This window comes from Salvelinus sp. IW2-2015, linkage group LG1 (assembly GCF_002910315.2).
Source record: "Salvelinus sp. IW2-2015 linkage group LG1, ASM291031v2, whole genome shotgun sequence".
Classification (NCBI taxonomy): domain Eukaryota; kingdom Metazoa; phylum Chordata; class Actinopteri; order Salmoniformes; family Salmonidae; genus Salvelinus; species Salvelinus sp. IW2-2015.
The window spans coordinates 8,455,754-8,527,842 of NC_036838.1; the positions used below are offsets into that span (position 1 = coordinate 8,455,754).

Below are 72,089 nucleotides of genomic sequence, written 5' to 3' on the forward strand. Positions count from 1 at the left end.
ATCCACCATTGATACAGCGTTTTGGTCCACTTGTACATTTCTGGACCATCAGTGTAACGTCTGCTTCCAACTCACACTCTCAAACACAGATCCCCTGAACGCAGTTCACTTTCCAGCCCACTTTCCAGCTCACACTCTCAAACACRTATATCCCCTGAACGCAGCTCACTCTCCAGATCCCAATCACCTGAATTCTGATCACCTGTTCACACACCTGTATGTCATTTACACACACTATTTAGTTCAGTTCTTTGCACCCCATCATTGTGAGGTATTGTTTGGTTTGATACACATTCTAGTCGGAGCTCTGTTTATGTCTGTATTAGTCCTCCCGTGTATTGTAGTTTTTGGCCATTCTCACTAACAAAGCCTTTTTGCCTATTACCTGCCTGTACTTTTGCCTGTCAGATTTCCTGTCATCAACCTCTTGCCTGATCTCCCGTACTACGTTATTAGCCTTTTTCCTGCCTGTACTGTTACCTTTTGGAGTCCCTGTGTATGACCTTCTGCCTGCCCCTGGACCCAGCTACCTGCCTCCTCCTGTGGTCCTTTACTAATAAACACCTGCTGCGCCCTGCGCTTGAAACCAGCACTCTGTCTCCCATCGTATGCATTACAATCAGATTTGAAGGATAAAGTATTTAAAAAGATTGTACATGTGGCACAAAACTTCAAGAACCTAAACAAAACCCTTGCGCAAAGACATTAGAGAATGATGGCATATCATTTGGCATTGTCAAAAAATGTTAAGCCTGACGTTGAGATATTCACCATAAAGAACATATTTTGAACACTCTTCCGACTGTAGCACAGGATTATTTCCAGGAAATAACTGACAGCACCTTGGTGTATAGCACTTCACGTTGTTGTAGACAACACACATTTTGKCAGTGGCATGTTTGTGTGCACTGGACTAAATTGAGGTTTGCCCCAATTCAAACAAATTGGAAACATCATACTCGTCAACAATCAAACTCTGTTTATATGCAAAAGCTGCCAGTCTTGCTATATAGAGCACCTGTGCTCCTATGAGGTGACAACAGAAGAGTCATATGTTGTACCAACACCATCAGATCTCCATGACGTCATGCCTCTAACTGCATACAGACTGAATGGACAACTTGTCCTTACTGCTAAGCCCTTTATACTTTTGAGCAGGTAGAAAAGTMATCTTTGTTCCCCTGTCCTACAGCGATATGGCTGACAAGTCTGAACTCTTCAGACTGAGAGTCCMCTTAGGAGACGGAGGCATTGAACGTTGTGACACTCCCCTGTCGTCCAGATTCTGTCCCTCAACTGACTGCTTTACTGCGTGAACATTTTTAAATTCCATAAAGTGTCCTTGTCCAGTTTGAAGACCCTGATTTTGGTGGCCAGCTATGCAATCTGAGCAATATTCATGAACTACAAAACATGGGAACTATCAAATTGATCAGAGTAATGGACTTGGACTGTAGCTCAACTTTCAACTCTGCAGGGACAAGTGACAGTGGAGAGACATWCAGCTGAATARCACCCCGAAGGGAAAGTGCATTTCCACACGACATAGAGTTTGCACTCAGGGAAGGCAAAGAAGCTAAAGAGCTGCATGGGAAACGCCTTCCTTTAAACAAAGAGCAAAAACATAAGATTCTTGATGGCGTGGCTGGAGCAATATTTGAATASAAGGAGATTAAAAGTGCTACTAAAGCAGTTCTGAAACATCCATGCCTGGAAGAGTCTGGCTCCAAAAGTGGCTGTGATGGATGGAGAGACAGCTTGGTGTTCAAAATGGGCAATTACAGACGCAAAGGCAGCAAGTCAGGGTGTCCAGAAGTGTAAGTAAACAGTGGCAAGAGAAGTAAAAGTTGCCCAGATGGTGACTCRCCACATTCAAAAATAAAGCGGCCTCGACGAGCAGAAGTCAACTTTCTCCCACAGCTTCCACAAGGTGAAACTGAAGAAAGTCTGGAGACGTCGAGGGTTGTCCTTGTGGAGGAGTTGGAGGAAACGGACCAAGACAAGATTGACTTATCATTGGTCAACAGCAGCATGTGTAGGACCTTTGCATTGAGACGTAAAGAGATTGTTACCTTGAGCCCCACCATAGAGCGTATCCAAGACAGATGGCCGGCACTTTTCCTCGAGGAGCAAGTATGTATGTGTGGGTGGGGGTGCGTAAAGCAGTTGAATTGCCTTTGCACTTTGTTTTAGGTATGTGCAGAGTACCATCGCATCACAAACCAGCAACTCCGAGTTTCATTTTATTCCATGTTGGACCAACACACAGAATGCTTGCTAGCCCTATCTTTATTTATTTAATTAATTATTTATTTATTTAACCTTTATTTAACCAGGTAGGCAAATTGAGAACACGTTCTCATTTACAATTGCGACCTGGCAAGATAAAGCAAAGCAGTTCGACATACAAACAACACATAGTTACACATGGAGTAAAAACAAACATATAGTCAATGATACAGTGAAAAAAATAAGTCTATATACAATGTGAGCAAGTGAGGTGAGATAAGGGAGGTGAAGGCAAACAAATATATGTATAAATAATAAAAAATATAAAAAGGCCATGGTGGCGAAGTAAATACAACACAGCAAGTAAATAAAAACTAAAAACACTGGAATGGTTGTTTGCAGTGGAAGAAAGCGCAAAGTAGAGACAGAAATAATGGGGTGCAAAGGAGCAAAATAAATAATAAATACAGTAGGTAAAGAGGTAGTTGTTTGGGCTAAATTATAGATGGGCTATGTACAGGTGCAGTAATCTATGAGCTGCTCTGACAGCTGGTGCTAAAGCTAGTGAGGGAGATAAGTGTTTCCAGTTTCAGAGATTTTGTAGTTCGTTCCAGTCATTGGCAGCAGAGAACTGGAAGGAGAGGCGGCCAAAGGAAGAATTGGTTTGGGGGTGACCAGAGAGATAAACCTGCTGGAGCGCGTGCTACAGGTAGGTGTTTGCTATGGTGACCAGCGAGCTGAGATAAGGGGGGACTTTACTAGCAGGGTCTTGTAGATGACCTGGAACCAGTGGGTTTGGCGACGAGTATGAAGTGAGGGCCAGCCAACGAAGAGTGTACAGGTCGCAGTGGTGGGTAGTATATGGGGCTTTGGTGACAAAACGGATGGCACTGTGATAGACTGCATCCAATTTATTGAGTAGGGTTTTGAGGGCTATTTTGTAAATGACATCACCGAAGTCGAGGATTGGTAGGATGGTCAGTTTTAAGGGTATGTTTGGCAGCATGAGTGAAGGATGCTTTGTTGCGGAATAGGAAGCCAATTCTAGATTAACTTTGGATTGGAGATGTTGATGTGAGTCTGGAAGGAGAGTTTACAGTCTAACCAGACACCTAGTTATTTGTAGTTGTCCACATATTCTAAGTCAGAGCCGTCCAGAGTAGGATGTTGGACAGGCGGGCAGGTGCAGGCAGCGATCGGTTGAAGAGCATGCATTTAGTTACTTGTTGTATTTAAGAGCAATTGGAGGCCACGGAAGGAGAGTTGTATGGCATTGAAGCTCGCCTGGAGGTTGTTAACACAGTGTCAAAAGAAGGGCCAGAAGTATACAGAATAGTGTCGTCTGCGTAGAGGTGGATCAGAGAATCACCAGCAGCAAGAGCGACATCATTGATGTTAACAGAGAAGAGAGTCGGTCCAAGAATTGAACCCTGTGGCACCCCATGGAGACTGCCAGAGGCCCGGACAACAGACCCTCCGATTTGACACACTGAACTCGATCAGAGAAGTAGTTGGTGAACCAGGCGAGGCAATCATTAGAGAAACCAAGGCTGTCGAGTCTCCGATGAGGATGTGGTGATTGACAGAGTCAAAAGCCTTGGCCAGGTCAATGAATACGGCTGCACAGTATTGTTTCCTATCGATGGCGGTTAAGATATCGTTTAGACCTTGAGCGTGGCTGAGGTGCACCCATGACCAGCTCTGAAACCAGATTGCATAGCGGAGAAGGTATGGTGGGATTCGAAATGGTCGGTAATCTGTTTGTTGACTTGGCTTTCGAAGACCTTAGAAAGGCAGGGTAGGATAGATATAGGTCTGTAGCTGTTAGGGTCAAGAGTGTCCCCCCTTTGAAGAGGGATAACCGCAGCTGCTTTCCAATCTTTGGAATCTCAGACGACACGAAAGAGAGGTTGAAAAGGCTAGTAATAGGGTGGCAACAATTTCAGCAGATAGTTTTAGAAAGAAAGGGTCCAGATTATCTAGCCCGGCTGATTTGTAAGGGTCCAGATTTTGCAGCTCTTTTAGAACATCAGCTGACTCTATTTGGGAGAAAGAGAATGGGAAGGCTTGGGCGAGTAGCAGAGGGAGGGCAGTGCTGTTGTCCGGGGTAGGGGTAGCCAGGTGAAAGCATGGCCAGCCGTAGAAAAATGCTTATTGAAATTCTCGATTATAGTGGATTTGTCGGTGGTGACAGTGTTCCTATCTTCACGAGCAGTTGGAAACTGGGAGGAGGTGTTCTTATTCTCCATGGACTTTACAGTGTCCCAGAACTTTTTTGAATTTGTGTTGCAGGAAGCAAATTTCTGCTTGAAAAAGCTAGCCTTGGCTTTTCTAACTGCCTGTGTATAYTGGTTTCTAGCTTCCCTGAAAAGTTGCATATCACGGGGGCTGTTCGATGCTAATGCAGAACGCCATAGGATGTTTTTCTGTTGGTTAAGGGCAGTCAGGTCAGGAGAGAACCAAGGGCTATATCTGTTCCTGGTTCTAAATTTCTTGAATGGGGAGAGAGAAGCAGGGAAAGACTGGAAGAAATGGAAAGAAGATAGCTGCTATTCTGAATTTGTACGGCCAGGTATATAAATTAACTCAGTAAGCAAAATGTAAAGCAAATTAAATGATTGAAATGTTACATTTTAAGATCAGTGATACCCTTACACAGATATAAATAGTTTGTAATGTTAGTTCATGTTTGTAATGTTTCTCCACGTGATGTGAACACCGATCAAACTGTTGTCCTCAGATGTCTTCCAGCAATACTCCAAGTGTTCATAACATGCACGGTGGGTTGTGTTTGTGTGTGAGGTTGTTCAAATATTCTTTGACCCAAAATTAAGGGGGGGGGGAGAAACTACTTGTGTGTCTTCATAAGAGTTTATTGTGACATGATAATTATATTTTCATGTTCTTTCTCAGGATGGAACATCCCAAGACCCTGCAGCCATCAAGAGACCACCAGCCATCATCTCAGTCATTGATGACGATGGAGATGTAGCTGCTGTGCCAGTCCATCCAGGAAGAGTCTACGTGGTCCTTGAGGAGAAGGTGGTTATGAAGGATTTCCGATGCTCACCTGATCCACTTGTATGTTTGCACGGGCTAATGTTCTCACTCCAACATTGATACCCGAATTGCATGAAGAACACATTKARGTTCATACTAAAAGTGTTGTTAAACTTGGATGGAGACAGAATGAAGCCAAAGGTGCTTGCTTTGAAAACGCAAACTGTAAAATACCAACACCAAAAACATTTATGGCGCTAAACATTTGTAAATAAACTCAAAAAAGAAACATCCTCTCTCTGTCAACTGCGTTTATCTTCAGCAAACTTAACATGTGTAAATATTTTTATGACCATAACAAGATTCAAGAACTGAGACATAAACTGAACAAGTTCCACAGACATGTGACTAACAGAAATGGAATAATCTGTCCCTGAACAAAGGGGGGGGGGGTCAAAATCAAAGAATAGAGTAACTAAAGTCATTACTTACAGTGATACAACATGAATGAATTTAGTTATTAATCAAGTGATATTGACATATACAATATAGTAATATTAATTGGTATTGTAAGTAAGTTGCGCAAAAGTTACACAGTTAAACAATTTAATTCACAGTGACATGATAGAACCAAGTTAAGTGACAAGTTGCCATGGCTTTAATGTTTTGAGTACAAACCTAACTTTACAACTAAAGTTATTGTAGGGAGTAAAAGCAAGTTAATGGACAGACATCTTTTAAGTATTCTGCACTCAAAAAATGATACTTCAACATGTTGCCCAGACTCAGAATATTTAGTAGATTTAGCTCAAACTATTATGTTTATCTAACTCTGAAATTACTATTAGTGGATTTTTTAAATTTTCTTTAAGTGTGTGTTACGCTACTAACCGAATTAATTTAGAAAACTATGTTGAGTACAATGTACTCGAAAGATTTCTCTACTTACTAAAACRTTTTGTGTTTAATCAACTTTAAATTKTGGCCCATTTGGGATCATGTGAMACTTAYAGTTTKAGTAAAGTCAGCTCTGACATTGTAAGTAACTGTAYTCTAGTATACTAGTGCAGTGGATTTCCACCAAASTTTTGAGTAATGATAACTAATAAGGCTTTCCAGTGTAGTGTATTGGGAGGATGCAGCCACACATGACTAGCGCATAAGGCAGGTGTTTACCACATTGAACCAACACTACCTGACACTCATTGACAAAGAAATGCCATCAACTTACTGGGCATTCACATATGATAGGAATTGCTCCTCTCCAAGGTCAATGCCAWCCTGAATCCTAGATAGGCCCACCATCAGCTCTCCCCTCTGGTGGTTACAACAGACAGAGACACCATAGAACTGGACTGCCACATGTCAGGTGGCCATTCAACAGACAAAATGCCACATGGAAAGAGCTGGCTTGCATTACGCACATAAGTACCTACAGTTGAAGTTGGAAGTTTACATACACTTAGGTTGGAGTCATTAAAACTCATTTTTTAACCACTCCACAAATTTCTTGTTAACAAACTATATTTTTGGCAAGTTGGTTAGGACATTTTCACATTCTTTAAAATAAAGTGGTGATCCTTACTGACCTAAAACAGGGAATTTTTACTAGAATTAAATGTCAGGAATTGTGAAAAACTGAGTTTAAATGTATTTGGCTAAGGTGTATGTAAACTTCTGACTTCAACTGTATTTTGATACCACCAATGGCTGGCCACCACATGTGATACCTGAACTGAACTTGCATGCAAAGAATGAGCTCTCATTTTGGGGTGACTCATGCATTTTTCTGGGAAACTGCAATAATCCCAACATCTCTTTAAATACATATGCCATCTGTGGCAAACAAGACACTCCTTAGGATGGTCAAATTTAAACAAAGATGCAAAGATATGTCATTGTGTATGGTGGCTTAGGATTGACTGTGAGATCGTGGCCTTTGTGCACCATGCTTGACCAACTCCACCTCCTCTGCAAGCCCTTTACTGTCCATCAAAGCCCAGGTATCATCTTTAAATGTACACTACATGGTATATACAAAGTATGTGGACACCTGCTCATCGAACATCCCATTCCAAAATCTCGCAGTCCGTGTTCCAATTCGTTCCAAGGGTGTTAGATGAGGCTGAGGACAGGGCTCTGTGCAGGCCAGTAAAGTTCTTCCTTACCGATCTCGACAAACCATGTCTGTATGGACCTTGCTTTGTGCACGGGGGAATTGTCATGTTGGAACAGGAAAGGGCCTTGACCAAACTGTTGCCACAAAGTTGGAAGCCACAGGAGGCTGCTGAGTGGAGAACGGCACATAATAATGTCTGGAACGGTGAAGCGTGATTCATCACCCCAGAGAACGCGTTTCCACTGCTCCAGAGTCCAATGGCGGCGAGCTTTACACCTCTCCAGCCAACGTTTTTGGCATTGCGCATGGTGATCATAGGCTTGTGCGCGGCTGCTCGGCCATGGAAACCAATTTCATGAAGCTCCCGACTAACAGTTATTGTGCTGACATTACTTCAAGAGGCAGTTTGGAACTCTTAGTGAGTGTTGCAACCGAGGACAGCCAATTTTTACTCGCTGCGGTCCCTTTCTGTGAGCTTGTGTGGCCTACCACTTTGCGGCTGAGACGTTGTTGTCCTAGACATTTCTACTTCACAATAACAGCACTTACAGTTGACCAGGGCAGCTGTAGCAGGGCAGAAATTTGACTAATTTACTTGTTGGAAAGGTGCCATCCTATGACGGTGCCATGTTGAAAGTCACTGAGCTCTTCAGTAAGGCCATTCCCCTGACAATGTTTGTCTGTGGAGATTGCATGGCTGTGTTCTTGATTTGATTCACCTGTGAAAAATGGGTGTGGCCGAAATGCACGAATCCACTAATTTCAAGGGGTGTCCACATACTTTTGTATATACAGTGCATTCGGGATGTATTCAGACCCCTTGACTTTTTCTACATTTTGTTACATTACAGTCTTATTCAAAATTAATTTCCCCCTCATCAATCTRCACACAATATCCCATAATGGCAAAACAAAAACAGGTTTTTAATTTGTTTTGCAAAAACAAAAAGGAAATATGACATTTACACAAGTTTCTAGACTCCTTACTCAGTACTTTGTTGAAGCATCTTTGGCAGTGATTACAGCCTTGAGGCTTCTTGGGTATGACGCCCCAAACTTGGCACACCTGTATTTGGGGAGTTTCTCCCATTCTTTAGAGATGTTCGATCGGGTTCAAGTCCGGGCTCTGGCTGGGACACTCAAGGACATTCAGAGACTTGTCCCGAAGCCACTCCTGCGTTGTCTTGGCTGTGTGCTTAGGGTTGTTGTCCTGTTGGAAGGTGAACCTTTGCCCCAGTCTGAGGTCCTGAGCAGCCGGGTTTTCATCAAGGATCTCTCTCTCTACTTTTCTCTGTTCATCTTTCCCTCAATCCGGACTAGTCTCCCAGTCCCTGCTGTTGAAAAACATCCCCACAGCATGATGCTGCCACCACCATGCTTTACCGTAGGGATGGTGCCAGATTACCTCTAGACGTGACAATTGGCATTCAGGCCAAATATTTCAGTCTTGGTTTCATCAGACCAGATAATCTTGTTTCTCAAGGTCTGAGAGTCATTTAGGTGTTTTTTGGCAAACTCCAAGCGGGTTGTCATGTGCATTTTACTAAGGAGTGGCTTCCGTCTGGCCACTGTACCATGAAGGCCTGATTGGTGGAGTGCTGCAGAGATGGTTGTCCTTCTGGAAGGTTCTCCCATCTCCACAGAGGAACTCTGGAGCACCGTCAGAGTGMCCATCGAGTTCTTTGTCACCTCCCTGACCAAGGCCCTTCTCCCCCGATTGTTCAGTTTGGCCGGGCGGACAGCTCCACTGTGTTCTTAGGGACCTTCAATGCTGCAGAAATGTTTTGGTTCCTTTCCCTAGATCTTTGCCTTTGATATAACCCTGTCTCTGAGCTCTACGGACAAATCCGTCGACCTCGGGGCTTTGTTTTTCTCTGACATGCACTGTCAACTGTTTAACCTTATATAGACGTATGTGTGCCTTTCCAAATCTTGTCTAATCAATTGAATTGACCACAGGTGGACTCCTATCAAGTTGTAGAAACATCTCAAGGATGATCAATGGAAACAGGATGCACCTGAGCTAAATTTCGAGTCTCATAGCAAAGGGTCTGAATACTTATGTAAATAAGGTAGTTCTGTTTTTTATATTTATTACATTTGCAAATGTTTCTAAAAACCTGTATTCGCTTTGTCATTATGAGGTATTGTGTGTAGATTGATGAGGAAAAATCAATTTTAGAATAAGGTTGTAACATAATAAAATGTGGAAACGGGGAAGGGTTCTGAATAATTTCCTAATGCACTGTAAGTTTTTGATAGSTACAAAATGTCTGTTTGTAATATGACCTCTTAGATCAACTTGGACCAAACARAAGATTGAGTCCTTTCTACCCACCAATACCTGGGGCGTGTTTTGCGATTTAGCTGGTTTGTAAGCATGTGTGTGTGTGTTGTGTTATAATTACTGATCGATCATTTAAACCAGAATTCCCAGCAGCTCTTATCTCTCTGCAAACATCGGTGTTTGTTTAGGTAATTTTGCTTGCCCATCACACTGGAGTCTACGAAATCAAACACACCTTGCGTAATCAACAGAAAATAAATACGTATTTTACCCAGGTCTGCAGCAAACAGGTTAAGCAGAATTGGGATGTATTGCCAGGAAGGAAGGGACAGTGTTGGAGAASCTTACATTTTGGAGTGTTTAACCAGGGGACCAAACCAATCAACTTGTTTCTTCAATATACATTTTTWACAGAGTTGTGTGAATGCCAATGAACATCGGCAAAATGTTCGCATCATTAAACCAGCCTGATCTCACATGAACTGTTACAAAACATGAGAGAAGCGGTCAGTCTGGTTTCACAAGGCAAAATCAGGGCTGCCAACTTATGTCAGAAGCTTGAGTGAGATTTGCTATGTGAATGTCATTGCCCCCTTGCACAACCCCTAGATGGGGGGACTGTTTTTAAGCAAATTTCCTGGAATTCTACGTATTAGGCCTATGACCAGGGTGGACAATWWAAAAAAAAACACAGGCCAGGTGTATTCAGGATGATTTGAACATTAAATTAACACATTTTACAACTTTGTTACTTTGAGTTTTTTGGGGGGATGAAATTTTAAGTATGTTGATCATTTTTTAAAACATTTTTTTAGGTGGTTTGACACTAATGAAAAGAGACAGGGAGACAGGCAAATGGGAGAAACAGGGACAAGKTTGGAAGCAGAGATTGATCCCTGTTCTCAGGTGGAACAATATATGTGACACGTGCCAGATACAACATGGCTCTGCACAGAAAATACTAATATTATTGGTTGATGGCAGTTGAGTGACCACATTTAAAAAACTCAAATGCGGGACAACAGGATGATTTTGCGGGACCCACACACACAACAATCCCCCTCCCGTTCATGGTGTAGCGCACATTTTTTAGGTGCCAGAGAGCAATATGTAAATTRCATCATAATTTCTCAATGTATCAACAGATGTAGCCTATTGAATATCATTATGGAATATCCACCTGACAGGTGTGGCATATCAAGAAGCTGATTAAACAGCATGATCATTACACAGGTGCAACTTGTGCTGGCGACAATAAAAGGCACTCTAAAATGTGCAGTTTTGTCACATCACAATGCCACAGATGTCTCAAGTTTTTTTGGAACGTGCAATTGGGCATTCTGACTGCAGGAATCTCCACCAGAGGTTTTGCCAGAGAATTTAATGTTAATTTCTTTACCATAAGCCGCGGGATTGTCTAAGACCAGCCACCTGGACAGCTGATGAAACTGTGGTTTTGCACAACTGAAGAATTTCTGCACAAACTGTCAGAAACCGTCTCAGGGAAGCTCATCTGCGTGCTCGTYGTCCTCACCAGGGTCTTGACCTGACTGCAGTTTGGTGCCGTAACTAACTTCAGGGCAGCCTCCCGAGTGGCGCATTGGTCTAAGGTACTGCATCGCAGTGCTAGCTGTGCCACTAGAGATTCTGGGTTTGAGTCCAGACTCTGTCACAGCCGGCCGCGACCGGGAGACCTATGGGATGGTGCACAATTGTCCCAGCGTCGTCTGGGTTAGGGGAAGGTTTGGCCGGCAGGGACGTACTTGTCCCATCACGCACTAGYGATTCCTGTGGTGGGCTGGGCGCAGTCCACACTGACACGGTCGCCAGGTGTACAGTGTTTCCTCCAACACATTGGTGAGGCTGGCTTCCGGGTTAAGTGGGCATTGTGTCAAGAAGCAGTGCGGCTTGGTTGGGTTGTGTTTCAGAGGACACACGGCTCTCGACCTTCGGCTCTCCCGAGTCCGTACGGGAGTCGCAGCGACGAGGCAAGACTGTAACTACCAATTGGATACCACAAAATTGGGGAGAAAAAGAGTGTAAAACAATATATACAGTTTACATACACCTTAGCCAAATCGGAAGTTTACATACAACTTAGCCAAATACATTTAAACTCAATTTTTCACAATGCCTGACATTTCATCCTAGTAAAAATTCCCTGTCTTAGGTCAGTTAGGATCACCACTTTATTTTAAGAATGTGAAATGTCAGAATAATAGTAGAGTGATTTATTTAATGATTTATTTCACATTCCCAGTGGGTCAGAAGTTTGCATACACTCAATTAGTATTTGGTAGCATTGTCTTTAAATTGTTTAACTTGGGACAAACGTTTTGGGTAGCCTTCCACAAGCTTTCCACAATAAGTTGGGTGAATTTTGGCCCATTCCTCCTGACAGAGCTGCTGTAACTGAATCAGGTTTGTAGGCCTCCTTGCTCGCACACACTTTTTCAGTTCTGTCCACAAATGTAATATAGGATTGAGGTCAGGGCATTATGATGGTCACTCCAATACCTTGACTTTGTTGTCCTTAAGCCATTTTGCTACAACTTTGGAAGTATGGGTCATTGTCCATTTGGAAGACCCATTTGCGAACAAGCTTCAACTTCCTGACTGATGTCTTGAGATGTTGCTTCAATATAGCCACAATTTTCCTGTCTCATGATGCCATCTATTTTGTGAAGTGCACCAGTCCCTCCTGCAGCAAAGCATCCCCACAACATGATGCTGCCACCCCTGTGCTTCATGGTTGGGATGGTGTTCTTCGGCTTGCCAGCCTCTCCCTTTTTCCTCCAAACATAACGATGGTTATATGGCCAAACAGTTCTTTTTTTGTTTCATCAGACCAGHGGACATTTCTCCAAAAAGTATGATCTTTGTCCCCRTGCGCAGTTGAAAACCATAGTCTGGCTTTTTATGGCGGTTTTGGAGCAGTGGCTTCTTCCTTGCTGAGGGGCCTTTCAGATTATGTCGATATAGGACTCGTTTTACTGTGCGATCATCGTACTGTTTAACCTATTTCCTCCAGCATCTTCACAGGGTCCTTTGGTGTTGTTCTGGGATTGATTTACACGTTTCGCATCTCTAGGAGACAGAACGCATCTCATTCTGAACAGTATGACGGCTGCGTGATCCCATGGTGTTTATACTTGCGTACTATTGTTTGTACAGATGAACGTGGTACCATCAGGCGTTTGGAAATTGCTCCAAGGATGAACGAGCTTTGTGGAGGTCTACAATAATTTTTCTCTGAATTCTTAGAATTTTCCCATGATGTCAAGCAAAGAGGCACTGAGTTTGAAGGTAGGCCTTGAAATACATCCACAGGTACACTCCATTTTGACTCAAATGATGTCAAGTAGCCTATCAGAAGCTTCTAAACCCATGACATCATTTTCTGGAATCTTCCAAGTTGTTTAAAGGCACAGTCAACTTAGTGTTGTACATTTCTGACCCACTGGAATGTGATACAGTGAATTATAAGGAATATCTGTCTGTAAACAATTGTTGGAAAATACCTTGTGTCATGCCAAAGTAGATGTCCTAACCGACTTGCCAAAAATATAGTTTTTGTTAACAAGAAATTTGTGGTGGTTGAAAACAAGTTTTAATTACTCAACCTAAGTGTACGTAAACTTCCGCTTCAACTGTATATATTATTATAATAATAATATAATACTTTTCAGGGGCAAATGCTCACCCTTCGATGGCCACTGGCACGCTGAGAAAGTGTGCTCTTCACGGATGAATTCCGGTTTCAACTGTACGGGGCAGAATGCGCACAGCGTGCATGGTGTCGTGTGGTGCGAGCGGTTTGTTGATGTCAACATTGTGAACAGAGGACCCAGGTGTTGCAGGTTTGGTGTGTTTGTGGGTTTTGGGCTATGCGCGGGCAGGCCTAATGCCGGTAAGACAACGAACACAATTGCATTTTATCGAAGGCAATTTGAATGCACAGAGATACCTTGACGAGATCCTGAGGCCCATTGTCGTGCCCTTCTTCCGCCATCACCTCATGTTTCAGCATGATAATGCACGGCCCCATGTTGCAAGGATCTGTACACAACTCCTGGAAGCTGAAAATGTCCCAGTTCATTCATGGCCTGCAAACTCACCATACATGTCACCCATTGAGCAAGTTTGGGATGCTCTGGATTGACATGCACTACAGCGCGTTCCAATTACCGCCAATATCCAGCAACTTTACACAGCCATTGAAGAGGAGTGGGCCATTTCACAGGCCACAATCAACAGCCCGATCAACTCAATGTGAAGGAGATGTGTCGCGCTGCATGATGCAAATGATGGTCACACCAGATACATTAGAAAGGGGGCGAATATTTTTTCACAGCACTGTATCAAGAAGCTTTTATAACTGTCCAAATAGGCTCTCTTTATTGAGAACTCTAATAGGCCAATTTGGGTTGACAAAGAAGAAGAAATGAATGCCCTATTTGGAGCATCATATTATCCCAACCAAAACAACCACTGACTGACCAGGTCTCTCTAAATCTCCCAACGATGCTATTTCTAGGGTCAATTTTAGAGTCATGTTATGCTTCTTCAACCATTCCTGAACCTGAGACCAGAGACAGGCTACCTGATGGCAATACCAGAACAAATGGTCTATTGATTGTGTCCTCGCAACAATTTCTGCAGAGCTGCGATGATTGTATGCCCCAAATAGTCTTGAATTTTGCATCGTTTTATATATCAACTCATACATCCTGTGCCATGGAATCGGTACATCAAAAATCTCTTCCCAGCTATTTTGCAGTCTGTATGGCACAGCTGTCAACATCCTGGTCCTCAAATGAAACTGGTATATTTTCCTATTCATGCTATTTTTGTTCCTCCGCCAGTTTTGATCCTTTATATTGGGCAGACAGACCAATTCCCTACCTCCTCCCGCTGCCAGCTGCCTCCTCCATTTTTGAGGGAATGCTTTAATCAATTGGTTGTAAACTTGGATTGACCAGACCTTTCCATACAATTCTGACAGCGCCATGAAAAAGATAACTCTACCATTCCAATTTACAATATCATTTAAAAACAACATTCCCTTTTCAAACATATTTTCTATAAATACAGGTATTTTATCAACCAGCACATTTGAGATAAACCATAATATTTGCTGTAATATCTTTGTTCTATCTTTTCTGGGGGCTGAAATTGAAATACATTATATCGTTCTTGAATAAATTCCTCCAGTTCTTTTCGTATCTCTGTAGTAACGTATTTATTGCTATCTACCTGTACTGTTAGTTCCTGTATTTCCCTTGTTAGTCTGGTCTCTTTGGACAGAAACGGCTTTTTTTTTACTGATTGATATTGAATTGAATGACCTCTGAAGCTACATGTAAATGTATCACAAACAATAAGGGGATTTTCTGAACCTACAGTACCAGTCAAAAGTTTGGATACACCTACTCATTCAAGGGGTTTTCTTAATTTTGACCATTTCTACATTGTAGAATGATAGTGAAGACATCAAAACTATGAAATAACACATATGGAATCATGTAGTAACCAAACAAGTGTTAAACAAATTAAAATATATTTTAGATTCTTCAAATTAGCCGTCCTTTGCTTTGATGACAGCTTTGCACACGCTTGGCCCTTTACTTTTGTTTTCACATTTTCATATGCTTTTCCTATTGTGATATGCCCTGACCAGAACACCAAAGTGGATGTCATTGGACCAAAGAATGGTGGAGCAACTCGATCCAATAATCAAAGTTTGAATCAAAAATCACAAAATTGTTGGAGAATCTCAAAGCTGTAAAGAGATAAGTCAATCTATGACTGTCATCTGCATCATTGATTTTATCACATTGATCCTATTCCAATTCTCTGCTCTTYTTTTGCTTCTTGAGCCTGAAAGTGAAAGACTTTATATTTTTATTTTTTAGCTCACAGCTGCAGCAAACAGACCAGCAAAATGAGCCAACATCTGTCCAGCAAAATGAGACACCAATTGGCCTTTAGCGTGACATATCAACTGGCCAGCAACAGGACACATCAATCAACCAGAGTTTTGCCGTCTGTGTTTAGACTTCAGAATTTCCAGCCGTGTTAAAAGTTACTTTAAAAAGCAGCATCAGTGAAAAGCACAATGCTGTTCATTCAGAAATGTCTTCTGGGAATTGATAAGGGGAAAAATTACCAACAAATATTGTATGAATGGYAAACTTTTTGCTGTAGAGCGAGATAGGGGAGACCAGATATTCCTGTGATGTCTGCAGGTGAGATTTCTGTGACTTTTAAAGTCAATACAATGTGTGATTTGTGACTTACAAGTTTTCCACTCAATGTTATTTGTATTGTTATTATTAATAATAGAATACATGGGACATAAAAAGGTTCTAACACCCTAAAAAGGTTATTTGAGGAACCTGTTTAAAARGTTCCTCAGGGAAAGGTTCCTGGAAGTACCTTTGGTGGTTCCACCGGTGTGGCAATCTGAGGAACTCATAAAGGTGTCTCCATGAACMTTTTTATTTTAGAGTGGGTGCACTTCTATATGTGTAATCAGGTGCACGTCTTTACTCAACATTGACAGGAGCGCTCCAAACAAAAGACAATGAATAAAATTCACAAAACTCATAAATGGAACGAAATAAACCAAAACGTGTTTCTTACAAGTAGTAAGAAGTATAGGTATAGTAGTATAGGTTGTAGTATAGGTTGTGAGCTCTGCAAACAATGTGTCCACTCCGACAAAGAGAATGCTAAATGACTATAAAAATAATATATTGAATGCATTAGCAGAAATTACAGTAACCAAAGAAATATTGTAGATTAGAAATTATGGGAATTAACAGTAAATGTAGGCTACTACTGGTGACATGTAATGGGGGAATTGATAGACACTAACATCAAAGGGCCAACAATTAACACAATGAAGTTATGAAACAGTGAATGTGCACAAAATGGTTGGAGAGCGCATTCTAGAGAGAGATGTGCCTTRTGCATCTTAGCCACGCTCCCTTTCTTCTTGGACCGTGGCATTCCTGTGGCCTCCTCAATGGATTCGTCCACTGAGACAGGCGCCAATCATACAGGTGTCTCATGTGGCATGAAAAAAATCTATTTGCTACAACAAAACATATTGGTCGACCAACAGCCTATCGACCACATATTCAGATCTATATTTGCTGGATATTTTTAGGCTAATTTGACATCACATCATGATACTGAAAGGTTTAATCTAAATCTCTTCATTCAAAGACTCAATCATGGACACTCTTACTGACAGTTGTGGCTGCTTTGYGTGATGTATTGTTGTCTCTACCTTCTTGCCCTTTGTGCTGTTGTCTGTGCCCAATAATGTTTGTACCATGTGTTGCTACCATGTTGTTATGTTGTGTTGCTACCATGCTGTGTTGTCATGTGTTGCTGCATTGGTATGTTGTCGTCTTAGGTCTCTCTTTATGTAGTGTTGTCTCTCTTGTTGTGATGTGTGTTTTGTCCTATATTTATTTTTTATTTTAAAAATATTTTTAATCCCAGGTCCCCCGTCCCCGCAGGAAGCGTTTTGGTAGGCCGCCATTGTAAATAAGAAATTGYTCTTAACTGACTTGCCTAGTTAAATATCGGTTATATAAAGAATACCTTAACTGCTGCTAACTCACTGAAGGCCAAGCTATGAAAGCTACCATAGCTCAGGGATGGGAAAATCCACCACTCAAGGGACTAAATGTCTCCTAATTCTCTTTTGCCCGGTGCCTCATTGAGTGAGAGTAATAAGTCATTTTTTAAAAATTATTTATTGGATGATGAATTGTTTTATTTATGATGTAAGCTGCTGATACGATCCTAATAAATACAAATACACATTGTTCACATCATGCACACTTGGGTTGTGTTCATTAGGGCAACTCTTATTGGACAAGTTCAGATGTTTCCTTCCTGTTTTACTCCGTTTTGGACAGTTATCTTTCGTTTCGTGCCAAATGAACACGACCCTGTGTTTCTTTCTCCTACATCGATTGGTCTCCTCTGGCTGAATGGGAGCTGCGCTTTGTTTTCGTCCCAGGTTAAGTGCTGTACATTTTTCTCGTGGATTTCGGAATATCGCTTAAACTTCAAATCCGGTTGCCTGGCTACCCAAACTCCTTGCTCCGGCCAAACTTATGCCATGGAAGAACTCAGTTTGAGTCATCAGGCAGCCAATCCGGACCTTTGCGGATCACAACCAGCGGACAAGGACCTTGTCTCCGTCTTCGATGGAGTAGAACTGCAGCGGTTTCAGGTCGTTGTCGATCTCAATCTCTTTGCCCTCCATCTGAGGAAAGACAAATGTCGTTTTAGGGAGCCCATTCCACTGCTAAGAAAGTGGGACTGTACCATTGGTCTATTAAACAGATTCACCTATGAGTGGCGAGTATGGTTACACCAACACAGAAATAAAACTAGACTGTGGGCTAGTCTAGGTGAGTAAGACCATTTCACCTAGTCTATTTAGACCCCTTTACCGTTGAGGTAGTATAGGGCAGTTGCTGTTGTCAGTAAACCTCTTTACCTTTGAGCTAGTGTAGGAGAGTTTCAACTCAGCACCCGGTATCTTTAGCAGTCTGTAGAGCAGCCCCTTCACTTTCTGAACGATCATGGAATCTAAAACACATCAAAAGAGTGGAGTGACCCCTGAATATCTTTATTAAAATGCAATAGGTTACCATCACTTCAATTGCTCTTACACTGAAGGTCACACACAGATGGCGCCATTTCATTAGGATCTTACATGCACGATCTCCCATTGGCACAAAGAGATTGAAGAGTATGAAAACWGTAGATAAGTGCAACTATTTATCCAAGCAACACTTTATGATTTGGCGTGCCATTTTCACGTGGGTCTATGGTCAAAAGAGGACAACTTGATGCATATTGTGCACACTGCCCAAAACATTCCAAAGTCTGCAGTTGTTGGATGTTGACACAATACAAAAACGTCCAACATGTTTCCTATTGCCTAGTAAAGGTTCTCTTACTAGAATTCCACACAGGTATCGAGGGTGTCAAGTAGATGTACTTTCATTTGGCTCAGCTTGGTTCAGTGTTATGAAAAGTCTATTTTGGGGGGGGGGGGGGAAATCGGGGTCCCGACCTCCTTGCATATTTTGTATTGTTATTTGAAAGCACAGTCAGAAATGACAGAGGGAGAAACATTAAGAGGAACAGACATTTTCCAGGGGCTATATGTGAGTCTGAGTCTGGCACATGTGAAAAGTCCTCTAACATCCATGCACATCTCAATTCATTAGCTTAGCTACCGAACATAATATGATAATAATAATATTAAAAACGCCATCTAACTAGCTGATGAAGACAGGTGGGGGACTTTACCTGGGAGTTTCTTCACCACAGATTTTCGGTCCGTCTCATCTGGACAAACAAATGTTATGCCTGGTGGGGGAAGTTTGAAATGCTATATTACTCTTAAGAACTAATTAAGCAATAAGGCCCGAGGGGATGTGGTATATGGCCAATATACCATGGCTAAGGGCTGTTCTTACGCACGACGCAACGCGGAGTGCTAGGACAAAGCCATTAGCCGTGGTATATTTGCCATATATCACAAACCCACGAGGTGCCTTATTGCGATTATAAACTGGTTACCAACATAATTAGAGCAGTAAAAAATAAATGTCTTGTCATACCCGTGGTATACGGTCTGATATACAGTACCACGGCTTTCAGCCAAATCATCATTCTGGGCTTGAACCACCCAGTTTATAATACAATTTTGATACTCTGACTCATCTCCTGAGTAAATATCGAGATGTGTTTATTGGGTCACAGCACATGCAGTTCCGGGAAAGAGATTATTACGGTTTATTAGCAAATCATTAAAAAAATCTAATTCCAGAACTTGTTTCATAATCCTGCTCTTGGGCGCCACACTTTTGTTTTTGCCCTACAGCCGATTACACTTATTAAATGTTTGATAATGAGTTGATTAGTGGAATCCGGTGTGTAGTGCTAGGGCAAAAGTCCCAGGACCAGGATTAAGTAACACTGCTTTACACAAATGTGTGCAGCCTCGGGAATTTGTAACTTGACGCATCTACACAGGATCGCCATTTTGCATAGCTAATTGCGTTCTTGCGTTGTGTACTGTATAAATTAGACTTAAGAGAAGTGAGAAGGACTCACTTAAGAGCTGGTTTTTCAGTGCAAATGGCTCCTGCTTCTTCAGTTCGCTGTCTTCTGGAGCTCCGTATTCTGAAAAACAAAAGAAAATCGAGCCTCTCTGTCAATTCATTGAGCTCATAATGACTACAGGGCGGGAATTAGGATCACCATTGTCTCTTTGTAAGAGTGACATGGGTTGCGTGGTATCCCTTCTTTCTCGGGATATGGGTAGCAGTACGGCAGATGTTTTTTTCCTCAGAAATGCCTATAGTGGAGTAGATATAGGATGGGCTGTACCACTTCTCAGTGTGAAATAGGGTGTTGCAGCCGAGTGCCGGGGAAACCTTGGGAGGAATGTACCACTCTTGACTCACTCTGTATGAGACTCTGATAGCGGGGGTGCTGTGCGGTGAATTCAGCACTGGGGCGGTTCTGCTGGGGGTCTCGGTGTCCCCCGGATGCCAGCCACTCTAGMCCGAACATCTTGCAGTAGTCCAGCTCCGCCCCCCTCCTGTCCTCAGGCAGGACCTACAGGTAACCACGGTAACAGGGAAAGAGAATGGAGGATTTCAGCAAGCGCATCTGCAAACACTGATGTATTCATAGTGGGAGATGCGAGAAGGAAACGTATATAGCTTTAAAAAGGAACATTTCACAATGTCTAGATAAAAGTTGTGTAGATCCTGCTACTATATGCCTCAATCTCGAATGAAGATATAGTAAGCACTGTCTAATTTCCTGGTTTTCTTCGGTGCATRTCTTTTCCATTCATTTGGGATGGAGGCATAGAGCTGGATCTATCACTGCGATTACGTTAGGTATGCGCGCGCAGTGGCTGACCATTAATCGCACCAGTATAAATTGCATGTCGGCCATGTGGGGATCGACTGTAAGGAGCTGGGTCTGTCGTTCAGAACCGGGTATATTAAAATGGARCTTAATGAAYACACCCAGGTTTGGCGGTAGTGTTAAAACAGAGGACGGGGCCTCACCGTCCACCTGTTGAGGGCCTCCAGCCGGCCCACCCTGGCAATAAGCAGCTGCATGGCCGTRCCGGGGTTCCTTTCCTGGCTCAGCAGGGGGTTCTGCCGACACGACAACCGGACCAGGCTCTGCAGCTTCTCTAGCTCGTTTATTACCGACCACTGTGTGTGTGTGTGTGTCAATGAGTGTGTCAGTGAGTGAATGAGATTGTAAGAGTGTGTGTCGGTGAGTGTGTGTTTGTGTGCGATTTTTTTTAAATTGTTGTACGTATTGCCGTGTCAGTGTGTAAGCACAAGCGAGTGTATGTGTAGGGTTGAGAGAGAGAGCGAGAGAGAGAGGAGATAAAGGGTTGAGTTAGAAGAAGGATTTCACATATTAACTCTTACTATCCATCTTTACAGAACAAGTATGAACTTTTTGCAGACTAGTGACATTCATCAAATTTGTTTAGTAATTAATCATTTATATAACCGGATATATTTCACTACGATTTACTCACAAACAACACTCACCTCTGAAATGTTGTTGCTGTTAACTGCGAGAATTTTCAGGGCAGGAAACATAGCTGTTTTGCAACCTGCAGAAGAAGTGATAAAATAACAATTWACAGAGTCTTACCAGTATACTCAATGCCGATCTTTCGCCCTGACAGTTCTACACATTGTCAAATGCCCGTGTCATCGAAACACATATCCACATGCATAAAAACATTTCTGGGATCTTGTTCAACTACCTCTACTGCTATGCTAATTCAACTTGACTTCCATTAACAAACACGTCAAAAAAAAAAAAATGTTACGTTTTTTCCCAAACAATGTCCGACGTAAACTTTACCAGGCAGTGCGTCATCAAACCGCAAGGTTGACAAACCAGTCTTAGACATATTTAAATTCTCCAGTCTGAAATTCATGAAAAGCATGGATGTAAAAGGTTACACTTTATGGTAAATTACATTATAAATGCTACATAAGTTATTATAAATGTTACAAATGCTTATTCACTGAAATGCTAATGTTTACAAATAATGACATTTATTAGGATAATAGTATACATTTTGTTGTTGTTGTTGATAATGCTCATGAAAGTAAAGTGAAGTGAAGTACTCCCAAGAACTATAAATGCACAAGTCGAAGCTAACAACAGGGCTATGTCATTTAACATAAGATGTAGTGAACTGTTATGAGAAGTATMTGTGTTGGTACGGTTATGCCCGCTCTTACCTAGGCAGTTCGCCAATACTCAGTACGGTTCCATCAACCAAAGGGTTTGTTGAGACATCCAAAAGTGTCAAAGACTGTAAGACATTGTTAGGCCTGTGCGAAAGAGGYGGAAATACAAGTCASTCCTATATGTTGCTTTAGAAATWAAAAAAACTACATCGGAACGGAGACCCAAAACRGACGGCTAAAACCTTACTTCTGTAGTTCAGTGATGTCATTCTCAGAGGCGTAGAGCTCTTCCAGCAGTGGCCACATGGGGGCGCACTCAAGCAGCTAACAGACCAACACCAAAGGGAGAGGKGATAAATGTAAAGAGACTCAGCATATAGATCAGTTCTTCTCATTTCATTAGGCYTTCACATGTTTGCACCAGCTTGTTAATTAACATATTGTGCACTGCAACTTAATTATCTATTACCGTATTAACTGGTACAAAAACACCTTTAAAAATAAAATCAGCCTASAAAATTGTATTTCCTTCACATGGGATCGATCCGAATTAATCTTTCATCAATTCCTCRCATCCTATCTCCTTGCCTCCTTCTCAACCATATTGGTGGATAAAATCCAAGGTTTTTCCCCTCCAGCCTTCTTCTCCAACGGGTGTTTGAGAAGGATGTAAGCATAGAGGATGCAAGGAATTGAGGAAAGATGAATTGAGAAAGAGACCCGTAATGCCTAAGGGAAAGGTACAGGGTGGTGGCTGTCACCTGAGGCCACGTGAGGGCACAGTTGGTGAGGGAGAGGACCCTGAGGCAGGAGAAGGCCCGGGGTCGCACCGTAGGGTTGGAGGGCACACGCAGTCTGTTGTGGCTGAGGGGAAAGAGGACAAGAGAGACAGTCAGTGAGGGGATCAGAGTTTGAGAAAAGTGAGGCACAAAAACACACACACACATCATTATTCAGCGTGATCTACCTGAGCTGAAGCTCTTTGAGTTCCTCCATCTGCTCCGTGACGGCMATCACGTCGTCCCAGCAGCACAGGAGGTTCCCACACAGGTCCAACATCAGCACGTCTGACAGGGACCATTAAGGATGTAGTAGTAGCGCACCATCAGCTAAATGTCCAATCAACGCTTCCCCCAAGCTAATTCAAATGGGTGGGTGGACCGTACATTTACTAACGAGACACATGGGGTTGCGTCCCAAATAACACACACATTCGCTAAAGTGCAATACTTTTGACCAGAGCCCTAGTCAAAAGTAGTGCACTATATAAGGAAAAGGGGTGCCATTTGGGACGCAAACATGGTGTAAAGTAGCTACATATCACAGTAAGTCCAGGTYAGAGATGTGCACTCAAGTATTATTAACATGAACAATTTCATATGATTGATAGTTGTAACTTTTTGGACATGAGCACTTATTTAACTAATTAAAAGCTTCTAAATGAAAGGATACGGGGAGTGGTGTTTCGGATTTCATTTGCAGGGCCCGGGCTGGAAACCTCGCACAATCTCAGTGCAACATCGGTCAGGTTTTCCACCCTGCGGAGGAGCACAGATGACAACAACGCATTTCACTGAATAAGTACAGATGACTGCAGATCAGACAAGTGAAACTCTGTTGGAGTGTGGTGCAGTTCAACAGTCCCAACTCAAGTGCATTAGCCTACTTTTTGTAACCATTCTTTACTTCATATTTATTTAACCTTTATTTAACCAGGGAATACCCTTTAGGTTAGAAACCTATTTTGCGAGGGGGGCCTGATACTGGCATCCTCTGGTATAGGTGGCATGCTTTAACAATATTCCAAACAGTACATACAGAGTTGACCGTACAAATAAGCACACTTAGGCACAGATTCCCTGAGTCAGATTAAGCCTAGTCCTGGACTAAAATGCACTCTCACTCTCAGGCTCCAAAGCCTTGTTGTCCCCTTACTTCTGTTTCTCTGTGATGGCCTCGAAGCCCACCATCTCCACCGTCCTCGTGGAGATCTGGATCTCCTCTCCCAAGACCTGCTGGACCTCCATCTCGTAACGCCGCCTGATGGCCGTCAGGTAGTCCACCCCGAAGCTGGCCTTCTTGGGCCGGACGAAAGAGCCTCCCTTCGGGTGCCTTAGGTGGGGTGGAGGGGGAGAGAACCTTTGTCTGAGAGCAGCAAACACATAATGGCCACATTCCAAACCCCCAAAAATTATGTTTCCTATTTTCATTTTTGAGGGTGGAGACTTCATTTTTGCCAGAACTCTCAATTTATAACACGTATGAACACAGAAATTAATAACGCAGCTGACCAAATTACKCAATATTTGATTTATGGGTTAACAGAGATTAGGATGACACCTATCTCAACAGGTCCGTGTAATTTCATGCTACCATCATGGAGATACTAGATAGGGTTTACTTTACCTGCAAGTGAAGTAGTGGACACCTTCATGGCTGCCATCGTGTTTGCCTCGATCAGGGTTGTCCCACTCCACACCAAGCCACAACCCTAAGCACAGAGGCATTGGTAAGCACAGGCACTGAATAAGTACTTGGTTATAGTACATGACCAAGAATAATGGAGAATTTCTCTCAAACAGTGCTGCCACACCCACTGTGGATAACGCTTATGTTATTTTGCCTATTATATCCATATCCCAAGCAGTCTGTAGCTAGTTAGCTTACCTGCAGTTGGTGGTACAGTGCCAACAAACCGCACSGTGCCACGCTCCCCGTCACAAGCCACACGTCTGCCCACTGCGTCTGATGGAAGGCCCTCGTGCATGGTGGTGGATTGTATCTGGTCAGGGACTCTCATTGTACTCACTGTATCTATAACGTTGGGTATAATTCTACCTATATATGTAAAATGAAAAATAATGAGCAGGTAAAGCCTTCTGTACTTACTGTACTTTGACAGCGATATTTAAGAAAGAGTTAGGTAATAACGTTATAGTATCTAGCTAAAATACTTGCTGTCAACTCCCAGGAATCTGCGTTTAGCTTTATTTGCTTGGCTAGCTAGATTAGCTACAACAAATATCTTCACTGCCAAAGAAACACGATTACCACTTATCCACAGAATAAATATGCTGTTATTTCCAAATATTCGTTTGAAAGTTACCTTAATCAGAGTGTGTTGGTCATATTTCGCAGCAGCATAAATAATCACAGCTCACAACATCCCGACAGGAAGTAACTGAATATGATGATGCACACGTTTGTCGTACAAGTTTGATAGATTATTAATGATTAAGTTCGGCAATAAACGTTATTTTAGTATCATTATTTAAATAGCTATCATCGTTATAATCAGTTAACAATTAATGCATCTATATTTAGATCACTGGATGAAAGCCCAYCCGTATGTTACAGCTAGGAACCATTTACAATTGCGTTGTGCATGGTAGGATATAATTAGGTGAAGGACAGGCCTTCGTTGAGTAAAGCGTGAGTAAATAGCTACAGTTCTTTTTGGCATCAACAAATAGTTCTAATGAGATGTGTTTATTATAACTTCCCGTCCAACTTATTTGATTCATTATTTCCATGATAAAAAGCACGTTTTTATAAGATTGTCTCATCATTCAAACCAGCTGGGATCGACCATCGAGAACATTGAAGTGAACTAACCATGAAAAGGAAATTTTCTGGAGAGAGGTTAGTCGCCATTCCACGAGTGTCCGCATGTAACTAACGTTAATAATAATTGTTAAATTTGTACATTGTTGGAAATACAAGGTAGTTGGGGAAACTCACACGGTGTATTACACTGAACTAACATTTTATCGTGACATGTAAAGTGTTGGTCCCATGTTTCATGAGCTGAAATATGATCCCAGAAATGTTCCATATGCACAAACATATTTCTCTCATATTGTGCACAAATTTGTTTACATCCCTGTCAGTGAGCATTTCTCCTTTGCCAAAATAATTCATCCACCTGACAGATGTGGCATATCAAGACGACGATTAAACAACATTACACAGACTTTTGTGTTAAGCTATACGGACAATCACGGACTACAAAAGGAAAACCAGCCACGTTGCGGACACGGACGTCTTGCTTCCCGACAAACTAAACGCCTTTGCCCGGTTTGAGGATAACACAGTGCCAATGACGCCGCCCGCTACGAAGGACTGTGGGCTCTCCCGACATGAGTAAGACATTTAAGCGTGTTAACCCTCGCAAGGCTGCCAGCCCAGACGCTGATCCTCAACACATGGGCCCAACAAGGGTGCGTGCTCAGCCCCCTCCTGTACTCCCTGTTCACCAATGACTGCATGGCCACGCACACCTCCAACTCAATCATCAAGTTTGCAGACAACACAAGAGTAGTAGGCCTGATTACTAACAATGATGAGACAGCCTACAGGGAGGAAGTGAGGGCCCTGGGAGAGTGGTTCCAGGAAAATAACCTCTCACTCAACRTCAACAAAACAAAGGAGCTGATTGTGGACTTCAGGAAACAGCAGAGGGAGCACGCCCCTATCCACATCGACGGGACCGCAGTGGAGAAGGTGGAAAGCTTCAGGTTCCTCGGCGTACACATCACTGACGATCTGAAATGGTCCACCCACACAGACAGTGTAAAGTCAGAACATCTGTTGTCTCAGCCACTGCCTGCCTGTCACCAAGGGKGTACCCCAAGTCACGATCCTAGGCCCCAAACTCTTCTCAATTTACATCAACAACATGGCTCAGGCAGTAGGAAGCTCTCTCATCCATTTATATGCAGATGATAGTGTTATACTCAACTGGCTCATCCTCGGATTTTGTGTTAAACGCTCTACAACAAAGCTTTCTTAGTGTCCAACAAGCTTTCTCTGCCCTTAACCTTGTTCTGAACACCTCCAAAACAAATGTCATTTGGTTTGCTAAGAAGAATTCCCCTCTCCCACAGGTGTGATTACTTCGTCTGAGGGTTTAGAGTAGAGGTCGACCGATTATGATTTTTCAATACTGATTATTGGAGGACCAAAAAAAAGCCGATACCGATTAATCGGCCAATTTTTTTACAATTTATTTGTAATAATGACAATTACAACAATACTGAATGAACACTTATTTTWACTTAATATAATACATCAATAAAATCAATTTAGCCTCAAATAAATAATGAAACATGTTCAATTTGGTTKAAATAATGCAAAAACAAAGTTTTGGAGAAGAAAGTAAAAGTGCAATATGTGCCATGTAAGAAAGCTAACGTTTAAGTTSCTTGCTCAGAACATGAGAACATATGAAAGCTGGTGGTTCCTTTTAACATGAGTCTTCAATATTCCCAGGTAAGAAGTTTTAGGTTGTAGTTATTATAGGACTATTTCTCTCTCTACCATTTGTATTTCATTAACCTTTGACTATTGAATGTTCTTATAGGCACTTTAGTATTGCCAGTGTAACAGTATAGCTTCCATCCCTCTCCTCGCTCCTACCTGGGCTCGAACCAGGAACACAACGACAACAGCTACCCTCGAAGCAGCGTTACCCATGCAGAGCAAGGGGAATAACTACGCCAAGTCTCAGAGCGAGTGACGTTTGAAACACTATTAGCGCGCACCCTGCTAACTAGCTAGCCATTTCACATCGGTTACACCAGCCTAATCTCGGGAGTTGATAGGCTTGAAGCACAGCGAAGAGCTTCTGGCAAAACGCAGGAAAGTGCTGTTTGAAAGAATGCTTACGAGCCTGCTGCTGCCTACCACCGCTCAGTCAGACTGCTCTATCAAATCATAGACTTAGTTATAACATAACACACAGAAATATGAGCTGTAGGTCATTAATATGGTCAAATCCGGAAACTATCATCTCGAAAACAAGACGTTTATTCTTTCAGTGAAATACAGAAGCGTTCCGTATTTTATCTAACGGGTGGCATCCATAAGTCTAAATATTCCTGTTACATTGCACAGCCTTCAATGTTATGTCATAATTACGTAAAATTCGGGCAAATTAGGCGGCCCAAACTTGCATATACACTGACTCTGCGTGCAATGAACGCAAGAGAAGTGAAACAATTTCACCTGGTTAATATTGCCTGCTAATCTGGATTTCTTTTAGCAAACTAACCAAGAACCAACTTCATCAGATGACAGTCTTATAACATGTTACACAATAAATCTATGTTTTGTTCGAAAAATGTGCATATTTGAGCTATAAATCAGTTTTACATTGCAGCTACCATCACAGCTACCGTCACAAATAACACAGAAGCAGCCAGAGTAATTACAGACACCAACGTGAAATACCTAAATACTCATCATAAAACATTTCTGAAAAATACATGGTGTACAGCAAATGAAAGACAAGCATCTTGTGAATCCAGCCAATATTTCCGATTTTTTTTTAAGTGTTTTACAGCGTAAACACAATATAGCATTATATTAGCTTACCACAATAGCCAGAAACACAAGCCATTTACCAGCAGCAAAAGTTAGCGATCGTAACAAACCAGCAAAAGATATATAATTTTTGACTAACCTTGATAAGCTTCATCAGATGACAGTCCTATAACATCAGGTTATACATACACTTATGTTTTGTTCGAAAATGTGCATATTTAGAGCTGAAATCAGTGGTTATACATTGTGCTAACGTAGCATCTTTTTCCCAGAACGTCCGGATATTTTTCTGACACTCACCTATTCTGACCAAATAACTATTCCTAAACACTACTAAAAAATACATGTTGTATAGGAAATGATAGATACACTAGTTCTTAATGCAATCGCCGTGTTAGAATTCTAAAAAAAACTTCATTACGACATGCAGCTTACGTTATGGCAAGAGAGTGCCCAAAATCTGGGCGCAAACTATTAGTAAACATGTTCCGACAGATATATGAAATAGCATCATAAATGGGTCCTACTTTTGTTGAGCTTCCATCAGAATGTTGTACAAGGGGTCCTTTGTCGGGAACAATCGTTGTTTGGTTTTAGAATGGCATTTKTCCCTCTCGAATGAGCACGCAAAACTAGCCAAGTAGCGCTAAGCTCTCCTTCGTCACCAAACGCAAAGAACGCAACACGTCTAAACTCCCGAAAAAATTTMAATAATCTAATAAAACTATATTGAAAAAACATACTTTACGATGATATTTTCACATTTATCAAATAAAATCAAAGCCGGAGATATAAGACGTCTATAACGATTGCTTTTCAGAAGCCAATACTGGTGACCTTTATGCGCTTCCTGAACAAACGAATTCTGGGGTCATGTCATTCCAAGCTGTCTCTTTTGCCCATAGAAAGAGATTGAGACCCCATTTCACCTCTCACAGCCTATTGACATCTAGTGGAAGGCGTATGAAGTGCATGTATAGTCATAAATCTCAAGCAAAATGATAGGGAGGGCCTGGAACARAGCCTCGATTTGAGATTTTTCACTTTCACTTTCTGACAGGAAGTTTGCTGCAAAATGAGTTCTGTTTTACTCACAGATATAATTCAAACGGTTTTAGAAACTTGAGTGTTTTCTATCCAATAGTAATAATAATATGCATATTGTACGAGCAAGAATAGAGTACGAGGCCGTTTAAGTTGGGCACGATTTTCCCCCAAAGTGTAAATAGCGCCCTCTATCCTCAACAGGTTAACCCACCGTTCCTCGGCCATCATTGAAAATAAGAATGTGTTCTTACCTGACTTGCCTAGTTAAATAAAGATAAAATAAAGAAAAAAAAATGGCCAAACTGGTGTCCAAAAATACCGATTTCCGATTGTTATGAAAACTTGAAATCGGCCCTAATTAATCGGCCATTCCGATTAATAGGTCGACCTCTAGTTTAGAGCTTGCAGTAGTCACCTCATACAAGTACTTGGGAGTATGGCTAGACAATACACTGTCCTTCTCTCAGCACATATCAAAGCTGCAGACTAAAGTTAAATCTAGACTTGGTTTTCTCTATCATAATCGCTTTTCTCTCAGCCCAGCTGCCAAATTAACCCTGATTCAGATGATCATCCTACCCATGCTAGATTACGGAGACGTAATTTATAGATCGACAGGTAWGGGTGCTCTCGAGCGGCTAGATATTCTTCACCATTCGGCCATCAGATTTGCCACCAATGCTCCTTATAGGACACATCAGTGCACTCTATACTCCTCTGTAAACTGGTCATCACTGTTTCCCCATCGCAAGACCCAGTGGTTGATGCTTATTTATAAAACCCTCTTAGGCCTCACTCCCCYCATCTGAGATTTCRACTGCAGCCGACTGGAACGAGCTGCAACAAACACTCAAACTGGGACAGTTTAATCTCAATCTCTTCATTCAAAGACTCAATCATGGACACTCYTACTGACAGTTGTGGCTGCTTTGTGTGATGTATTGTTGTCTCTACCTTCTTGACCTTTGCTGTTGTCTGTGCCCAATAATGTTTGTACCATGTTTTGTGCTGMTACCATACTATGTTGTCTTAGGTCTCTCTTTATGTAGTGATGTGTGTTGTCCTATATTTTTGTTTAATTTATTTTTAATCCCCCGTCCCCACAGGTCTTTTGCCTTTTGGTAGGCCGTCATTGTAAATAATAATTTGTTCTTRACTGACTTGCCTAGTTAAATGAAATAGAAAATAGTTGTGAATTGTTAGATACTACTGCACTGTTGGAGCTAGGAACACAAGCATTTCGCTACACCCTCAATAACATCTGCTAAATACACTACCATTCAAAAGTTGAGTCACTTAGAAATGCCCTTGTTTTCCATGAAAACATACATTAAATGAGTTGCAAAATGAATAGGAAATATAGCCAAGACGTTGACAAGGTTATAAATAATTCCTTTTAATTGAAATAATTGTGTCCTTCAAACTTTGCTTTTGTCAAAGMATCCTCCATTTGCAGCAATTACAGCCTTGCAGACCTTTAGCATTCTAGTTGTCAATTTGTTGAGGTAACCTGAAGAGATTTCACCCCATGCTTCCTGAAGCACTTCCCACAAGTTGGATTGGCTTGATAGGCACTTCTTACGTACCATACGGGCAAGCTGCCTCCCACAACAGCTCAATAGGGTTGAGATCCGGTGACTGTGCTGGCCACTATTATAGACAATTGGCATGCAGGAATATGCAGGAATATCCAGAGAATTGAATGTTAATTTCTCTATCATAAGCTGCCTTCAACGTCGTTTTACAGAATTTGGTAGCACGTCCAACCACCCTCAACTGCAGACCGCGGGTGGGAGAGCATTTTGCTGATGTCGACATTGTGAACAGAGTGCCCCATGGTGGGGTTATGGTACTGTATRGGCAGGCATAAACTACGGACAACGAACACAATTGCATTTTATCGATGGTAATTTGAATGCACAGAGATACGACAATTGGCCTCTCGTCGTGGTGACATTCATCAGTCGCCAACACCATGTTTCAGCATGATAATGTGCGGCACCATGTCTCCAAGGCTCTGTACACAATTCCTGGAAGAAGAAAATGTTCAGTTCCATGGCTTGCATACTCAGACATGTCACCCATTGAGCATGTTTGGGATGCTCTGGATCTACGTGTAYGACGGCGTGTTCCAGGTCCCGCTATATTCAGCAACTTCACACAGCCATTTAAGAGAGGGACAACATTCCACAGGCCACATTCAACAGCCTGATCAACTCTATGCAAAGGMGATGTCACGTTGCATGAGGCAAATGGTGGTCACCCCAGATACTGACTGGTATTCTGATCTACGCCCCTACCTGTGACCAACAGATGCATATCTGTAGAGTAGGGCCTAATTTATTTATTTCAAATGACTATCATATGAAGTGTAACTCAGTAAAATCATTSAAATTGTTTCATGTTGCGTTTGATATTTTTTTTGTTCATTAAGTTGCTTCTAGTTAGCAACCAATTCGTTTGGCACCTCATTGGCACTGGATAGCCTACCTTTTGATTGTGTGTTACCTCTATGGATGTCCGGGAAATGCTTATGAAGATAGCTTGCTGCCCTTATGTGACGTCTTTTGTAGCAATAAATATTGCACGTACCTTGGCATCCATGCACATTTAGCTACCGAACACAGCACCGTGGTAGTGAACTGCTGCTGTATCTCATGAGTCTAACAATGTTACTTGTTTTTCCTTAGTGAGGGGCCATCTGTGGACAAACAGCCCATTGACTATGTAGTGGGATCAGTATCAGGCAGCTTGTTTCCAAAGGAGTCTGCATCCAGTTCGGGATCGTTATCTGCCTTGTTCCAAGCTGCACCAGTAGTTGACACTCTGTTCTTTGTTCCTGCTCCCAAGGTAAGGCCATAAGTCCAAGGAAAGGACGCACGGGTCTTTTAATGCTGCAGCCCAGCTCATTTTTGTTTTCCAGGATACCAAGGCCATGTTCAGTAGAGAAAAGGTTTTTGAAATAAATGTGAAACGGGGTTTCTACCTGTCCGCTAAGAAACACACATATTTTCGCTTTCCGTTGCAAAATGATAGTCAGTGTCCAGTAGGGACATACTGGGGGGGGCATTATCTGGAAAACCAACAGAACTACAGAGCTTCAGGGCCTGAGTCGTGTACCCTTGCTAGAATCTTCTTTGTTTGCCAACTGAGCGAGGGGAAAAAAATGTATTCCCTTCATAGCCTGAACCGAGGAGCGTGGAGGTGAAGGAAGGCGCAGTCACAAAAGTCCCGAACAACCAGAAACAAACGAAGAAAGCTGCAAGGGACAAGTCAGCTGCAGACCTAAATCTAGAAAACAGGTGAGCGATTAAAAAATAATAATAAAGTAAATGACATGCAAAAGAATATGCAAGAGATGTAGATTGATAGATAAAAGCTTTCTCTGTCGCTTTCAGAGAAAGTGCATTACAAAATGCTTACAAAGCTGAACAGGTCCCAAAGATGCCCAAGAAGACTAAAAGGAAAGCTGTTGAGATGGGAGAAGGGGGTGCGACCGAGGAGGAGAGGCAGACAAAAAACCAGACGACTGCAGGCCAATTTGCGGAGGCGAGGGTAAAGCAGAAACGCACGGTGTTTGTTGGCAACCTTCCTGCCAGCTGCACAAAGAAGGTAACAGCAGCCCCAGTCCTAGTCGTTATAAGCAGTGACCATAATCTCATTGATTAGGTATGTCGAAAGCAGACCTGGGTTTAAAAAGCACGTGAAAATACAAATATATAATATTATGTTGTTTCTCTGTTTGGTTTTTCAGACACTACAGCTTGTCTTCAAGGATCAGGGAGCCATTGAAAGCATTCGATTTCGATCAGTGGTAAGTACTCCATTCACTATTAGATTAATCTAATACCTATTAGACAATATGAGTGCTCATTTCCACTAGGGTTGAGCTTCCTGAAAGCTTTCATAGTAATGGATGAAAGATGATCTTAGTGAAACATTTCTGAAGACTCAACCCTGATCGGTGAAGCTAAAACATGGCATTTKTCTTGCAGGTAAGAGAGGATCCATCTATGTCACGCAAAGTAGCAACTATTCAGTAAGTTTCCCTGATTTTTAACCATGAGAAATGCTAACGCTGATTGAATGGGAGTTTATCCGTGGTAACATGACGCATGTATTCGAGTACTCTTTGTTGTTGCTTTCCCTTTCCAGACGTAAGGTTCACCCAAAGAAGCAGACCATCAATGCCTACGTGGTGTTCAAAGCTGAGGAAGGAGCCGAGAAGGCATTGGAAAGGTAGTCCCTGACAAGCATTCAACTTGAATTTTAGCGTGACTGTTTTAAATGATCATAATCTCGTAAACCCAGAACTGAAGTCTTGCTTAATTGCGTCAGATGCTCTATTACATTTCCGTTCAGAAATGTGATGTGAGCACCTGCGAAATCATGATGTCAAAAAAAAAACCTGCATACTAGAACAAAGTTCCTCATTAGTCGTCACATCCCACAGTCCGTTGAGACGCTATACCACGTTACGCGCATCTGTCCGGGAGGTTAACATATCAAGTGTTCTCTTTAGGCCCTTGTGGGTTAATATGTATTACACTACTTTAAATGTTGCAGGAACGGCATGGAGATTGAGAAAAACGTTCACATCCGGGTGGACAGGGTCTCCAAAAGTACATCGGTAAGTGTCCCCACGACATTAGATATTTTAAAAAGAACACGCCAAGCGTTAAGACCGGTATACTTGGTAGCAATAGAATGCACTTGCTGACAGTTCAACTTAAGGTCATACATTTGCTTAATCCTTTGATTTTGTGTAAACTTGTTTATGCTGCGACATGAATAGAATTGTTTCGTCTTTCAGCACGATCACAAGAGGTCAATATTCATTGGCAATCTACCATTCGGTGAGTAACTATAAGAGGGTTTACGTTCCTGTGAACAGGAAAGCAATAACATGCAGGTTATTGGGTTCATATTTCATACTGTATTAACTTGCAGATATAAACGAGTTGCCACTGCGACAGCACTTTGAGGAGTGTGGCAAGGTGGAGGGGGTGCGGTTGGTGCGGGACAAGACCTCTGGAATGGGCAAGGGCTTCGGCTACATCTTATTCCAGGTGAGGAAATATAACATTTCATATGCACCAGACCTGCACAGAGATGTTATGTATGCATTTCAAGAGGCTTCCCACTACTGAGCTGGCCAAGTCTGATACTGCAGCCAATGCGTTGCATGCACAGTTTGGGTTGTGACTACTACTAATTCGTCTTATGAAACCTCTTCTCTAACTACACCATCTCTAATGGCTGTTTTTGTTGTAGAGCATCGATGCTGTCCAGCTGGCCTTGAAACTAGACGGCTCCACACTTCTCGGGAGGTCGGTCCGGGTGAAGAGGTCAGTGAAGAAGGAGAAAGAGAAGAAGAAAGTGGTGCACAGAGGGCCTAGAGGGAAAGAGCCTACCAAAGGGGGATTTAAGGGGAGACCGGGCCAGGGCGGTCCCCAAAACAAATCTTCCGGGAGGCCGCAGGGGAAGGGGCCTCAAATGAAATCGACGGGGAAGCCATTCAAGAAAAATCCAGGCGAGGCACAGAAAGCCACCACAGGCCCCTCTTCCTTCAAAGGTGAGATGGCAGACCCAAACAGCAAAAAAGCAAAGGCGAAAGCACTGAAGAAGAAACTCAAACCGAGGAAAAGGAATCAGGTTGTACACATTTGATGGTCTGTGCTTTGTGATGTATCATTAAAGCAGAAAATGTGTTGTACAATTATCATGGTGTGTAAACGTTCCTGACGTAACATCCAGGCCTACCCACATTTCCAGTTGAAACATGGTTGGTTTTTTTAGGTTGGGGCTGTCCCACCGAATATGTATGTCAATCCCACCTAATGATAAGGTTAAACATTCATATACTATTCTAGACATTAAACAGACTAAATAAAAATTGAAGAAGCAAAAGTGTTGTCATTTACCTTTTTATTTAGACTTCTTACAAAGAGGAACAACCTCTTAATGACCAAACAGAACATTCAATCACTTTAAAGTATCCATGTCGGACTGAAAACAAAACAACTTATACAATGTTGAGACAGATCACATGTAGGAACAAGGAAATTGAAAGACTAAGAAGTTTGTAGAAAGAGGTCTTAGTACAGGGGCTATATGTATCAAGCCTCAGAGTAGGAATTATTTTAAGATCAGTTTCCTTTTAGATCACAATGAATAAGACTGCAGGGGGGAGGACCTGATCCTAGATCAGCACTCCTACTCAAGATGCTTAATACATATGGTCCCAGAGCTGTGGAAACGTGGGATGGTATTGTAAATGCTGAGAAACGTTTTGCTATACCTTTCAGAGACAAACTGTAAGAGAAGCAAAACACTAACTGCATATGAATCCAATAAAAATGCTGTCCGATAGGCATTTTTGATTGGTTGCTGCAAATCACGATATGGTAATTTGATGCGACCAATAGTAACACACGTGTGGGGGACGGGTTCATGTTTCTTTCATTTGGACAGAAGCGAAAGAATGTTCAATACCCTTCAAAAAGCGAGTAAAAAAAAGTTAACCTCTTCTCCTGACTTGTCTAGAAAATTGGTTATAGGAGCACCGGGATTAACTTTCCCCTAGGTACCGATCTAGGATCAGCTTCCCCTCCCCCAATCCTAACCTTAACCATTAGTGGGGGAAATACAGAACTGACCCAAGATCAGCATCTAGGGGCACTCCGTTATAGGAGGGTTCCGAGGGGAAATCTCCAGCGACGATCCTCATTCTAAGTCCTCTTCATTCAAGCTACCTTGTGAGCTCACAATACGCTGCAGGAAAGAGGGAAATAACGTCAAATTCTAAAGCCATAAACATGCAAAAAGTGTCCAGTTTCCTCTTCGTTGTTGATCTCGGACCATAATCATAAAAAGAGTCTCAGAGTAGAAGTGCTGATCTAGGATCAGGGCCCATATTCAAAAAGCATCTTCTCCTACTCAGATGTATTATGAATACGGGGTCAGGTCCCCTCTGTCCATGTTCTTACTCAAGGTAAAAACTGACCCTAAAATCAGCACTCCTACTCTATGGTTGAGACATGCAGCCCCTGAAAGGACTGAAGATGGTTAAACAGTGTGGTGGGGTGCCTTTCATTTTGTTAGAAAGACCATCATAATTCAAACAAGGTTTGATAGGTAAAAGCAGTATGCTGGATCTGTACTTATATAATATATATATATATATAAGCATTTCGCTACACCCACAATAACATCTGTTAAACACGTGACCAAAACAAATTGATTTGAATCAGATTGTACTTCTGTCTAGCATATAATACAACTGGTTTTAGGGCTGGGCGATATCTAATTCATCAAAATGTGTTTTTGCTAAATGTTCAGATGCCTGTATCGCAGGAATCTACGTTTTTGTAATTTTTATGAGCTTGTATCTTTTTGGTCTCATCTCCTTCGCTCCTTGTGCACCTTCCCACTAGCACACAGACACCAAGCCCCTCACAACAGCAAAGATGAAAGAAACTGCTTGTTGTCACAGAGGAAGTTAAACTTCGCTATTTGCAGCATTTGAGGTTTGGTCCAACAGAACCAGTCGTAGGAACACCGAAATGCGTAGACACTTTTACTGAAATAGACGAGAACTTAACCTTTCTAATGATATCCGTTTTGTGTGTCAACTCTCAAAATGTAGTACAGAGCAGACCCTACTAAAACGAGTATCAATGAATATGATGGTGGGAAAATCATGCTCAGTCTGTCACGCGCGGTACCGCTAGCAACATTTTAGCCACAGACTTGTGCTGGCTGTCTAGTCTGTGTTTTTATAAATGGGCAATGAGCATAAAAACACATTTACATTAGGAATTGGCAACTCATTCTCATTCTGAGAAATAAGCATCGGTTTATCCAGGTAGGCCACTTGATTTCGATATCTAAATAAGTTCCAACTGTTCTACCTTGTTAGCTAGCAAATAGATTCAAGTTGGTTAGACTTGAAATAAACATTAGCTGGCTACTCACTATCACGTGGGTTTGTGCTTGAGTGATTTTACGAGACCCGTGTTAAATTTTCTATTATGCCTGCTACAAGAAGAAGTTGGTGCATGGTTCTGGTTAAATTTGTAAAAAATAAATAGATGCAATTTCATAGACAGACATGAAAGCCAGATCAATGTTTTTTTTTTTTTAAGCAGGTTAAACTATTAATCAAATAATTAAATTATTAGTCAGACTTATGGTTGTGGAAGGATCATATTTAGCTTAGTTATAATTTCACAAGCCCTGAATTCAGTTAGATTATTGCTGACTGTTTGAAATGAGGTGTATTGACCTTTAACTTTGCAACAAAGCTTAGGGAAAATGTTTAAAAATAAAATCAAGGTATATTGTGACTCACCAATGTTTAGAAATAAAGATAGAATTTTTAGGCCATATTGGCCAGCCCTAGTTGGTTTCCCCGCTTTCTTGCTTGAATACACTTACTGTAAATTGCTCTGAATAGAAGCGTACCTGCTGCAGACGCGGGCACAAAAAATTTAGTTAGTCAAAAACTATCTGTAGCAGACTGTGTTGCACACACATTGTGGCAATGGTTATAGCACAGCGCAACATCACTTTTCAGTACCTGCAACTGCAAATGACCCTGAAATGTATGAGAGGCACTATACCTGGCTGGTGGTTAGTGTTGGGGTTGTTACACAAGCTCAATTTTGAATAGGATTGCAGTTCTGACTACATATTAGATACATTAGCTTCCTTGCTTGTATGCACTTACTGTAAGCAGCCCAGGGGTAGGAGTGTCTGCTAAATGACCTTGAAGTGGAGAAAAGAACTGTACCTGGCTGATGGTGGGCAGTTTGGTGAGTAGCATCTGGAAGACTGGTGGCGGGAGAGTCTGCTGCAGCACCTGGAGAAGCTGCTGGGGCTGGCCGCACACGGCGATGGCGTTGGTCAGGTGCTCGATGCCGTTCTCGTAGTCTCCTATACCGGAAGACCGAGCGCAAAGAGGTTTAGATTGACAAAACGAGCAGTACATTATATGGAGAACAGTGTCGTTACTCTGGTCAAAAGTACATTAGGTCGTGCATTATGGGGCACAAGGTGTCATTGCACTGGTCGAAAGTAGTGGGGGAGGATGTCAATCGCTTTGGTCCAAAGTAGTACACTATATGGGGAATAGGGGGTCATCGCTTGGTAAAAAGTGCACTAGCAGGCCTATATGGGGAATAGAGTGTCACACACAGCCTAAGTGATGTCAATTTACCTTGAGCCAACAGCTCCTCTCCCAGCTGAATCTCCTCCAGGAAAAACTTCTGGACCGCCTCAGCATCCTTCAGGTCTGGGAGCTGCAAGAGTTCCACAACACACACTTTTCATTGGTCAAGAAATAACTCAAACATAGACGGGTGGAAAAGCTGTTGTCGATGGCCGATGCTCCAGGAAGAATAAAATGCCTGTTCACACGAGTCAGGGCAATCCGCTGAGGTTTGCCAGTTCGTCAGGTGTAAGGTAAGAGTTCAATTTAAGTGAACTCTTAGCGCACCGCCTAGCTCAGCAGTTCTTGCTGGGTTTGCACTTCCTCCATTGGAAAACAATGGCTTGTTCGCCACAGAACCGTTCTTGTACGAGTCAAGTATATGGGCCTTAAGTAACACATTTTGGAGGGAAGAGTGTAGTCAAGTAGGTCTGTTTCCATTGGGGAGCTATACAGTTGTTGTGTTGACTGACATTCGGTACCACGGACAGACAAAAGGTTTAGGAAATGCACTAATTCCAGTCTCAAATCAGTCATACCCAGCCATCACCTTGCCGTGTTCCAATACATGCCAGTGAAGATATCCTGTTTATTCCACTTGAGGTCATTGGAGATTATTTTCCACAAGGTATCATCTGAAGTGTACTAGACATTACTTCTTTAGACGTGTGTTCATTGAGGAAGAATTGAAATAGTACCTTGAGGGGATTTTACTCACCTTTGACAGTCCTGTCCCCGGTTTTGCAGATGCCTGATTTCTCCTCCCTTGGGCAGAGGTAAACACAATCACTGTTAATATAAATAGCTTTGGGGATTGCTCCTGTTTGTACTTAGACAACTTAAGTTTCTCAGGCAATGCTACAATGCAAGACTATGATTAGGAACAGTAAGGAAGTCCCATTAACATCCTAAATTGACACCCTGAAGTACAACTTCGGCTTTGAACAAAGCTCCAAAATAATCCACAACCCTTCTGATATCCCTTGATAAAGTGGTTTACCCGGGTCAGAATCAGGAAATATTTAAGTGTAGCTGCTAAGTAGCAAGTCACAACTAGTGATTAATGACAAAAAGGCTAACAGAGGAAAATGGCTCATTCAATTGCAGTAAAGCCGGTGTATAAAGCATTGTGGCCAGCTGACAGCCAAAATCCATCTTTCATACTGTAGTCCAGCTACAATTGTAGTCTAGTTAATGTGGGACTGGAATGTGATCTGTATAGGATTTTTATTGTGACATGCATTCATATGTGTATTCTAATTGGCTCCTGTATTAGAGTGAGGGATTCTGGGTTGAAGACGAGGCAGAACTGCCATTATGTAGTGTGTGGAGGTGTATTTATTTGATAACCCCTTATGAGTTATGCAGTCGCATCATTAAAGTTTGCAGTCTAACGCTCTGAAGGCGCATTATCAGCTTCTTCATACCGACAACCCACGGCCTTACATGAGTAGTAGGCCTGGATAGAGTAACACCAGGGATATCCAGGTTGCTTTTAATCCTGCTTGGCAAACTCTATGTCTGATATGGCTAGTAGCCTAGAATGGTTGGTTTAGGTTACATAGCAGTTCAAAACACACCATCAATGAATGAATCAGGGTAGGTGCAGCTTTCCATGTCTGAATTCAACTAACAGAACGCTTGTTGTGAGTGAGTAGGAAGTACATTAATACATGATAAAAGAGGTAGTTAGCTGAGAAACGCTCAACTCTATATAAGAGAACAGAGTTGAGCGTTCCTATGCTAGGAGCTAGCTAGGTTAGCACTGGCTAGTTAAGTGCAGGACTTTTGGGGTTTGCAGTGCACTGACAATTAATGAATCAGATCTAATGCACAAACCATTAACGTTACCATTAAAGCTTCTATACTTCGCCAATTGGGAATAGTTAAACGAGTTCGGCCTGGCTCGGGCATTTTGTTGCACCTCAGGTCTCCCAAACAGAGACCGGAGTGGGGTGTACAGGACGCGGACAACACTCACGTTCTCGCAGCCTGTTCTTGAAGTTGGGGTCACTCCGTCTTTTCCTGTCGAAGTAGATGCAGTAGCCGACGAACAGAGCCCCGCAAACACCGGCGGCTATCGTGCTCGATTTACCGCCCATCATCACTTCCGAAATGGTTGATATTTCTATGTTAACAAAGATAATATTTCAATTTTGGCTTATATCAAAGATGGTACATGACCTCACACAGGCGCAAGTTCGCAGCAAAAAGGACCAGTAGGACCACTGACTAATTTGACAGCTAGGGTGTCCGCATTGAACGCCTGATAGAAAATAAGACACCTTTAATTCCCAATCACATGATATCTCCGATAGCGTATGCATTTGATTGAATATAAAGTGTTGGATGTTGTTGAACCCAGCTGGGGGTGGAAAATGTGTTAGGATTTCTTCAAATCAATTTAAGTAGTAGTCTGTCGCATTGAAATGTAAGTGCCACAAGGGTGCAGTAGCAATTCATCAAAAAAAAGAAGCAGCAGGCTAGTGATCACATTTGATACAATTAAACAGTATTTTCTCCAGAGTAACAAAAATAGAAACAATTTAACTACAACTCTAGGTATTTTAACTAATCTGGGGTAGACTACACAGCAGCAAACAATGGCCAAGTGAAATATTGAACAGTAGGCTACATGGTGTGGCACAATCATTTAGACTAGCAAGAAAACATGTACAATTTTGCTTTCGCTATGACCAATTCATTTACGAAAAATGATGCCAGTTGCTCTGAGCCTTGCTCCTATGCCTCTCTGGCCTTAGTTGGCACTTTTCATCTCCCAGATGATAGCTAATCCCTAGAAGTGCCGCTCAACAGAACAGATGGTCAGCTGCATTACATGTGCAAGGCCAGGCTGCTGCAAAAATATACCACCTTGACTATTAGGCTTCTGAGGGCACATGCTCAGACCTGCATTAATACAAACCATCAGGCATGCACATCCTTGCATGGATTACATCATCGCCATACTGTGTCTGGTATGACGTGCACCTTTGCCTTTAAATGGCAACCGAGTCATTCTGCACCCTTGCACCATTTCTGTGGCCGGTTGTTGTGGTTACAGTTTATTAAAGGGATAACTGAACCTTAGAGATTGGCGTCATGTGCTTTTGGGGGGGGGTTCCAGTTAAGCTGTGGGTGTGTGCTTGTGTGCGTGCATGTGTTTGTGTGTTTGAACAAGTGTGTGTACACCTTCATACCTTTATGTATGTCTCTATGTGTGTGTGTATGTGAGCATGCATTGCATGTGTACTTCTTCATACTTACGTGTGTGTGTGTGTGTGTGTATGTGTGTGTGTGTGTGTGCATGTATCAGTGGAGGCTGCTGAGGGGAGGATGATTCATAATAATGGCCGGAATGGAGTGAGCCGTCCTTCCCTCAGCAGCCTCCGCTGGCATGTATGTGTATGTGCGTGCATGTGTACACTTGTCTGTGGACAATTTACATGGCAGGAGGATTATCCGTCAGCCCTGTCGTCTCTCTCGCCAGCGGCTTAGCAGCCCGCACCTGGCATGCAGCTGGCTGAGGGTTGGCGAAGAATTCGCCCCTCAGGGACATCTAGCTCCGCCGGTGCCCGGGCATGACGCGAGGCGGCTCAGCCAGAGGCTCGTCGTCTCACGGCGGTGGGTTATTATTACCATTACTCAATCGTTCCTGGAAGCTGCTTTGGAAGCCCTACTGTATGTGATCCCAGTGCGTGTGTGTTCGGAGCTCCCCTAATCCATGCTGTCATCCCGGGCCACATTATACATGTCTGTATCAATTCCCTAGGAAACAAGTACTCTTGTCATTTGCTGGGACTCAGGCAGATCTCATGTCCTTATGTCGATGTGGGTTGGAGGTTTGGATAGAAAGACCACGACACACGCACCAGAGACTGTTTAGGGATGTTGTACAAATAATGGTTGTTGCAAAACTATCTTTCAATCAGATAGGAGAATTATGTAAGACTTTAGGGTTTATAAAGAGAACCAACCAATGGGGAGGCTTTACCGACTGATTCCTACATCTCTCTTAAAACCATTTATATGGGTATAACTTGTACTGTTCTCCTGGGTGTGCTAAGGTTGGCAATAAGACAGGAGACACCCTGCAGTTGCTTATTGTGCAGTATACGAGCCACACTGTCTACCTTTATTGACTGTGCACATAGCACTATTAAAATAATTAAGCATGCTCCATAAAGGCTAGGTAATTAGCATGCTTGGGCTCATAATCCAATCAGTGTGCATGATGCTGCACGGTGAGCTCATCGCTATATGACATTCACACCCATGCTGACTCTGCACATTTACTGTAAAACCTGGCACGGCGACTTGCGTCTGTGAGTGCAAAAGCAATTATCTTCTCCTGCCCTGTCATCTTCCTTGGAATGGTGCTCCTACTCCTCTGTTGCCATGGTTACCAGAGAGGTAACTATGGCAACACTGTTGGTATTCCCCAAAGCGGTGGAGAGAGATAAGTTAGAGGGGGGGGGNTGTGTGTGTGTGTGTGTGTGTGTGTGTGTGTATGTGTGTGTGTGTATGTGTGTGTGTGTATGTGTGCATGTATGTATCAGTGGAGGCTGTGGAGGCTGCTGAGGGGAGGACGACTCATAATAATGGCCGGAATAAAGTATGTATGTATGTGTATGTGCGTACGTGTGTACACTTGTCTGTGGACAGTTTACATGGTAGGAGGATTATCCGTCTGCCTTGTCGTCTCTCTCGCCAGCGGCTTAGCAGCTCGCACCTGGCATGCAGCTGCCTGGGGGTTGGCGAAGAATTCGCCCCTCAGGGACATCTAGCTCCGCCGGTGCCCGGGCATGACGCGAGGCGGCTCAGCCAGAGGCTCGTCTTCTCGCGGCGGTGGGTTATTATTACCATTACTCAATCGTTCCTGGAAGCTGCTTTGGAAACCCTACTGTATGTGATCCCTGTGCGTGTGTGTTCGGAGGTCTCCTAATCCATGCTGTCATCCCAGGCCACATTATACATGTCTGTAGCAATTCCCTAGGAAACAAGAACTCTTGTCAATAGCTGGGACTCAGACAGATCTTATGTCGATGTGGGTTGGAGGTTTGGATAGAAAGACATTGACACACACATCAGAGACTGTTTAGGGATGTTGTACAAATGGTGGTTGTTGCAAAACTACCTTTAAATCAGATAGTAGAATTATGTAAGAGTTTAGAGTTTATAAAGATAACCGACCAATGGGGATGCTTTACCGACTGATTCCTACATATCTCTCTTAAAACCCCTTATATGGGAATAACTTGTACTGTTCTCCTGGGTGTGCTAAGGTTGGCAATAAGACAGGAGACACACTGTAGTTGCTTATTGTGCAGTATACGAGCCACACTGTATACCTTTATTGACTGTGCACATAGCAGTATTCAAATAATTAAGCATGCTCCATAAAGGCTAGGCAATTAGCATGCTTGGGCTCATAATCCAATCAGTGTGCATGATGCTGCACGGTGAGCTCGTCGCTATATGACGTTCGCAGCCATGCTGACTCGGCACATTTACTGCAAAACCTGGCACGGCGACTTGCGTCTGCGAGTGCAAAAGCAATTATCTTCCTCTGCACTGTCATCTTCCTTGGAATGGTGCACGTACTCCTCCGTTGCCATGGTTTTGGACCAGAGAGGTAACCATGGCAACACTGTTGGTATTCCCTAAAGCGGTGGAGAGAGATAAGATAGAGAGGGGGGGATGTTGAGAGGGCGAGAGAAAGAGAGAGCTGTTCAAACATGACAGGATTCTTTAAAAAGCGGGTATTTCAGCTTTTTCAGCTGAATAAGGCAGATATGCACACACGACCACAGGTCTTTCCCACTGATGCTTCACATGCACGCTCACTACGCCACCAACGCACACGACCACAACACACACACACACACACACACACACACACACACACAGACCAAGCAAGTGTTTTTGAGTGGAGATTTGCACAAGGGCTCCAGTGAAGGAAAGCTTGCAGGGACAAACAGAGAAGTAATTATTTTTACCCTGGCTGCAGCTGCTTTTCTGTGTGTCTTAGCAGCCCTGGCTCCAGCAGCAGAGAGACAGGCCAGGAGACAGGAACCGAAAAAATCCCCCTCTCTTACTATTGGAATAAAATACAGAACGTTTTGAATCCCGGCCCAGGAACGTCCCATAAAACTGGAAATGGCAGGCCTACCCTGTATTTTCCATGAACCCTGTGCTCTCCCCATTCCAAAGGCTATGTCATTAGATGTGTTTTCAAGGGAGCAACACGTAGTGGAACCAGGAATGGAGGGAGGAGGGAGAGAGGATGGCAGGCTTGCCAACTCTCTGAGCCAAGTGGAGAAAGAGAGACTTTTCTGTTTAGGTTGTCTGAATGGAGGAGAGAGTGCTGACTGAAAAGGAATGGAAAGTGAGAGAGAGAGGGAAGGGAGAGCGAGAGGTAAAGAGGACCGCTTGTGTTAGCATGGTGTTGCGCCCCAGGACCCCGTTAGCTAGCTTTCTCTTCAGCTCTTGGCATCGGCATTGGCGGTTTTATCGGCAGCTGKAAGTGAACCATGTCTCCCTCTCTGCAGTGCTCCAACTAGTCCTCCATGTTGAAATCACCACTCCCTCCCTCTGGGGTCAGTAAGGGGAAAGTAAGCGCCGGCGGTGGAGGCTGGCTACAGCTCCAGACAGTTTCCTTCCCTTTCCCTCCACCCTTCTGGGTGAGTGGAATCTCTGGACGGATATGAGTGCAACAGAGTTCTGGCCAGTGAGCGGTGGCTACCATTTTATCTCCAAAAGTTAGCTGAGTTAGCTCCAGGACCAAGAGTTAGCTTTCAGGCTATTTAGCATTTTAGAATTACCTCTATATTCTGAGTTAGCTCTAGGATTATCATTTGGTTGTAGAGCTTGAGATATAGTTTAGGGTTTGAGCTGTGAGGGAGCCAAGGACTAGAGGGATTTGATAAAAGAGTGGAAGATGGAGTGGGCTTTTTTGGCACAGTGAGAGAGAAGAGGCTGSTGGGCCGCGGCAGATAGCCCACCACCCTTCAGCTTTCAATAGGGGTAGCTGCTGCTCCAGCACAACATTCACAGCACCACATACGCACAGAAAAACACACTCGCTCACTCAAACACTAACACACACCCACACTCAGAGAAACACACACTCTCCCAAAACAAGATAACTTTCAGCTGAAGTAATGGGTGAATGACACTAAAAAAGTAGTAGTCTACGAGTAGGTTATATCAATACACACAACCCACTGGGCACAGACGTCAGCTCAACTCCCAGAATTCAACGTGAAATCAGCAAAACATTTCACCGTGTCATTGGATTTAGGTTAAAAGTTGGGTGAAAAAAAATACGAAATTCCTTTAAATGGAGTACTTTTTTCAAATCCAATCAGTTTTCCATCTTGATTCAATGTCATGACAAGGAAACAACTTTGATTCAACCCGTGTTTGCCAAGTGGGAAGTTTAAGAGTGGACAAAACAAGGCCTTGGAAGTTAGTGTTGCTAACTGAACAGGATTGTATTCCTTGTATACAATAGATGCTTTTCTGTCATTGCTGTAGTTTAGTACAAAATACAGATTCTTACACTTGGGGAATTGCTATCTAGCACAGCTCAACCTGTAAAGCTACTTTCAGTGTCAATCTGTGTATTTGTTTGTTTTCTTGGCTCTCTATTCCATAACAGCCCTACTGCAGCTGCAGGAGCTATAGGGAGACAGTTCTCCTAAGCACTGATCTATGCTGAGGAGAACCATCTCCTATGRTCAGATCAAAGATTGGGTCCTGGTAAGCTGTTCCTAGATCTGTTCTTGGGTGGCAACATACATCTACCCCCAGCCCTATTCTGCGGCACCTGGTTAGTAGTGCTAGCTAGCTATAGCGTCGACGGTCTGCTGTAGCCTGGTTAGCAAGCTAGCTAGCTATATCGTCTCTCTGCCATCACGGCTGCCTGGCCAAGCACGCCCGTAGGAAGGCCTTGGCAGCGACGCTGTCTGTGCAGATGGCCGGGGATGGCAGCTCAGTGTGACGCCTCCGCCTTAGATGCCTCTGATGATTAGACCCTCTTTGAAAGAGATAGACATCCATTTACATGGTATGCCAATTGGTATGCTTCTCTCAGCATACCAATTGGCCTTGGAGGTCCCACTCTTCTTTGAAGTATAGCTATCGTGTTGTCGCTATGTAATGTAGCTATAGTGTTATTTTTGTCTTAGCAATTGAACATATTATTTTTGTTGTTGTTTGGTCATCAGCCAGATTTGGAAGGAAGGGTTGAATAGAGGGAATCTTCTTTGAATTCAGCCTCTTTGCTTTGCGGTGCGAAGACTGAGTATAGGTCGACGTCCACAAATGTTTTGTCCACAAATGTTCTCCTTCTCTCTGTGTCGAGAAGGAATCAAACAAAGGAAATAATTTGGGCACAAGAGGAGGAAGTGTGTCGGGAAGCTTGGCAGGTAGAAGTCTGGTTGAAAAGGTGGCTTGTCCCTGCCTGCCTGGAGGTGGGTAAACCAAACAAACAAGCAGACTGATCATTAGATGACTATTTAAAACCAGAGTGGGGCGTAGCGTGGTCGTGGGATACCCACCATGCAGTGACTTGTAGCGAATCTCTGCACTCCTTCCGGTTAAGTCTTTGGGGGGATTAATGAGGTTGTCTGTGAGCTTTTAGCAGAGTTTCCCATCGTCAAGGATGTAGGCAGACACGCTGCCTTTAGTTTAGCATGCTGTACCAGGAGAAAGGAGGGGGAGGAGTGCTAGAGGGGTGTTAAAGAGGTGCTGTGTTCAGGAAATTATGACAGAGCCCTGGGCTTTCTCAACACACAGGCCAAGCTGTTGTTTGGATTCCCCAGCAACTGTTTTTCGCTCTTTTTTCTGGCAGGGGAAAAATGTAAACATGGTTGTGGCTGTGTAGTGACGGAGGCGGCCATATTGCTTGGGGTCATATAATGTTGTTCAGCTTAGTCATGGGCATGTGTTCATTTCCTGGTGACAGGAATGCAACGCTTTTAAATGGTTTGTAGTATAAGGTTGCAAAAGGATATTGCAGAGCCAGTATCATCCCCCCCTTCAGCATGCAAGGTCATTTTGACCGTACCCATAAGCATGATTCAGAATAGTGTGCACATGATTCAGAATAGTGTAGACATGATTCAGAATAGTGTAGACATGGTTCGATTCAGAGTGATATGTGAGCAATAGCATCCACCTATGGCCGATAGAAATGGGTCATCGGACTACATATGTGGCCAATAGAAATGAATGTATATGTCTAACATGTCTAATAGCCCAGTCATAGCTTGGGATATGTAGCAATGAAGTGGTAGGGGGAGGGGGGTGTAGAATAGAGGGGTTAACCACCCGGATGTATCGGGATCATGGGCGAAGAAAAGAAAAGAGGCTTTATGGGAGCATGACGGCACTCCTGTGAAGAAGTGGGAGAAGAGAAGAAGAGAGCGCTTAAGAAGTGTAGAGTACATACCGAGGAGGTAGACCTACTTTAAAGGTTGGGACAGTGACCTTTTTTGAAAGGGGCACCACCAGCCAGTGAGTGCGCAAAAGAAAGAAAGAAGACAATTGGACTGGTCCGCCTCTCTTTTGATCTTGACACCTTTCATTTGACTGTCACGTGGTCTCTGTCGAAGTCGTTGGTTAACTTCTACATCCCAGCAAAGCCCAGCCCCCCCCACCCACATTCGCCTTCCACTCACATCCCTTCCTCCACAAAACAGAAAATACCTTGTTCTCAGACAGTCAACCCTATCCCTCCCACCCTCCACCATCTCTCTATGCTTTTCTCATGGCTGCCTCGAGTGCGTTAAAATTTCCCGTGCCCTCCGACCTCCCGTTAGCACATGGCAATGATTACCCACCGCATTAAAGGAGGGCTCTGGTGGTCACCCCAGACTTAAAGGGGAGCTTCGGGGGAGTCCAGATGACCAGGCCATCGCTTCCCACATCACATGTGCGCCTTCCGGGGAGGAGAAAAATCCATCAAAAGACGGGGAATTTCAGATGGAATGTATGTTGGAAATCTGTCCCGGGATTGCTTTGAGTAAAATACCCTGTTTCTTTTTTACTTTGGGGCAGTCTCAATCGACATTGAAATGACTAAAACCAATTTGAAACTGGGTAGAAATATTAATGGACCTACATTTTATAGCCTCTTCACTCTGTCCAGTTTGCTAACAGTCATCAAAACGAAAGCTAGACAGTCAGGGAGCATCAAAAATCCAAAAAGTGATGGATAGATGATTATTTTTGACGATAAGGAAATATAATACATTTTAAATGCTGCTCTCCTGACCCCAGTGAAAACTGAAAGTGGCCCCCAGGGCAATTTTTTTTGATACCCCTACTCTAGCCCATGCCTCCATCAATCCAAACTTTTAGATTTCTGGGAAATAGTTTTATTTAATAATTACATTATATCATATATTATATGAGCTTAAATCATTTGGATGAGAGAAGAGACTCAAAATACCAAGCTTTTCATAGCGATTATGTAAAGTGAATGATAATTTATTGATATGGGACTCATGTTAGGGTTTCATGTTGTTTGTGAGGATCAGAGAGTTCCATCCCTGGAGCCTGACCTGTCCTCTGTTCACGTCCTGAAATAAACCCTATTATTTCAGTCAGTGTACCGATCATACACTGTCCTTTTACTTTAATTTTGACTTAGGATGGGGATATACCACTGTGTGGTATATCCCCAGTACCGAACTGTTTTTCATGTCCAGTATCAAGAAAGTACAGAAGTTTTGGTATTCCGTGCAACACTAGTGTGTGGTGGGTGTGTGTTGTGTGTGTGTGTGTGTGTGTGTGTGTGTGTGTGTGTGGTGTGTGTGTGTGTGTGTTGTGTGTGTGTGTGTGTGTGTGTGTGTGTGTGTTGTGTGTGTGTTGTGTGTGTGTGTGTGTTGTGTGTGTGTGTGTTGTGTGAGTAATCAGATCGGATGGTTTGTTCGGGAGACAGACAGACAGCTATGTCTCCGGTTGGAGGAGGTGTATGGTTTCACTTTACCTCATGATGTCAGCTCTCCCATCCAGTCACCGGCTAGAGTTTCTCCATTAGCTCAATTATTTACAGTGTTTAATTGAATCATCCCGAGTTCACAATGCTTCCCATGATCCTCCAGGCCCGGCACACCCCACGCGCCAAATGATAGCCCTGCTGGCGTGTACACACAGATGCATGCATTGATACACACCCACGTGCACACACAAAATATACACATGCACAAACACACACAAGAACAGACACACACACACATTACATTTACATTTACATTTAAGTCATTTAGCAGACGCTCTTGTCCAGAGCGACTTACAAATTGGTGCATTCACCTTATGACATCCAGTGGAACAGCCACTTTACAATAGTGCATCTAAATCTTTTAAGGGGGGGGGGGGTGAGAAGGTTACTTTATCCTATCCTAGGTATTCCTTAAAGAGGTGGGGTTTCAGGTGTCTCCGGAAGGTGGTGATTGACTCCGCTGTCCTGGCGTCGTGAGGGAGTTTGTTCCACCATTGGGGGCCAAGCAGCGCAACAGTTTTGACTGGGCTGAGCGGGAACTGTACTTCCTCAGTGGTAGGGAGGCGAGCAGGCCAGAGGTGATGAACGCAGTGCCCTTGTTTGGGTGTAGGCCTGATCAGAGCCTGGAGGTACTGAGGTGCCGTTCCCCTCACAGCTCCGTAGGCAAGCACCATGGTCTTGTAGCGGATGCGAGCTTCAACTGGAAGCCAGTGGAGATGACGAGGAGCGGGGTGACGTGAGAGAACTTGGGAAGGTTGAACACCAGACGGGCTGCGGCGTTCTGTATGAGTTGTAGGGGTTTAATGGCACAGGCAGGGAGCCCAGCCAACAGCGAGTTGCAGTAATCCAGACGGGAGATGACAAGTGCCTGGATTAGGACCTGCGCCGCTTCCTGTGTGAGGCAGGGTCGTACTCTGCGGACTCTCACACACACTAGTGTTGCACGGAATACCAAAACTTCTGTACTTTCTTGATACTAGAACATGAAAAACAGTTCGGTAAATGTGTCTTACATATGTACTGATTAAGAGAGGATCAAGTCTGTCTATCAGTGCAAGCGATGTCCCCTTATAAAGCAAGAGCACCGTGACTTCTCCACTTACTCAGTGCTAGCTCTAGCCTGCCATGAGGAACCACTGAACTCACTGGGAGTCCGGGCTTCATTAACACTTACGCTGTACAGAAGTTAACACACTTGAATAATGCAACAAGGCATGTAGAAATGTTGAAACTGCTAATTACTGTTTCCAAAACAATGTCCAGTACAGGCTAGAACACTACAATGCCAGATGATACCGGTAGCTTCCAGCTTTGAAGGCTAAATTTCCTTGCTAGCTACAGCTCAAGCCGACATCCATTCACTGCCCTAGTACCTTGTTTGTGACAATATGAAAACCATTATGCAAAAACATTGTTGATTACATGGCTGATTGTCGGCCAAAACTTAATTGACTTCATCTCCCACGCCTCACATCTCTCCCAGTCAAGATCATCTTTGCTTGATAGTTGGTGGGCCGTAGCCGAAAATAGTGAAGTTGACCAATCCCTGTCAAGGGAGGAGCAGATTTTTTGTATATGACAGTAAACATTCTTTTGATGACTCTAAAATTTGTTGGCACATTTAATTCTTGCAGATTTTCTCATAAAAAGTATATCTGCTCAGGCAAATTTAACAAACTGCTAAACTTGGAACCAATCAGAACTCTCATACGTACCCCTCGTGACGAAGGCAGCCAATGGCCTGCTTCTATCTACAATGTAAACACAGCCTCTTGTGAAAACGCGAGCTGCGGTCTGATGAAAATATACAGATATACATAGCTCCCAAAGACTGAAATAAGATACATACTGTATCTGTTTTCGAGTGCACTTGAAATATGCAGCATGCAATACGAATTGTTTTGATCGTATGAAGAGAGACCATTTAGCCAATTTATTGAAAGCTAGCCAATGTTACAGTTTGACTAGCCTAGCCAGCTACTGTAAATGCAAATTTATGTTTCAATAACTATCTCTCTGTCAGTGAATAACATTTTTTAATCATGTTTTGGGATGATTATATGTCTTATTTCAAGTAACTAGCTGCAGGCTTAAAAAAAACTTAAATCATATAATTCCCATAGAAACCCAAATAAAAGCAAGTACATAGAAAGATGTGTGTGTCATGTACGCTAGAATGGAGGTTTATAAACGACAGCTGCATAAGCATATTAACCAATACATATGGCATAGCCTACATATATACAGTGCATTCGGAAAGTATTCAGACCCCTTTGATTTTTTCCACATTTTGTTTTACGTTACAGCCTTATTCTAAAATGTATTAAAAATAAATACATTCTCATCAATCTACACACAAAACCCCTAATGACAAAGCGAAAAACAGGTTTTTCGAAAAAAAATTGCAAATGTATCAATACAAAAACAACAGAGATACCTTATTTGCATAAGTATTCAGACTCTGTTCTATGAGACTCAAAATTGAGCTCAGGTGCATCCTATTTCCATTGATCATCCTTGAGATGTTTCTACAACTTGATTGCAGTCCACCTGTGGTAAATTCAATTGATTGGACATGATTTGGAAAGGCACACACGTGTCTATTTAGGCCCCACAGTTGACTGTGCATGTCAGAGCAAAAACCAAGCCATGAGGTCGAATGAATTGTCTGTAGAGCTCCAAGACAGGATTGTGTCGAGGCACAGATATGGGGAAGGCCTCCATCAGATAGGCCTCAATCATTCTTAAATGGAAGAAATTTGGAAGCACCAGACTCTTCCTGGAGCTGGCCGCCCGGCCAAACTGAGCAATCGTGGAAGAAGGGCCTTGGTCCGGGAGGAGACCAAGAACCCTATTGGCACTCTGACAGAGCTCCAGAGTTCCTCTGTAGAGATGGGAGAACCTTCCAGAAGAACAACCATCTTTGCAGCACTCCACCAATCAGGCCTTTACGATAGAATGGCCAGACGGAAGCCACTCCTCAGTAAAAGGCACATGACAGCCCGCTTGGAGTTGACCAAAAGGCACCAAAAAGACTCAGACCATGAGAAACAAGATTATCTGGTCTGATGAAACTAAGATTGAACTCTTTGGCCTGAATGCCAAGCGTCACGTCTGGAGCAAACCTGGCAACATCCCTACGGTGAAGCATGGTAGTGGCAGCATCATGCTGTGGGGATGTTTTTCAGCGGCAGGGACTGGGAGACTAGTCGGATCGAGGGAAAGATGAACGGAGCAAAGTATAGAGAGATCCTTGATGAAAACCTTCTCCCGAGCGCTCAGGACCTCAGACTGGGGCAAAGGTTCACCTTCTAACAGGACAACAACCCTAAGCACACAGCCAAGACAACACAGGAGTGGCTTTGGGACAAGTCTCTGAATGTCCTTGAGTGGCCCAGCCAGAGCCCGGACTTGAACCCGATCGAACATCCTTGGAGAGACCTGGAAATAGCTGTGCAACGACGCTCCCCATCCGACCTGACAGAGCTTGAGAGGATCTGCAGAGAAGAATGAGAGAAACTCCCCAAATACAGGTGTGCCAAGCTTGTAGTGTCATACCCAAGAAGAATCAAGGCTGCAATCACTGCCAAAGGTGCTTCAACAAAGTACTGAGCAAAGGGTCTGAATACTTATGTAAATGTGATATTTCAGTTTTTTATTTTTTATGAATTTGTAAACATTTGTAAAAAACAGTTTTTGCTTGTTTTGTGTGTAGATTGATGAGGGGAAAAAACTATTTAATATATTTTTGAATAAGGCTGTAACGTAACAAAATGTGGAAAAATTCAAGGGGTTTGAATACTTTACGAATGTACTGTATACTGAACCAAAATATAAATGCAACATGTAAAGTGTTGGTCCCATGTTTCATGGGCTGAAATATAACATAGAAATGTTCCATATGTACAAAAAGCTTATTTCTATAAAATGTATGCACACATGTATTTACATCCCTGTTAGTGAGCATTACTCCTTTGCCACGATAATCCATCCACCTGACATGTGTGGCACATCAATAAGCTGATTAAACAGAACGATCAWTACACAGGTGCACCTTGGGGACAGTAAAAGGCAACTCTAAAATGTGCAGTTTTGTCACACAACACAATGCCACAGATGTCTCACGTTTTGAGGGAGCGTGCAATTTGCATGCTGACAGCAGGAATGTCCAACAGAGCTGTTGCCAGAGAATTTAATGTTAATTTCTCTACCATAAGCCGCCTCCAACATAATTTTAGAGAATTTGGCAGTACATTAACCCGGCCTCACAACCACAGACTGCGTGTAACCATGCCAGCCCAGGACCTCCACATCTGGCTTCTTCGCCTGCGGGATCAACTAAGGAGGGGGAGGGGGGGAGAATGCTGAGGATTATTTCTGTCTGTAATAAAGCCCTTTTGTGGGGAGAAATTCATTCTGATTGGCTGGGCCTGGCTTCCCAGTGGGTGGGCCTATGTGCACCCTGTCCAGTCATGTAAAATCCACAGATTAGGGCCTAATGAATTTATTTCAATTGACTGATTTCCTTATATGAACTGTAACTCAGTAAAATCTTTGAAATTGTTGCATGTTGCGTTTATATTTTTGTTCAGTGTAGAATTTCTTGCAATACAAAAGTTTTACAATGTGCTCTGCAATAAGATAACCAGAGTTTGATTTCTGAACTAGAGTTCTCAAACAGCAGCTGCTCAATACCATGGTGGGCATGCATAATGTTGGACACATTAGGTATGGAGAATGATAAAGAGTTTGTAGGATTATAGAAGCATTTGGTAAATCAATGTTTGAGTTTGAAATACTAAATGTTCAGTGAATGTGATTATATATAGGTGGTTTAAATGATTAACTTTCCTACTAACCTTCTAAAAGTTGACTGTGCCAAAATCTTACCAATCCATGAATTATTCTGCTAACTATGACAGTTTGAGACATGTTTTCTATAATGTATGTTTCCTGCATATACATTTGAACAAAGAACTCCATCACAAATAGTGTTTTACAATTTATTGAGTACAGAGACAAATAGCAAAGGTGTCTCAGGCAGTATTTGAAGTATCTAAATATAGTGTAACCTACCAATCAGTGTGTATCAAGTGCCATGTAGGGCACAATCTTACAGTGTTGCAGTCCAGAAATGAGAGCTTTACCATCTATGCCAAAAGCCTGGGCCTCTGATGGAGACTGTAGAACTGTCATCATGGCACGCTTCAGTATTCCCCCATCTCTCTTGGAGCATTTGTGTGCCCAGGCCCCATAGGCGTATCGAAAGGATCCCACTGTCGTGTCTTTGGCATCATTAAAAGTGAAGACTGTTATTTTATCAAATCAATTCTATGTAATTATTATTACGTGATTAAACTAATCATGTAAATGTAATTAACTAGGAAGTCGGTGCACCACGGAAAATCTTCAGATTACAAAGTTATAATTTTCCGAATATAACTCTTCAGATATTTTAATATCTGATCAATTAGTCTTCTATTAATGAATTATTCTTTACCTCACGTCAGTCTCATCTGAACGTCATAAATTGTTGGTTATCTGCACGAACCCAGCCTTTACTATAAATCATCCATACACCAATTGGCTTTATCATTTATTTACTAACTAACTAAAATGCACAAACAAACAAACAGTAGATATTGGTTACTAACAAGGATAGGGAAGATTCCCGGCTTGATATGACGGCTTGGTGGACAAAGGGAAGTGGGTGTGGACTGAGAAAGAAGCGGGAAAGACAAAAGGGATCACAATTATATTAATTGAAATGCTAATCCTTTGCACATGAATGCTCACTCATTCGGAAATAATTGCAATCAATATATATATTTACGCCCATGTGTCGTTGTGATCTTCTCTGTTGGAATCCGGTCCGTCTGCTGGATAGTTCATCCGAGTCTCTCTCTGTCTTTCTGTTTCACTGAAGATCAAAGTCTTTCTTGGTTATAATGAGTACTTCAGAGTACTATTCAGAAATGTTCTCATAAAATACATGTTTTGGGCAGTTGTCGGTATTCTCGTCCCATGTTTACATAATTTCTAGCTACAGACTAGTGATTAGTATCTAAGATTTGCTCTTATTCTGTAGGGATCGAAAGTCTCAGAGTTGAACCATTTCCAGCCATGTAGCCAATGCTCCACGTGGTATAGTTTTCTACTTTTGGTACTCAAACCTCTGCCACCTCAGCTTACACCGAGGTATGCGTGGTCTGAAGAGGATTTTCTTAGGAGAGGGTTTTATTCGTAACAATAGAAAAGGAGGTTCCATGATGCCAGATCATGTCTGTGCTCACAGGGGCAGGCCAATGACTTAGTTAAACGTTAAAGTGAATACAATTCTCTCACATTAAAGGTTTAACAACACATTACATAATTTCACAAATAGTTTAATCTTTACTCATTCATTTTATACAAGAATTCGATGCAAACACCATAATTGAGAAATGTACACATTCAGAGATATAGTTATGTGTGTTTCCTGTCCTTTGTGAGGTCACCAAATGAAACACACTCAACATAACTGTCCCTTAAGTGTCCACAGACCATTCCCACACTCTCAAAGGTGAACATACAGTTTCATTTTCCCATTTTGGGGATTTAGGAGTTCGGCCACGTGAAATCCTTTGTTCACTCCGGTCTCTCTCTCTGCATGAAAAGGGGGAGAGAGTCTCCGCCAGGAATTTACGACCTGAGATAACAGAACCTGGGTGTAGGAGATAGTGAGAGAGGGGGAAGCCACGATCTACACCCGAAAAGGGCCACGCCATGACACCATACTGGTCGGCAATGTAGCTGGACAAGTGCCATAGCAGAATGCAATCTAAAGCTTGGTCCAGAGAGGAGTACTCTACCATCAATGGAAAAATCCTGGGCTTCTGACGGGGAACATAGAATTCTCCCCACTGCATGTTACAATACTAAAATAATATTTAGATTCTACATTGAATTTAGTCTTTGAGATGCTCAAACAAGTACAGTATCTGTAGTTGTTGTTCTTCAACTCTAAAGTGTACTAGACCGTGTAAGACAATATCCACAAAGAAATGACAACAGTCATATTATTTTTTTTAAATGTTTTTAACTAGTCAGTTAAGAACAAATTCTTATTTTCAATGACAGCCTACCTAGGAACAGTGGGTTAACTGCCTTGTTCAGGGGTAGAACAACAGATTTTTACCTCGTCAGCTCGGGGATTCGATCTTGCAACCTTTCGGTTACTAGTCCAACACTCTAACCACTAGACTACATGCCACCCCATATGTAGTCTCAATGTCTAAATAGTGACAGCAGGGTTAGTTCAAACTGCAAGACTTGTGACTAGATCATGGGAGACAAAAGCGGCTATGGAACCCTGACCTGTCCACCGGACGTGCTACCTGTCCCAGACCTGCTGTTTTCAACTCTCTAGAGACCGCAGGAGCGGTAGAGATACTCTTAATGATCGGCTATGAAAAGCCAACTGACATTTACTCCTGATTATTATTTGACCATGCTGGTCATTTATGAACATTTGAACAGTTTAGTACGCAGTGGCGTTTGCCTGTCCAGTTAGCGAACATAAAAGTAAGTATTTTGAAAACAAATTGCAAGAATTGACGTTGCTAACAAACGTATGTCTTCAGAATAAATAAATATACACAATATGTAAAAACCATCTCCTCCCTCGACAGAGGTAAATCATCTCAAAAACGAAAGAAGATAGGTTGCTACGGCCCACCACCTACGAGCGGTCATGGATAGAAGGGATCTAGCTTTGGTATAAAATTAGTAACAAAAAATGTATTCTGAATAGAAGGTAAACAGGTAAACAGTTTTTCATCTGTAGCCTCATGAAATCAGCCAAAACAAGCTCAATAATAATGCATGTACACACTCCTACTGAATATGCATTGCCCTGTATTGTGAATAGGCCTAGGCTACATCTTGATTCACCCAGTTTATCAAGAGATTTACCATTCAAATAAATGTTAGATGTCCCTTAAAAAATAAAAAAGTAAAATGTATTGTATAGTTCTATAATTGATTCATTAATGCATACATTCAAAAAGTCAAAAAKATTAAATGTAACGATATTGAACCAAAACGATCTGTGAAGTACCATTCTGTGACTTTGGCTAATACGCCTTATTCTTTTGCTGTGGTATCATTCTGGTATCGTTTCGGTATCAATTGATTGTGATGGTATCGAGTATCGTGATACTAAACCTGGTATCGGTAGGTCAAAATTCTAACACGCATGTACGCACAAACAAAAGTAGAGCCGTTACTCCTGCCAGCACACAGCAAAGCAAGCTGTACCCTTCCCCTTGTCGGGGCCCACAACAATGATACAAAATACCCATAATTATCTAATCAGACATGCATGGCGGATGCCTGAAAAAGAAACATCTCTAAGGCATTCTCTGTGGAATCCCAAACTGTGGAATGGTTTCACCAAGGGCTTGGCAAAGAGCCTATGTCAACGGAAAGCTAAGCAATATTCGCCACACGCAAACCCACACCACCTTTACATTTTAGTCATTATTTTGTCACTTATCCAGAGCGACTGATCATTTTCATACTTTTTTTCACACACAGCACACACACACACACCACACACCACACACACACACAACACACACACACACACACACACACACACACACACACACACAACACACACACACCACACACCACACACACCACACCACACAAAACACGCACACACACTCACACATAAAAGAAAGCTGCATGAGTCAACCGTATAGGCTTAAGCCTAATCCCGGTGGTATTTGTCTATCATATCAAGACGCAAAATGGTACCGCGTATTCATAGTGTCGACGGTGTGTCATGGGTGTGAGAAAGGCTTTGCTTCGACTATGTAGGCCCTGGTTGCATGCCAAATGGCACAATATTCCCTATGAACTACTTTTGACCAGGTTCCATAGGCCCTATATAGGGAAAGCCCTGGTCTAAAGTAACGCACTAGAGAATAGGGTGCTATTTGGCACGCATCCCCTGAAGAACGACATGGTCGTAAATGCTATATTCCAGGAATGTCATTGGAGGACCTTTTCTAAATACCTTATATAGGTCACGGTTCGTGTTTCCCCCTCCACCCAATCAAGGCCCCACGAGTCAGGATGTTTGTTGCCAAATTGACAAGTCAGTTGTCGGTCTAAAAGATTGGGGTGCCTGTACCAGCATTAGTTTGTATACCTTGTGTGTGTGTGTGTGTGTTTTATTTAACTATCCTTGTGGGTACCAGAAGTCCTCACAAGGATAGTAAAACAATGAACATTTGGACAAGTGGGGACATTTAGCCAGTCCCCACAAGGAAAAATGCTATTTTAGGCTTAGGGTTAAGGTTAGGGTTATGTTTAGGTTAAGGGTTAGGGTTAAGGGTTAGGGGAAATAGAATTTTGGATGGGAATAAATTATTTGGTCCCCACAAGGATAACAATACAAAACTGTGTGTGTGTTTACCATACACAGTGTGTGTGTACCGGGTGTACCTTGTGTGTACTGTGTGTGTGTGTGTACCGTGTGTGTACTGTATGTACCTTGTGTGTATTGTGTGTGTGTGTACACAATGAACTCTCATAATTTCCCATAGTCAGCAATGGGGGGCCACATTCATTCACCGTAAAGCATAACACAAGCTCTTAGTTATGAGATACACACGGTTTACAGAGAGAGGAAGAGAGAGAGAAAGCGAGTGGGAGAGAAAGAGATAGGGAGAAAAAGAGAGAGGGAGAGAGCGAGAGAGAGAGTGGGAGGGAGGAGAAAAATGTTCTCCAGCAGCAGCGAGCTAGTGCTAATTCATCACATGAGCCTCTAGCTCGCACAAAGGATGCCCTTGTTTGGGGCCTACTTCTCAATGGGCCTCCCTAACTCCTCCACCCCTCTTTCCCTCTTTCCCTCCTTCCCTACACCTCTCTTCTCCCTTCTTCCCCAACAAACACACATTCTCCACATCCGTCCATCCCTGAGGGCATTGGGTTTCTGGTGCTGAGAGGGAGTTTCTTGGAGGCAGGATAGCATTAATTGAGGCCCTGGTTCTAAAGACAAGCCTCATGGTATGCGTTGTGTTTGTCGGGGGGTGGGGTTATCGACGGGGATAGGTTGAGTGTGGTGTTTGTGTTAGTGGGCTGGTGGGGGTGTTGTGGGGGGGGCTGGGGGGGGGGTTACCTTATTTTCGTGTTTGGTGTTGCGGTGGGTCTTAGGGTTGGGTTGTCGGGTGGTATTTTCGTGGTGTGTGTTGTTGGTTCTTGGGTGTTCTTCTTGCATATCTTCTTGTTGCCACTTTTTCAGCGGTGTATCTGATTTTGGATAGGTGGCTCTGTTTTGTTGTACTTGCGTTTGTTTGTCTGACGAAATCTTGGACTTGAGTGGCGAGGGATTGGTTGTTGGTTTGTCGTGGTGGTTTTGGGGATGTGGTTTTGAGGCACACATGATGGTTGGTTCATGTGGTTGTGTTGGGGGGGTGGGTTAGTAGTTTGGTTTACAGAGTTTGTTGTTGTATTGTGTGACATGGTGGTTGTGGTTTTTTGTTTTTTTTTTGGGTGGTTGGCTTCTGGTTTTTGTTTTTGGGTCGCTGGCTTATTACGTGGTGTGGGGTCTGCTTTTTTTGTGATGGGAGTTTTGGGAGAATGTGGTTTGTGTTCCAGGGAAGAGTTGTACTAATAGTTTACGCGTCTTGTGGGCTTGTCATCGTCCGGCTCCCTGCAGTTGGTCACTACTCGGCTGCTGATGACCTATGGGGTAGTTTTACGTCTGGGTGTTATTTCATTTGGACTGGGTGTTTTGGTTGGTTCGCCTCGTGCGGGGCCACAGGACATTGGGACTATTTGGTCTAATGTTTGCACATCAGATCATGGTCAAGACCTCCTAGAGCCCCAACTTGCGCGGGGGGTGCAGTGGTTCTATTATTTTTCTGTTCGACTACACACACACTGTTCGACCCACGCATCACACACCACTAGGTGACGGGTTTGTTTCTATGGGCTTCCCACACAACAGCCCTTTGGGTGCATCGGTCCGGGTTTGGTACTGCGGATTCGCTGAGATGGTGTTTTCTTTTGATTCTCTGTTGTGCCTGTTGTCTTGCAGCGTTGGGTGGCTCTTTTCTGCCGTTCTATTCGGACTCTTTTACGCCTATTCTTGTTACTCCTCGCCGTTTCCGTCTTTTGGTTTCTCTTAGTTGTCTTTTTTGGTTTTTGTGGCTCTTTTTTGTTTTGCAACGAGCGGGTGACGTTGGTGGTTTGTTTTCTGTTTGGTTTGTTCGTTGGCTTGGTCTCGAGCCGGTGATTGTAATGTTGGGGCGTCCTTAACGAGCCGGACATCTTTACCTGGTTGTGGTGGCTGCTAGCGTAGCATGTGTTGATGTTTGTTTGCGGTTGCACTACCGATTTGGTTGTATGTGTTTGCGCGTTCTGTTTTTCTGTTCCAGTTCGGTCTGTTTTTGTTTTCTGAGTTTCTGTGTTATTAGTGTTTTTGTTGTTTTCGGTTGTTTCTAGCTGGTTGCGATTTGCTCTCGGCCGACGGAGCGCGTTACTAGGTGCTCGCTACTTGGGTTTCTTTTTCTCATACATGCGCCTTATCTCCGTCTCTTTTCGCGCTGTCTCGGCCTTGGGCCGGACCGATCGCAAGTTGTTCGCACGCCAAGGGGCACACAACACACCACCACACACACACACAACTACAACACACACACACAACGCACACCACACAACACAATCACACAAACCGACACACACAGCACACACACATCCACAGCACAACACACTTCTTGTACAGGCATACACTATCCGTGAGGGACCACACGATATCACTTCCCATTAACATCTTATATTTCCCTAACCCCTTAACCCTAACCTCGTACTCTTAACCCTCAACACCTACCTGTAAAGCCCAAAACCTATACCTTAACCTTAAACCCTAACCCTTAGCTCCTAACCTCTATAAATTGTAATTCTAACCCTAACACTAATCCTAACCTTAACCCTAAACCCCTAGAAATAGCATTTGATCTTGTGGGGACCAACAAAATGTCTGTTTACTATTCTTGTGGGGACCTCTTTTTATGTATCCTTTATTTAACTAGGCAAGTCAGTTTAAGAACAAATTCTTTTTACAATGACAGCCTACCCCGGCCAACCAAAGAGACGGTGGGCCAATTGTGCGCCGCCCTATGGGATTCCCAATCACAGACAGTTTAGCGCTGGAACCAACCAGGGTCTGTAGTGACACCTCTAGCACTGAGATGCAGTGCCTTAGACCGCTGCGCCACTCGGGAGTCCTCGGAGTCCCACAAGAATAGTTAAACATAGATGTCATGTACCATGGCTTGGCATGAAATGGACCGCATGACCCTAATTGCATCAACTCAACTGTCAGTCATGGTTAATTTCTGGCAATCAAACTCACACGCATGCGCACGCGCACACACACACACACACACACACACACACACACACACACCACACACACACACACAACACACACACACACACACACACACACACACACACACACCACACACAACCCAACACACACAACACACTGAGTACATGAGGTAGGAGAAGAAGGGGGGACACTCAGTAGAGAGAGAGGGAGAGAGAGAAAGCAAAAGAGAGAGAAGGCCATTATCACACAAACAGCCTAGCCAGGAGTCTGCTCTACTTTCCATTAATGGTAACTGGAGCTAATCCATGGTGCATGGAGGGTCACGCTAAGAAACAAGCCACAACATCGGCCAGTGTAATGTTTCTCACGCACACTAGATTTTCTTCAGGGCTTTGGCTGACCGCAAACCCAGAGCAGCGATTAAGTCTAAGGGTACATTCCAAATGGCACGCTATTCCCAACATAGAGCACCCTATGGGCCCTGGACAAAAGTAGTGCACTATGTTGGGAATAGGGTGCCATTTGGGGCGCAGCCTAAACACTATTGCTTTTACTTCACCTCTCCGGGCCCCCAGCAGTCAATATAATCTGGGACCTGAACAAATTCTGCATTTTCATTTTTATGGAGAGGGACTTACTTGGGAAAGTGTTGTTTTCTTTTGCGCAAGCAAGCAGAGGTCAAGCCTTGTGGTGAAAATAGAGATTTAAACAGATTTTTACTCATGATGTTTGACAGGCACTTTTTGCAGATTGTTAAAAAATATATATGATTTTGAATCAGTATCAGTCTATATTGGAAGTGTCTGTCTTTCTAAAAAAAAGGTAAATGATTCCATTCGCTACATTAAGTAACTGCACACACTCTCTAAAGTGATTTAAACTTAGGTTAATTCATTCCCATAGCTTATTGGTCGTCAATGCTAATGCTACCTTGATGCTAATGTTAGCATGTTAGCACATAGCGACTGTGTTATGTTGTACAAATTCAAAGAGTGTGAATAACAATCTCCCCAGGTCCATAGCTAAAGAAAACATACAGTATATGTCATTTTGTAATTATATGTGAACTGGCCCTTGAACTCTTTACAGTCGTGGGAATTGGCCTATATGGACGGGGCTAAAATGAAATGATTATACAGAAGAAATATGAAAGCATATGCATAATAATGGCAGCAATTGAAAGGGAACAGTTTGGAGATAACAGTTCACCTGTTCACACTGTTGACTTTATCTGCATTTTACATTTACTTTACTTTTCGCTGAAGTTATTGAAAACGATATCTGAAAATACATTGATGGATACATTGAGTAACTTGATAAGACTATTCCTGGAAACTGTTAGGTAGGTGCAACATAAGAAAAACAAGGGTTTGAGTGAGAGGACTAACTGGTGTCTAAGTGGCCACACACCTCTCTAAAGTGTGCACAGTTCCTAAGCAATTTCAATGCACTTTCAAGGTACTTTTTTGTGTTCTCCTAGCTGAGCCATTGAGGAACTAGAGCAAGCACACTTGTAGTTGTTTTGTTTGAAACACAACCCTGCATCCCCACCATCACACAATTATTGTTGTTGTTTACGCATTCCAAAAACAATCCATTATAAATGCCAATCTGGGTCAGGTGGTACATGACTTGAAAGTTTGTTCTAAGCTTGTTCGAGTTAACAAACAGATCACTGACCATTTTGAATCCCACCGTACCTTCTCCGCTATGCAATCTGGTTACCGAGCTGGTCATGGGTGCACCTCAGCCACGCTCAAGGTCCTAAACGATATCATAACCGCCATCGATAAAAGACAATACTGTGCAGCCATATTCATCGACCTGGCCAAGGCTTAAGACTCTGTCAATCATCGCATTCTTATCGGCAGACTCAACAGCCTTGGTTTCTCAAATGACTGCCTTGCCTGGTTCACCAACTACTTTTCAGACAAAGTTCAGTGTGTCAAATCGGAGGGCCTGAATCGGCTTCCTATTTCGCAACAAAGCATCCTTCACTCATGCTGCCAAACATACCATCGTAAAACGGACTATCCTACCGATCCTTGACTTCGACGATGTCATTTACAAAATAGCTTCCAACACTCTACTCAGCAAATTGTATGCAGTCTATCACAGTGCCATCYGTTTTGTCACCAAAGCCCCATATACTACCTACCACTGCGACCTGTATGCTCTCGTTGGCTGGCTCTCGCTTCATATTCACTGGCTCCAGGTCATCTATAAGTCTTTGCTAGGCAAAGCCCCGCCTTATCTCAGCTCACTGGTCACCATAGCAGCACCCACCCGTAGCACGCGCTCCAGCAGGTATATTTCACTGATCACCCCAAAGCCAATCCCTCTTTGGCCCCTTTCCTTCCAGTTTCTCTGCTGCCAATGACTGGAACGAATTGCAAAAATCACTGAAACTGGAGACGCATATCTCCCTCACTAACTTTAAGCATCAGCTGTCAGAGCAGCTTACAGATCATTGCACCTGACATAGCCCATCTGCAAATAGCCCACCCAACTACCTCATCCCCATATTGTTTTTTTCTCTCCTTTGCACCCCAGTATCTCTACTTGCACACTCACATCTCGCCACATCTATCACTCCATTGTTTAATTGCTAAATTGTAATTATTTCGCCGCTATGGCCTATTTATTGCCTTACCTCCCTAATCTTACCTCATTTGTACACACTGTACATATACTTTTCTATTGTGTTATTGACTGTACGTTTGTTTATTCCATGTGTAACTCTGTGTTGTCGTTTGTGTCACACTGCTTTGCTTTATCTTGGCCAGGTCGCAGTTGTAAATGTGTTGGTCTGTGTGAATGTGTGTGATATGACACCATGTCGTCTTGTAACTGTACAYCAAACATAGYGATCATAAATGTTGACACGGTATATGACATCAGTTTTATGATTTGGAGATGTGAAGTGCACATTTGGACTCACGGTGTTTGGCTTGCTTGTATGACGTCAAAGCGGTATTGATTATAATCCTCATGTCTCATCTTTCAAAATACATAGAGTCATCTTAATTKACAGCATTTCCCTCACTCAGACAACAAAACATTTGCTRAAGTTCCCCAAYTAYCTGGAGGGATGGAGGCACCTTCTTGTTGTGCTCAAGTTCAGAACGGCTTTCAGCCAAAACCAATACAGCACTGTGAAGTGCAGAGCTAGAGCTCTGACATCATGTACAGCTACTACGTTCTAATTTAGGCACTTATTAGTGCCCAAATCTGCCATTTTCAACCCGTATACGGGTATGAGCATAAGTGGCGACCGTAAGCATCTTTACACCTACAGTATGTTTACCAGACTGCCATCAAGGGACTGTCCAAGTTTAGGGGTCAAAGGTCAGGATAGGTAGGCTAAGCTCGTAATAAGAGTGAGAGAGAGAAAGAGAGAGAGAGAGAACAGGATGGTTCAAACCTCCTCTTCCTGCCATTGCAAACAGTCAACAACATGAATGGCCACACGCACATCTAAGTAGCCCATAGACCACTAGGTMATCTTGTGTAATAGTAATACACTGTGGCAAACAGTGAATCGATAAACCCCAGTGGCCCGTTGCAAATGGACCAGCCAGCCACCAGCCACCACTGACTGCACTAGGAAGACTCCTGGGAAACGGCGGGGCAGAGCCGTTTCCCAGTAATCCTCCTGAAGCCATTTCCCAGGAGAGAGGAGTGAAGGCTCTGTTCTGCTGCCAGGCGATCACAGTAGGGGCGAGTACGGACCCAAATAGATGAAAGAGTCTTGGGTTTGCTTATCGCACACTTCCTTTCGTTTCGGGGTTAGAGAAACAGAATTAGGCTAAGACAGCAAATCCAGTTTTCGCTGAGATATCAAGGGACAGTAGGACGATTGAACTTTCACCTCATGTCGGCTGAAGAAAGGTGGGGCCTCCCGTGAAGAGCCCACTTCCTCTTACTTGAGGTCTTTTGTTCAGTTTCCTGTCCCAAATGACTTTACAATGCGTCATAAAATCATATTTTTGTTTCCGCTACAAAGACTTCTTGACGGTGGGAACGGCACAGATATAGAATCACTGGATTGTATTTCATGCACTATAGGAGAGAAAACCTAGTTAGCATATTTGGTTCCTTGGAAGTTGTGAGAATGTATATTTTTGGTTTCCCATTGGTTCTGGGAATGAAGCCTTAAGTTTCCTGACCGATAAAACTGAACGTTTTTTAAACGTTCTGAGAACGGAAGTGAACATTTTGCTCTGGGAACATTAATTTTAAAGTTGCAGGGAGGTTCTGAAAATGTTTTACAATGGTTCCTTGAAMATTTTTCTTGGCGATTTTATTAACGTTAAAGGTAATTAAATAACGTTCTGAGAAAATGTTTCAACAAGACTTTTAATAGTGCTGCTAGCTTAGTTTGGRTTAATTGTTTTGAACTCCAAGCCCAGATAGAACACGTGGAAATTCATTTGTTTAGGCATTAATCATGAAAACACATTTATTTGATATTATGACACGGCTCGTCTGTTCTCTATTCATGGAATTAGTCCACNGTGGAAATTCATTTGTTTAGGCATTAATCATGAAAACACATTTATTTGATATTATGACACGGCTCGTCTGTTCTCTATTCATGGAATTAGTCCACTGCGCCACCAGGATGGATCTAGCAAGGCATGTTTTATTTATTTATTATACAAACCTGTTAATTTTAGTCTAGTCAAACAGACCTTCATTTCAAAGGAAACAAGCACTCGTTAAGATCAGGTGTGGCCAATTAGTTGGCGTGGCCAACACACCTGAACACACTAAACAACATAGAGGATAGAGAGCGTTTTGTTCATGCTGAGAACGTAATGTATATGTTTTTATATAACATTCTTATAACATTCTTTGAACGTTACTAAAGTTTTTAAGCTGTTTTTTATGGAAAGTTTCCTTAACATTCTCAGAACAATTTGAGCATATTACTTTGAATAAAACCACGGGGAAACCTGAATGAAACGTTATGCTAAAGTACTGACGTTACCACAGAAGAATGTTGTTCCTTAACATTTTCCAAACTATTTGATAACATTCCCAATGTCAAACCAGTTGGAGAACGTTCCTAGAATATTACCAACATTGAAATGTAATCATGTTTGAACTTTCAGGAAACATTCAGTTAAAGTAATGAAATACCAAGAAAATCTAGTATTTTTGTCTAGTGTCTTAAATGTGCTGAGAATGTTCCAAAGCCAACCAACTATCTTGCACCATTCCTAGAAATTTGTGGTAAGGTTGTATGCAAAATAAACATAGGACAACCACACTCTCACCAAGCTCTAAGAAACATATGGTTCTAAGAACGTTATGTGCTAGCTGGGAAGACTAACATGCCAACCCATTAACAGCCCTTTCATTGGAATCCATGTTGCTCCCCATAGAAATATAATTGGAATCTATGACGTTCCCCATATAAATAGTAAATCTAGTCATTCTATTTCTATGGGGTACGTAATTGATTCCAAGGGCCATGTGCGCCGGGTTTGCCTGTTAAAGTCTTGGCTCTACTCTAGATTGCATGACTGGCGGATTCCAGCCTCGCAGTCCTCATTTACAACCCACGCGCACCACGGCTACATCACGATCCATTTACCAGCCTGTGTCACAAGCTTCACCTTACCGTATCACATGGTGACCATTACCTTTGGTGACCTTTCCCAAAATATCAAACCAACGGTACCTGGAGCCCAGGCTAATCATCTTTAGTCTTCAGTTAACCACGGCAGATAAGAAGAGTATTGATCTGAAACTCCAACTCCATCCCACTGTCAGTCAGTCAGAGGCCTGCGTACGTGTCAAGAGGCTGTTGTGGCCAAGTCAAGATACATCAAGACAAATCAGGGTTGTGTTCAGCATGGTGAAAATGTAAACAAATGGTGTGAAACAAGGAAATGTACTATTTGAACTTGGGAAAGGTTTGAAAACGCTTTGCCAAGAGGAAAAATCACAGTTGTGTTCTTTTGTAGTGAGAAAAGGTTTTGAAACGGGAGTGAAGCGTTTTGAACTCGGAAAATGTGCCTGAACACGACCCCGGTGTAAAATGGCCAACGTTGGATAATACTGATAACTGTTTAACTTTATCTGGTATACCGGTTTGAGTTCATCTCACTGTTGCAGAACTGAAAATTGATACAAAGTTCACCCTCTTGTAGGCCTTCGGCCACATATCCCCTTGCAGGTTTTTTCAACATTTTGGATAATCCGCCACCACTACACCCCGACAANATACAAAGTTCACCCTCTTGTAGGCCTTCGGCCACATATCCCCTTGCAGGTTTTTTCAACATTTTGGATAATCCGCCACCACTACACCCCGACAAACGAAACTCACTGCACCGCTGATTGAACTTAGCCCACTAAACAAATGGCTAAGGCTGCAAGGAGATAAAATACCTGAGATATCCCCACTTTCCCCCCTTCCACTAAACCTTGCACTCTACAGTCTTTTTTTGGAAAGCRATCTCTTTCAAGGAGATGGGTCCTACCCGATGAAGCCATCTGATACGTTATGAACGGAAGTGCTCTCACCGGCTCCCTTTATGCTGATGCCGAGCACTTTTTTTTGAAGGGAACGGACGCCAGACTCCGGAGGACAAGGGCTCCGGGAAGCGGGCCAAAGATGGCTAAGAAGGAACATTTGTTTCTGATTTGGCCCGGGAGCTKAATGACCAGAGCGGATACTCAAATTTCTCTGGTTACAGAGTCTGTCCTGTTTTGTTATGTTCCAAATGATGGAGAACTGGAGGCCGTACAAAAACGAAACCCAGAAGTGAACCGTTACTTATGAGAGAGAAGGGGGAAAAGAGTTTGGATTTGGACAGGGAGCTATGTTGGCGTATGAGAATGTTTATGGTTTATGGTTGAGGCCGCTCCAGTCAGTGTGGGATGTGCCAAGTTCCAGTCTTGTACAAAAATCCCCCTTTGAGGATTAAAACTATTTGAGAAAACTCTGCTTCTCTACTATCCTACTATCAGACTCAAGCAGCTTCGTGAACTGGTATAAAGGACAATAGTAAGCTTCTTACAGCAGTATAATCTATATACTGTAGATGTTACAAAGATAGGCCACCTTTTACTTTTTGAAATGTGTCACTTCAAATCTCACCATCATTAACAGTTAGTCATTTGTGACGTGAAATCCAGCACTCGCTAATGAGGCAGTTCAAAAATAGAATGGTGTTAGCTATTTCCTTGCCAGCTCTCATCATCCACTCTTCAACAAGCCTCCATTCTATAATCCTGTACCATCAACTCACCTTTTTCTGTTACTTTGGAAAATGATAGCATAAATAAATATGGACGTGAGGCAAACCCAAATCACTCAGAAATATTCCTTTTGTTATTGAGCAATTTTGTTATTAACAATACCATTGGAGGACAGAGAATAATTGATTATTGATATTCGGTGCAGGGTTGGAATCAATTCCATTTCAAGTGAAAACTCTGGAAACTAGTTCAAATCTTGTAGGTTATTAATGAAATACATCTTTATTTTAGAGGCTATTTTTAATCCGGTTTGAGTTGAAACTGTATTTTTACAGACACTGACTAATATGTCTCTTCCTGCTTAAGGCCAGTATGTAGCCTACAAGCTAGCATACGGAATTTCGGCACTTTAAGTAGCATCTTTCTAAGAACATTCTGTGTCCCGATTCATACAGTACGTTGACATAGTTAATTCTTTTTCCACTTTGGTTGAAGGGGTTGAGGTAACTTGATTGTGTATTTGGCCTCTGCAAAGGTCTTCAAACTACATCTGGTTTCAACATGAGGTAGTGGTTCTAAGCTCTGTGATGTTTTCATAAGGTAGCCAACAATGAGCTTTTAGTAATGGCTACCAGGACCAACCACCATCCAAAAACACTTCTGTGGCAGACTGGTGGTTTATAAGACTCAAATAAACCGGCGCAACAACCTAGCCATAACTAAGAATTTCTGCCTTTTTATGTCTCCCTGTCATCCCTTATCTTTATCCCTGCCTCCCTCACTCCCTTTCTCTCTCCTCCCCTCCTCCGCCACCTACCCCCGTCTATTTTTATCCTCCTCTCCCTTTGATCCATTATGTATTCTCGAGCTGTCGTGCCCCCTTTACTTTCGTCTCCTTCCTCCTTCCATCCTCCCCCTCTCCCGATTAAATTATACCGCTCCACTACCAGTAATTGTATAAAGTCTCCGCTGGACGACCCCTGAGGACACCGCAAGACGGGAGAGAGAGGAGAGAGAGGGATGAAGAGGGAGAGAGAGAAAGACAGGGCAGAGACTGGAGGAGAGAAATGGAGAGTGAAAGACGGGAGAGAGAAATGAGAGTCGAGGCATAGAGAGAGAGGTGAGGAGAAAGAAAGACAGACTGAGGAAGAGATGAAACTGGGGCTGTTATGCAACGGCGGCTCGCTCCACAGCGTTATCTCTGTTTGKTCTGGCTGGGGAGGGGAGGGGAGGGGAGAGGGGGGAGAAAATAAAAAATGCACTGCAATCATAGAGCGAGCCCCCCCAGGCGACGGCTCCCCTCCAATCACCACGCAGGGCCTCTGCCATGACGACGAGTTACCGAGCAGAATTTCCTCACCAGAGCACATCGATCGGTAGCTTACTACCTGCAACACATCCACAGAGGCCTAGTATCCACGGAAACACAACCTGCTAACTCTCCTCTCTGAAAGGAGGGAGTGAACAGAAAATAAATGAAGGAGAGGAGAGGAAGAGACATCAAACACAGCCCAAATCCTCACAACACTGTTTACGTAAGCCTGGTAGGATCTATTCTAAGGGCTTCTGTCTACCGTTCCTTTACTGAGTGAGCTAAATGTACTCCATCTACACTGCAGCTCTTCATTGCKCACGGTTGCAGACACACAAGTCCACTGCACTTTAACAATAAGGGTTTTATCCCTCGAAAATACCAAAGTCCGCGAACGCAGACAGCCTCTGATGTTCGTCGTTAAAAGCCCCCATGTGTGTCTGTGTTTTTTTTGTTTGTTGCTTTGCCAACTTATTCCTGGCACCTTGACCTCTTACTCGAGAAGACCACCCAAAAGCCCCCCCCAATACTGCTGAAAGCCCCCCTCTGGAATTAAAGGGGGAGGAAGAAGTGGGGTCTCACAAAATCCAGGTATTGGTTCTCCGACAAAGATCTTTGTGTTGTATGGAGGGAGACCAAAGCACCAGCCTCTCTCTCTCTGATGACTGGGGGTGGGGGGGGGGNGGGGGGGGGGGTTAAAGCGAGCGGACATGACCCCCTGCCCCCCACTTATAGGACCCCAATAAGCGAGGACACATGGTGGTGCCATATGTGGGGGGGAGATGTGTGTGTATTGTATGAGTTCACTGGGTTGGGCCATTAGTGTCAAGGGCGGACCCCAGCCCCCTACGCACACCCAGTAGGTTTAAAAATAGAACAATTCATATTGGCGAGGCTAAGTGCACTGATGTTACTGGACTTGACGCACACAAAATATCTTTCTCTTTMTTTCTCTGTCTATCCTTTCCCCGATTGTTGCAAATGAACAGGTGGCTACACACCACAGTGGCTCCACTGTGACCGGGCCAACAGACAGGCCATGTCATCAGTCTCTCTCTCTCGTTCTCCCTCCATCTCTCTTTCTCTTTCACCACCGGTCGGTGACTCTGGAAAGCCCTCTCTGTCCCATTCATACACAGAGAGAGAGAAAGAGAGAGAGAGAGAACAGGGGTCAGTGGAGATAGAGTGGCATCAGCAGTTTGGACCTACCTGGACTTGTCCAACAAGAAACACTTCAACACTTTTCAGCTGAAAAAGGTTTTTTAAATGTTTTCCGTTTCATGCCCTAATGAACACTGCCCTGGTCTCGGACAACTAACTGGGTCAGTTACAATGACTGTCATCTAAACTCAGCAAAAAAAGAAATGTCCTCTCACTGTCAACTGCGTTTATTTTCAGCAAACTTGTGTAAAAATTTGCATAAACATAAGATTCAACAACTGAGACATAAACTGAACAAGTTCCACAGACATGTGACTAACAGAAATTGAATAATGTTGTCCTGACAAGGGGGGGGGGGGGGGGTCAAAATCAAAAAGTAACAGTCAGTATCTGGTGTGCCACCAGCTACATAAAGTACTGCAGTGCATCTCTCCTCATGAACTGTACCAGATTTGCCAGTTATTGCTGTGAGATATTACCCACTCTTCCACCAAG

General features: G+C 43.0%; 3 protein-coding genes across 5 annotated transcripts; 1 reads left to right on the top strand and 2 right to left on the bottom strand.

Annotated features, from left to right (window-relative positions):
- Positions 1-17,388: 17,388 nt before the first annotated feature.
- On the bottom strand, positions 17,389-25,117 carry tbce (tubulin folding cofactor E). Of its 3 annotated transcripts, none has more exons than XM_023982510.2 (17): positions 25,032-25,117; positions 24,593-24,763; positions 24,332-24,416; positions 23,861-24,037; positions 23,378-23,463; positions 22,893-22,992; positions 22,687-22,789; positions 22,173-22,249; positions 21,977-22,069; positions 21,591-21,655; positions 21,269-21,333; positions 20,765-20,917; positions 20,147-20,300; positions 19,794-19,862; positions 18,984-19,043; positions 18,163-18,254; positions 17,389-17,925 (listed from the first exon to the last, which is right to left on the bottom strand). In XM_023982510.2, the coding sequence occupies exons 2-17, from the start codon at positions 24,723-24,725 to the stop codon at positions 17,830-17,832; spliced, it is 1,608 nt and encodes a 535-aa protein (XP_023838278.1). In that variant the 5' UTR covers positions 24,726-24,763; positions 25,032-25,117; the 3' UTR covers positions 17,389-17,829. The 3 variants fall into 3 exon arrangements, with proteins under 3 accessions (XP_023838278.1, XP_023838287.1, XP_070292652.1); XM_023982519.2 differs by having other exon boundaries at positions 24,593-24,769; positions 25,032-25,111; XM_070436551.1 differs by lacking the exons at positions 17,389-17,925; positions 18,163-18,254 and having other exon boundaries at positions 20,133-20,300.
- Positions 25,118-25,323: 206 nt separating this feature from the next.
- On the top strand, positions 25,324-35,190 carry rbm34 (RNA binding motif protein 34). The gene is made up of 12 exons (XM_023982538.2): positions 25,324-25,357; positions 25,504-25,567; positions 31,987-32,146; positions 32,480-32,598; positions 32,695-32,908; positions 33,051-33,110; positions 33,292-33,335; positions 33,452-33,535; positions 33,863-33,926; positions 34,110-34,152; positions 34,247-34,365; positions 34,571-35,190. Exons 2-12 carry the CDS (start codon positions 25,542-25,544, stop codon positions 34,964-34,966), a joined length of 1,329 nt encoding a protein of 442 aa, XP_023838306.1. The 5' UTR covers positions 25,324-25,357; positions 25,504-25,541; the 3' UTR covers positions 34,967-35,190.
- A 542-nt stretch (positions 35,191-35,732) lies between these two features.
- Positions 35,733-40,770, bottom strand: tomm20b (translocase of outer mitochondrial membrane 20b). Its single transcript, XM_023982551.2, has 5 exons — positions 40,489-40,770; positions 39,226-39,272; positions 38,517-38,598; positions 38,091-38,233; positions 35,733-36,070 (listed from the first exon to the last, which is right to left on the bottom strand). The coding sequence occupies exons 1-5, from the start codon at positions 40,610-40,612 to the stop codon at positions 36,023-36,025; spliced, it is 444 nt and encodes a 147-aa protein (XP_023838319.1). The 5' UTR covers positions 40,613-40,770; the 3' UTR covers positions 35,733-36,022.
- Positions 40,771-72,089: the final 31,319 nt, after the last annotated feature.

What these genes read in the sequence shown, in the direction of transcription:
- rbm34 (XM_023982538.2), top strand. Translation starts at nt 25,542, where the DNA reads ATGAAAAGGAAATTTTCTGGAGAGAG. An exon ending in AGGAAATTTTCTGGAGAGAG is followed by an intron (nt 25,568 to 31,986) that starts GTTAGTCGCCAT and finishes GTTTTTCCTTAG; the next exon opens with TGAGGGGCCATCTGTGGACA. An exon ending in GGGTCTCCAAAAGTACATCG is followed by an intron (nt 33,927 to 34,109) that starts GTAAGTGTCCCC and finishes TTCGTCTTTCAG; the next exon opens with CACGATCACAAGAGGTCAAT.
- tomm20b (XM_023982551.2), bottom strand. Translation starts at nt 40,612, where the DNA reads ATGATGGGCGGTAAATCGAGCACGATAGCCGCCGGTGTTTGCGGGGCT. An exon ending in CGGGGACAGGACTGTCAAAG is followed by an intron (nt 38,599 to 39,225) that starts GTGAGTAAAATC and finishes GAACTCTTGCAG; the next exon opens with CTCCCAGACCTGAAGGATGC. An exon ending in AACTGCCCACCATCAGCCAG is followed by an intron (nt 36,071 to 38,090) that starts GTACAGTTCTTT and finishes TCTTTCCTGCAG; the next exon opens with CGTATTGTGAGCTCACAAGG.